We start from the raw sequence: 72,089 nt of genomic DNA on the forward strand, positions 1-72,089 counted from the left end.
GCTCTGCCACTTTGTTGCTTTGAAGCATCAGACTTAGGTTTGGGTTTAGTTTTAACAATTTGTTGTCTATCAGCTGTTGAATGAGACTCAGAGCGTGACTGTGAAGATGACTTATGATCAGAGGACTTTGATGTAGTAGGAAGTGATTCCTCAGTCTGGGATGATATAGCAGGGTATAAAACCTGAGGGGAGTCGGAACTGACCCAAGTCAAGGTAGTTTGGCATCCTGTGGATGATTTTGTTATTTTAGAGTTGGATTCAGATGATGATTTTGCTACTGTAGCATAACTTTCTAGAAGGTCAGATCTCTTCACCAGTTTCTTTGCCTCAGAAAAAGAGATATTTTGGGTGAACTTTATTTTGTTAATCGCCATTTGCTCTTTCCATATTGGACACTGTTTAGACGAAGATGAATGGTCGCCAGAGCAGTTAGTGCATTTTTTAAAGTCACTGTCACAATCTTCTGTTGTGTGTGTCTTCTCACCACAGTGAGCACACACAACAGACAATGTGCAGGTAGATACACCGTGTCCATATTTCTGACATTTAAAACACCTGAGCGGGTTGGGGATGTAGGTTTCAACTTGGATATTGCAGTAACCCGCCTTTACTGATTTGGGAGCATTTGGCAATGAAAAAGAAAACAGATAGGTATTTGTTTGGATTGTTTCATTGTTTTTTCGGGTGGAAAAGCGCTTCACATACAGCACACCTTGATCCTTCATTTCGCATGCTATATCAAGCTCGGACATGTCAGCAAACAACCGATCACGATCTCTGACGATACCTTTACTTGTGTTCAAGGTCTTGTGAGCAGAGACCGTGACCGGAATGCCCACAAAAGATTCAATGTTCATCAGATTGGTTGTCTGCTGTTTCTTGCCACACTCTATTAGTAATGCACCCGAACGCAAGCGTCTAATGTTCTTGACATCCCCAGCAATACCTTGAATGCCCTTAGATACTGCGAAAGGGTTCAACTTCAATGGTGTCTTGTCCGGAGTCTCAATAACGAGGAAACGTGGCCAATACTCAATCGATAGAGACGGTCTATGAGAAGTATCAACGGGATCAATTTCAAGTGGACGTTTGGTTTTTTTGGGGGGTATTTCATAAGCCATGATTGGTGTCATATGATTCATCATCCGAGCTCCCCACCCACCATGGAGTATCACAAGGACAATGCTAAAGCAAGCGGGCCTCCAGCTTGCAGCACCAAGGATACCCGGATGATATACTCCAGCAGAAGAATTAAGAGATTAATAATTCTACCAGATTGGCCCATGAGCCACCGCCTTCTGGCATAGGACTCTAGGCAAATTACAGAACAACATACTTCAAATTCAAAATGTTTTAGATTATATAGTCAAGTCCAAATTTACAACGATTCCAAATGATATATGTGCATTGATAAATATAATAATGCCCCATGCACAGGGCTTGGCATGACCAGCCGATTGGTCGAACCGGGCCTATTCGACCACCCGTCTAGGCGAAGTCAGGGCCGAAGTGGTGTATTGAGCAACAGGAACACGGTTGCAAGCTCCTATTGCTCTCAACCACCAGGATCCCCTCCTCCGCCGACACAGGGCTGCAACCCACGGCAAACGGGTTGGTGGACCAAATATCCTCCCGGGTCCACTACGGGGATGTCGGCGAGCTCTTGGCGTTACCCAGCACCCACCACGAGGAGGTGGCTCGCCACAGGTGCCCGTTTTTGAGAGACAAACGCTGTAACCTGAAACACAAGTTGTAACTTGCTCATGGCATCATGTTATCCCTGCTCCTACTAGCAAAGTGAATATATTTTAAATCATTGGTACATACTGTGTCTATAAATGAAAGTTACATGCCTACACGTTAAAAAATCATGGTAAACAAGGTTGCATTGCATTTTATGTTTTCTTCAAAAGAGAGTTTGAAAGAAACAGTTGCTTGCGTAAGTGACGGTTCTACTAAAAAGGCAATGAACATTCTACATAATTCATGCTTCCCACACAGATTATGACTGTGTGAGTGTACTTTTTAAACCGCTTTTAGCAATAAGCCAGCTATATCACGGTGAGCAACAACAAATATATGTTTCACACATCATTCCCATATGGGAAACCGAATTAGGGTTGTTTGGAGCATCATGAGCGAACGCTTTAACCATTCGGTTATTCGACGATCACCATAGATTTAAATGCAAAACAAATATGTCGGGGTGTGAAAACAAAATTTAATCTAAATATCAAATTGAAATATTGAAATACTTTACCAGCAGGTGGCCGCGCAGTCGTCCAGTACACTGACTCTCAGAGTGACCATCCGGGACTTGCTTTGTCTCGAGCTACCTACTGAAGGATGGAATGGTGGGTTATCACTAAGTTATGCCATCTATAGATAGCATCGTACAGGGCATGCACGAAGGGGGCCCTATCTACACTACCACCTATATCTACTAGTCAAGTGCAGTCAGCATTGTGACTACTGGGGATGCTGAAAAGACTGGGGCCACAGAGTGTGCCACCCCTAAACTAGCTGGGTTGCTGTAACAACCATCCTGACTGTACAATCAGGCCCTAACACCGAACCTACTCCATGTACAGTCGGCGAGGGGCTACGCGGAGAGCGGACGTACTATGGAACCACCATGAGACAAAAGCTCATCCCATCGGTCCCTGGGAAAGCCAGTGTACTAAAGTCCAGGTGGAAGGGTTTAGAGGGACACAACACCAAATCCAGAATGTGCCAGGGTTCCTGCGTCTGAAAGAAATGGGTCATGCATAAGCATCAGGAATCACATTTCTCGCGTATGTAGATTGGTTTAACAACAGCGAGTAAGTGTGGGTTTATGCCGCTTTGGCGATATTCCAACGACGGGCCTCAGAAGTTGGCGTGAGCCATAGTATGTAAGTGGGGACTCGAACACTGGCACTGACCGTGGCGTACCAACACTTGAAAACTAGGCTACACTACCACTCCGTTTACATGCAGACACCAGTATCAACCTTTCCCATCTATATGGCTGTATACTATGAGAGAATCAGTGCGCACTGTATCTTAAACAAACATTCATTCATTCATTCTTCAAAATATATAACACACCTGCCTGTCTGGTCCTCTGTCGCCCTTTCGAAGAATACTTGAATTCGTCCTACCTCTACCGGATCTCAAGACTTTCTGTCCCCACGACGAATATTTCACATCATTGTGAGTTGGTGCGCAGACTCCAAGCGGTCGCTCACCGAACCTGGAAATGACAAAGGGCAAACCAGCCTTACGTAAGCTAATCCCAGTCGCCGAACCCGAAACAAAGGGTTAAAGCTATTGAAAACACCCCAATCACAAGTGTTTGCACAGAGACATGTTTTCCGATTTAGCGTGAGCCAAGAAAGACCTGGTAATATTCTTGTTTTAAACAAAACGAAACAAAAACTTCTCTCATTAATTACAGACTTATTTATGTAAGACAATATGATTAAAACATAATCAACTGCTAATACAATACAGTGTAAATTTACAATTACAAGTTGAACCCCAAGTGACATCGGTGTATGGATCATTCAATACAAATGGATTGAAACAAACTGTCGTCCGTGGGTGGGAATGTTGTGAACTGTGATGTGCTTATCACTGCTCATCGCATTCGTGACTCACTCGTGTTATTATGCGGTTACAGTCTGTTTGCCATGAAAACGTACCGATGAATGTCTCTTTAAACAAAAAGTAAATCGAATAAGTGAAATTAAGATTGCAAATTCTTGTAATTTTACCTTGCCAATTGGACATTTGATTCTCAGAATTTTATTCATCTTAGTATGAAAGTTGTTTAACAAACGATCGTAATTTCAAATCACTCTCTTTGTTTGTGTTACAAGGGGGTATGCACATTAAATAAAACTCCGAGAAGAAGTTGGGTTGGTCTAAGCTAACGGTCATCACGTACCGCACGTGCTCTTATTTAACTGATCTAACTGCTGCGCTTAACCCCTTGCAATACAAACCAGTATTAAATGTTTGAATCTACGATCGTTTGTTAAATAACTTTTATCCTAACTTGAATAAAATTCTAAGACTTCAAATTTCAATTGGCAAGATAAATTAAATCGAAAAATTAATTTCACTATGTCTGATTTACTTTTTGTGTGAAGTGAGAAGTCTCAACATCGGACACCACCATACATGTACATGAGACACCACATTCACACTCACCAATACATGGTGCACCACCACCGGCATTACATGGGTACACAACAACATCCACCAATACATGGGGCACCACCACCACATGCACCACTACATACATACACCACAGCCTCCGACACAACATGGGACGCAACTAAGCCACCACTAATTACGACACAACTACATCCACCACTACACCACTGGAACACCCAAACCACATCTAGTAGGATAATACATTTTTAATGAATTAAATCTCTCGATACGGATGAATTTGACGTTAAAGGAATATGCATTTGAAACAACAATATTGACACCCAGGTAACTTACAAAGTACACTCCCAGGTTTGAGATATTCTAAAAACAACAACAATATAACTTTAAACACACGACACGTTTTATTGATAACAGTACTTCTTTTTCATTCTTCATACGACGTTTCAGAGTTAATTCTTGCTCCTAGTCAGCTATTTTGTCCAGATGATAAGATGTTATATTTACTAGCCAGTGTTTAGAATACCTCTTGGCTACATTTTTAGCTACATGTTCTTTTGCTGAATCAGCTGTCACGTGGATACAAGTCATGGTGTGGATGCATCTTCCAGTCATCGTATACTGTAGGTTAAACATTTGTGGATTTAGATCTGGTTTTACATAATCGTAGATTGTACATGTGTTTATTCAGATTTGCATCTAAATGATCGTAGATTGTACATTTATGGATTAAACCTGGTTTTGAATAATCGCACATTGCATATGCGTGTATTAAGATCTGGTTGCAAACAACAGAACACATAAATTAATACATATTTTATATAATTGTATCAAATTTCCGACTTAAAGATATTCTTGAAATTGCGATGTTTTAATGACCTTTCTTGCAGACAATAGAACATATCAATTTATACATGTTATATAACTGTATTAAATTCCGATTTATTCCCTTAAAATTTATAGATATTCTTGTGAAATTCCGATGTTTTAATGACCTTTCTTGTGTCTTGTTTCGGAGAAGGGCATATTCGGTAGACTGGATCAACTGCACAAAATGAGGACATAATAATGTAGGACTTCACTAAAAGTGAGAATCCTTGAGAATGGCTTTGAAACTAACACTTTGGGGGATCGAACCTACACTAATTGTCAAAACGCTTCACTCACTCACTCACCAAGCTATTATGGACGTTGGAATTTGACGGCTGCGTTGTATGCGTATACAATTTGGGGGCATTCTCTGACATTGTCTCATGTTACACTGAAGTGTTTTGATCTGTTTCCGAAGTGTGTTAATAAGACGCTGACAGGTGTAATGAAGATTTTATTTGGGACAGTGACGGACGGAATCTCCATACTTCAAGCTTAATGGGGATGTGTGCAGACATAATATAGTTGGACATCAGTTGCAACATGTTTGTACACAGAATCCACCAGGTCAACTCCGTTCGCAGACAGACGAAACTCGACCGCATTATGTTCTTAGTTACTTTGGTATTCCGTGCAAATATTCTCAAAACCACATGAATTGTTCTTAGGAAGCTTGTAGTGCATTTCTACTCGGTTCTGAAAGAGCGCAACAGATTCTCATCAAGTTCTACTCGTTCTGCGTCTATGTAGGTCTCACACAGTTCTTACTATGCCAACACTGTGTACATTACGATATGACACGGTAAGGTATACAGATATGCATTTTTAACATGTTCTCCATTTGGGATAAAAATTCTGCCTGTGAAACACGAACAAATTTGCAGCTGTCAACATGCTGAATGCTTATTTGCTGGAATTTGTATTGGAACCAGAGCAAGAATACAATGGGTTGGTCGAGCAATAAAGGAGGAAACGAACAAGTACTTGTTGGGTGAGAAACCGTCTTTAACCTGAGAGGGGAACAGCTGTGAAACATTTCATCAACTGACTAAGGATCTCCGACTTGGTGATCATGAGTCCCACAATTTCTTGAGAATCGCATCACCCCTTCATTAAATAAGACGTCTTACTTGGTCCACCCTCATGTTTCTGTGGAGGCATGGTGATGTCGATGTTTCCATCTTGACACTAATAACGGAAATAGAATGGGCTGGGTACTTACAGAAATGAAACCAGGACATGTCTGCTATTACCACTGCACACGCTAGAATCAGAGTGAGAATGTAGTGCGAACGGGAAGAGGTGTCTGAATACGAGCTGGTTGAGTTAAGAAAGAGTTCGAGCTGGGTAGTGCATGTTAAGAATGTGGTAGGTCTGATCCAGAACGGATATAAACTGACTAAAGACGGGTTTGAACTGCTTGAAAACGTTGTTCATATGGGGTGAAGGCGCATTTCTTCCCAGTCAATACGTAATACCAACTGTCTGGGGATTGGGCACAGATGAGATAGACATACTGACAGCTGTTTACGATCAAACGAGCATTGTAATTTGTATACTCATTACACGTTCTATCCCGTTCAATCTCTTTTTACAGTTATTGTTAAGACAGGTCAGGACGTCCTAAGAACTACAAATGTACCTTGGCGTGCCTCGGGCCTACCAACAAGTAGCATGACTGGACCAACAGAACTCCATCGTTCGTTCGTATGTGCGACAAGACTAGACTTGTTGAGAGGACCGCTCATTTGTCCCAATGTCTTGGTAGTGGTGTGTTTTTACCAACAATCTTGACTTCTTGTGCCGTTGACGATCACCTTTGATTCACTCCCCTACTTCGACCGACTCTTGCCTGGCATACCTGTCCCAAACAGCATCAGCTCTAATGCAGTCAGTTCTATTCCGAATTTATCTCAATGCATCATCCAAGTCTCCAAATTTTGAAGCAGTTCCCTTTCTGCACATTTGCAATTTTGCCATGCCATTAACTATATGAAGAGCCAGCATTCTCTCCTCTGGTAGTAGGCAATGTAGAACCAAACACTCCTGTTTGAAGTTCCTCTTATAAGCCGCATTTGATGTTTTTTCTTGATGTTTCCATCTGAATGAGCCATTGTAAAAGAAACACTAGAAATGTCAATGTGCTAATCAGGATTGATGGGAAAATCTATTCAGTCTTCCAAATGAATGACGTGTCATGTCTGTATCTTATGAACATTGCAAGTGGAGTTGTTGTCTCAAAGGATATAATAATTCACAGCTTCGTGCATGTTGAACAGAGCAAAAGGATTAATATCATATGTAGTCAGCGGAACTCTTCCAAGACAAACTTTTGGTCCTCTTTGAACCTGAAACTGAAAATCTCTTCTACATTGATTCCTAAAAAGTCTATAAAGCCCAGGGATGAGAAGCTCCACACAACAAATGGGTCAAAATGTTCACGAAACACGTCTTTACATCTTGTGGACAGGTTTCTAATGCAATGTATGTACCAAATACTCAAGAAAAACTTGTAGATGAAGTATTGACAAAAAATCCCACCAACATCCAGCAGTATAAAACGTCTTATTGAGCGAGGTAACCACAATGTGCATGTGTGGATACAACTAATCATGAAGATTCCTTCACCAGTTGGTCCTGGTTGGAGCGTGTGTGATGGTCAGCTTATCCCTTTTCTGATGTCGAGAGATCCCCGCGGATTGGTTGAACTGATGCCGAGTAGAACCAAAGGGTAGCATGCCAGCAGAGAGACCTATGTCAATGCAGATGAACTGATTTAAGGTGCACAGAGACATGTCTTTTTGTATGGCAAATGATTGTTGCCCGAACAGCTTTAGCTTGTAGATGAGCCCAATTCTGACATGATGTAACATATGATATGAAAGAAAGTGAAGAGAAGAGTTAATTGTAAGCTTCTGAATGTATCAAAAGTAATTAAGAGTTATGTGATAGACCACTTTGAATAGCTACAAGGCCGAAGTTATCATTTCTCAATCAAGGGAGCCCTAACAACATTAAAAGAGTGTTATATCAATACGTTTATGCACAGAAAGTAAGCTGTAAAAAATTATAGGGGGAAGTTGTACCCTGCTTCCCCGACCCTGTACAGGCAGAGCTTAGACGCAGTTCTCGGTCTTGAAGCATAGTTTTCTAACACTTTGGATGATGTTATTTCATCAACTATTTTAGGCAAATGACGCTTTCATAAACCATACCATTGCAGTTTTGTTCTTTTTCGATACTGTGTAAAGTATTTGACATCAAATTAATTGTTTGTTTACATATCAGTACAAACTTAGTCCTCTTCTATGCATAAGTAGTAAAACTACAATGGCCGTCATCTTGGCACCCATTTTGAATTCTGGGTAATATGAAACAATTCCATATAACGTGCTGTCACTCTAGAAGTAAACAGGAAACAAAAACAACTGATTCTAATTGCAAGAATATTGTAAACTTTCAATACATAAATCACCACCACACATTTCCATGAAAAGTCGGAGAATCGCTAAACATATATAAAATCCCCTGTCTCAAAGAATAAGCTGTAAAACATTATATTACCACGACATGACCATACAAAATTACTTGTTTTGTGCCCAAGCCACCACTCTAGAAGAGACAAGTGTAAAAAAACATCAAAAGTATCAACATTGGATGTAAATGGACACATTCGGTGTTAATTTTTATGTAAACTTAACTGCCGAGAAGGCAAGACACAATTCAAGATGACGGGCAAAATAGCGGCCATTTTGATTATTTTCAAAAGCAAAAATATGTAACTATAAATCCTTTGCCAATACACTAAAGTCAAAATGAAAGTGATCAGATTGATAGTAGTAAAACTATCCATGATTAACTTTGAGATGTTGTCGGGCAGGAAACCAAATGTCATGAAAATGAACACAGACCCCCATCACATAAAATGGCCTATGAAAACAAATTGATACTACAATCTGAGAGTATTACAGACCTTTTCATGAGCCCAAGACATCATACTAACTGAAAATAGTGTCAAACCAAATCAGTACTTGGGAGGCTACGAAATCCTATTTTTATGCCCCTTTTGAAATTCTCCTCCTGGACTAAAGGCACTTTTTTCTGAAAGGCCATAGTGAGGATAAGACTGTGGTGTAGGGGAGGTAACTCCAATCTTGTAAGTGCCATTCATCGCCACGACCATAACGTATGTGAATTTGATAACACCATAAAGCTACTGTGTCACTTCAAAATACCGCATCGGGCCAGTTACAATGCAACACTCCCAATCAAGTGCACTTGTCTCTCCGTTGTGCGAGTACTGCTGACACTATGTAATACTATCGGTCTGCATTTACGACTGTTCACATTGCTTGTTGGGGCACAAGCAAACTGTACCACAAACGCGGTTGCGCAGCATAGAGTATATGACAAGTCTTCGTACATATGCGAAGCTTCACTCACATACAAAAAGACTGGTTATATTCTCTGAGCTGCGCAACCCCATTTGGGCTACAACCCCATTTTCTGTTACCATAGCAACAACAAGCTGCTTCATTCCCTTGTACTTAATCTTACTGACACCACAAACGTTTAGTTTGTTTGTTTCTTTGTTGAGATCACTCTCAGAGAAAGGACATTTGGACCCGTGAAGATTCGGGTTAGAATGTATCTTTAGCGGCCCATATTGGTCTTAAAAGGCGACGAACTGGATCTGGTGGTCATGCAGGTTCGCGGACTTGGGTGATAAATGTCATCGTATCCTAGTTGCGTATATCGATGCTGGTCCACACTCGATTGTTTACAAACAATCATATAGCTGGAATATTGCGGACAGATTATACAATATCTTGTAACTCATACAACCACACAACAATCCTGGCCTTCGGCTACAACGCCAAGCAATCACCGAGAATACATCAATACTAAATTTCACAGGGAATGAGTTACGTTTTACACCGCTTTCAGCAATATTTCCAGCAATATCATGGCGGGGGACACTAGAAATAGGCTTCAAACATTCTACCCATGTGAGGAATCGAACCCAGGACCTCGAGGTGAACAGCGAGCACTTTCAGCACTATAGCTAGGCCACCCCACCGCTCTGAATATCATACAGAACCCATGTGGGAATGAAATCTAGGATCTTTGATCTGTCAGCCAGCACCTCATCCACTAAGCTATCACATTGAAGAACATGTTCATATCAATGAAAAGCAATCAATGTCTGGTCCAAAACATTTATTGTGAACGTATGCCATTACCAATATCCCAATCAAATAAACTTTAATGATATCAACTTGCACAATATTCCAAATAAAGTAGATCTACTACATCAGTGTGGATTTCCTAGTCCAGGACTAACATAACAATGTCAACTGGGTATGAACTCTAATAACTGAAACTAGCAATGAACAATGTCTTTGTAAACAACAATCATACTTGTGAAATTAATAATAACAACATCAGTGACAATGACTACCATCTAACATTTAAACAAGCTTTCATTTTCATTTCACCGACAAACTGACACGAACTGTCTAGGGCAATAAGCAAGCAGTTTTCATCCGTGCTTTATACAGAAAGGGGGTATGTTTTTAACAGGCAAAAATGCTAAATGATCGCAACCACAAAGTGTGAATATTGCATTATGGCTTACCAAACTGGAAGTATCTTACTAAAGCATTGTTACAATGTGAGCACAAATAATGTCCGCAAAATGTTCAAAGGATGTTCACTGGCTGTCGATGGCTGGTTTCTGAACAGTTTGTCCCTCAATAGCGTTGCCGGCAGTAACAGGGGCTTTGACCGTCAGCACTCCATCTTTTGATAATGTCGAGACAAGTGCGCCCGCATCGGTGCCCTCGGGAAGGGTGTAACGGCGGGAAAATTGATGAAATACTCGCGAAGTGTCGCTCTTTTCCTCGTGTTTAGCTTCGATCGAGATTTCCTTTCCGTCAGTCTTCACTATGATTTCTTCTGGTTTAAATGTACTGACGTCCAGCTTCATACGAAATTCTTGACTGCCGTCCTCGTTAGTAGAGAGAGTGTTCCTAAATGCCTCGACTCTCTGTGTGTGCGAGTTATTGCCTATCATCAGCTGGTCGGGTGGTGTAATTCGAAGCATAGCTGATCGCATGTCTTGATGCATCTTTGCAACTTCTCGCTGAGCTTCCTCGAAGATGTCATCGAAGTAGTTGAAGTCGAGAAGAGCTGGAATGAGAGTCCGTTCGAGAGACATGATGCTGCTCGCGGGTGGCTGGTTTGTTGACTGACGCTCCCAATGCGGAAGCGCAGTATTTATATCATCGAGGGTCAAGTTCGAGAACTCTCGAGGCTATTCTCACAACACGCGTGCGTGACACAAAAGTTGAACGCACATTCTACCTGTGATATCTGCTTTCAACACTAAATGAATACACCAGCGGAGCCTTTTCTTTTGAGAACCTGCGTTCACGAATCGAGTCTGGTTGTGTTTATGTGTTCCAGCAGAGACCATATAATAGATTATTCCAGCAAATTCGAAACCCGGTCACTCGAAAACGAGGCCGGCCTGAAACTTGTTGCTTGTTGCTTCGAGTATTTTCTCGTACCTTCGAGTATTTTCTCGTTACTGCAAATATATTTTCGTTGTTTCGATGACTTTCTTGTTGCTTCGAGTATTTAGTGGTTGCTTCAAATTTCTTTCAAAAACCTGAAATTTCAAGAATTTTCTCGTTCCTTTAGATATTTTCTCGTTACTTTGATTATTTATTTTCGTTGCTTCGATTACTTTCTCGTTGCTCTGAGTATTTGCTCGTTACTTCAAGTTTCTGACAAAAACGTGGTAATTTCAGGTATTTACTAGTTGCTTCGAGTATATTCTCTAATTTTCAAGTTTCTGTCTAAAGCTTTAGATTTTGAGCATTTACTTCAATAATTTTTATTGTTGCTCGGACTACATTATCTCCCGCATCTTCGTAGGAATTTAGAAAGGAGGTGTGTCCGTCACAGGAGCGGATGTATACAGCTTTATGAGAACGTGGGGTGGGGGTGGGGGTGGGGGTGGGGAGTGTACTTTTCATTGTCAAATTCAAGACAAAAGGGAGGTTGCGCACCCCGGAGGTACAACAAAAATGATTGAAGCAACGAGTAAATCCTCGAAATTTCAAGTTTTTGAAAGGGTTATCTCCCAACTGACAGACACCCATTTGACAGACACAGAACGGGAAGGTGTATTAGGCTAACACCTTCGGGTATAATGTCTAGTGAGTAGATTAGGATGAGCCTGAAACAGGTTCGTTAGTGAGAAGTAACGTCTTCTCAAAATTGATTTTTCACAATAAAATAACTAAAATAAAAAGAAAACAGGTTTGTCACCCAGGGGTGTGATTGTCTTTTTGATTGAATCATATTTTATTCGTTTAAGAAATGGGTTGGTCACAAACGTTTTTACTTACAAAAGCCCTCTCCCATTCAAGGAAGTATGAAAAACATTCTCATATCCATAGCCACGTTAACATGATGTGTCATTTTTTCATATCTATTCGAAAAAAGTCACATTTACTTGTAATCATCATATATCTTAATCTTGTGTGGAAAGCATTCAACTTCCTTATTCCATATGAATAATATTTAGGTTCACTATTTTCTCTCAAGATTTAAGTAATGCAACAGCATTGTCTAACAACTAAGCGAATATTATACCACGCTGTAACTGCTGGTGGAATAAACCATGATGTTGAGTCTTGGAAGTTGTTGGCTAAAATTATTGGAGTTTCTAAACTCATGGCTTGTGACAATGCGGAAAGCTGCCCACTCTTGTGTCCATCACGGCACAGGGAGCAGGGGCTGATCCAAGAAGTTCACATACTACTTATACCTAAACAAGGTTGAGCGGGAACGCATGGATTTTTTTCAAAAGCTTTCACTCGAGTTACCCGGTAAAGATCATCTCTTCCTCACTAAACAGGTTGTCATGTATGTTTGTCAACGGCAAATGATAGAGAAAGTTGCCTCACTGGCAACTTTGAAGTCTCCCTACGTTCGTGTACAGGTTGCCTTGGAAACAAATATTTGTGTCCAACATTCAGGGAGAGCACATGTGCTGCTTCCGGAAAGATGCGAGTGATAACGAACGAGGCGGGTGATAACGAACACGTTACATGGTGCCGCGTCTCTGTGGCGCAATCGGTTAGCGCGTTCGGCTGTTAACCGAAAGGTTGGTGGTTCGAGCCCACCCAGGGACGTTGAAAACTTTTTTCTGAAAATGTCATTACACACGTTCTAAACTAATATCATTTCACTTATTCAGACTTATCATCTCTCACACTACAATTTATGTACCTGTAAATTATGAACAGTCCTATGTGAACAGTTTAAGACAATATGATGAAAACTAACATTGTATTCATATTTTTTTATTTTAATTTAAAGGTTATGAGTTACAAGTTGGAACCAAAACATTTCAAAACTATATACAACACATGACATTAATATTGACCATGAATGTGTAAAAAACAAACTGGTACAGTTTTGGATTCATGTGCACTAATGACAGCACATTTACAGCTCCATAAAGATGTTCTTGAGAGGCATTTAGAAGCTGGACAACATGAACTCATGACAATTTGTTATGGATAACAATATTTTTTTATTCATTTTTAAGTCGTTTCAGAACTCATTGTTGCTTCTTCCTTGTTCATCTGATGAAGAGCAAGAATTAGCTATGAAACATCCTTCAAAGAATACAGAGGTGTTGTTATCCATAGAGACATGTAAGGTAATCAGTTTCATACAGAGTCTGCACCTGTTTCAGTGACATATGTAAGTAGTCTCTTCGGTGATGGACTGCCACAGCTTTATCCATCCTTGATGGATCATAAAATATTTAAATATATTCAATAACGGTTCACTAAAAACTACTACCCATAGAGTCTTTGAATGTCATTTAGAAATGATACATATAAAGACATGAGTTTTTTATGGATGACAACTTCTTTATTGTGAAGAGTCACAATGTTTCGAAATATATTCATACTTCTTCATGTGGTGAATGAAACAATGGAGTACGAGGTATTTATGTACATGTAGGAACAACAGTATGACAAAGGAAGCCAGTAGTTAACTGATGGATGGACAGGAGTGGAAGCCAGGAGACAGTATGTGTACATACTACCAATAAAGCTCATTCCCACTTGTCTCTTACTACTTGTTACATGCCGCCACTGTTACCACATCAGCCACGCCTGGATTAACACTCCCTGGCTTCCCTTGTCCATTATACCACACCCCATCTGGCTTCCCTTGTCCATTATACCACACCCCATCTGGCTTCCCTTGTCCATTATACCACACCCCATCTGGCTTCCCTTGGCCATTATACCCCACCCCATCTGGCTTCCTATTGTTTGTCTTACCAATCATGCCTGGGTGAACAACCCTCCTGGCTTCCACTCCTGTCCATCCACCAATTAACTACTGGATTCCTTCGTCATACTGTTGTTGTTCCTACATGTACATAAATAGCTCATTGTACTCCATTGTTTCATTCACCTCATGAAGAAGTATGAATATACTTCGAAACATTGTGACTCTTCACAATAAAGAAGATGTCATCCATAAAAAACTCATGTTTTTATACTACCCATCAAAAGTTTAGACTCACATAAAGCACTCGCTATATGTTATGTATATATATATATATGGTTACATTGGAGATGAATTTCTCTACTAACATTGGGGAACTTGCAAACCTAATGTAGATGACAGACAGACAGACAAACACACAGACAGACACACAGGCAAATTTATTCAGTAAAAGGCCACAGGCCCATCATACAGTCATTTGCATATGATGTTGAATTTTGTGCACATGCTCTTTGAAAGAAGCATTTCTAGTGCGCTGATGTACATAGTACAGAAACATACTAACATCTTTTATAACATAGTCATTACTTGTTTTCATAACATTAATAAAATTGGCATTTGGATTAAAATCAGTCAAATATTTCTGAATATATCTTAATCTTAAATCTGAAAAGCATACACACTTCAGGAGTACATGAAATTCATCTTCAACAAGATTTTTGTTATTCAATTTACAAAATAAACATAATCTCTCATTGTAATTAATTTTATTGTATCTTCCAGTTTCAACTGCTAAATTAAAATTACCACATCTAAATCTCGACAATGCAGATCTTAGATGTAAAGGAATATCAGAATTTAAATATCTTTCCACATTTAAGAGTGTCTTGAATTGGGAGTAATAAAAACATTTATTAGAGTTTTGGACTGAAGTGAACCAACATCTGAAAGTCTCAGCTTAAAGAAGAATATGAAGTTATCAACATTGCCAACATCCTGACTGATCCATGCATAGCCAAAGCCATACTTAAATAAAATATGTCTGACGCAAGTTGCCCTAGTATTTCGGCCAACATCATCTAAGGACTTGAGCATCATATAACAATGTTTTGGCATTCTATTATAAGCCATATATAATAGGCGACACCAGTATTTAATCACTTTGGTCATATAAGTAAATTGTAGAGGTAGTCTGTCACAATCACCAAGAGCCATGTTATTACAGGTAGATTTACCAACTGTCAAGAAATATTTACAAAATTTCACCTGAACAGACTCAGATGATGTTACAGTAGTTAGGACCCCAAATCTCAGACCCATAACACACAATAGGTGAAATCATACAGTCAAAAATCTTAAACATGTCTTTACAATTATATCTTCCCATCTTTGTTTGGAAGCCATTTATCTGAAAAACATGTACAAATATCATGCACATGAACAACTGCGTTTCGGTGTAAAGTTGTGTTAAGAATTTGCCAATTTTCACTGAGTTTCATCATTTACTGAACTCATGACAATAATCTTTTCAAACATACAAATGTTTCACAATACACAGTTCATGTGTAAACACCAACTATGAACAGTCTGGAATATTTTACAAAATCTAGGTTAGAACAGATACTGATGGCTCCATGTACATTAGTGAGTCTTAACTTTTGATGTGTAGTAAATTATTACATGCTTCTGTAAATAACTTTGCTAACGTACAGCTGGGTTGTACAAGAACAAAGCATTACTTCCTATTTCCCTACATTTGAAAATTTGCACTGTGAATGCCAAGACATGTATATAAATATAACACAGACATATGAATTTGAAGCAAACAATAAATCCATTACATTAAAACAGCAAATTAATCTTCACTTCCCCTCATATTTTCATTAGTCACTGTTTTGTTTCAAACAAAGATTATCCCATCGGTTCTCAAACATGCATTGTATGATTTCACTATTTGCAACCTGCACAAGAGGTCGCACCCGGTGCCATTCTGGATATCTCCTGGGTATATGTTCCCAAAAGTCTCGACTGTGTATGCATCTATGGCTCAGACCGATGAATTTATTACCTCCCTTGGTTCACTGGTTCAAAATCAAGAAATTCATTTGTCCTGATTTATTTTCCAGTCACCCTGTTTTTTATGACATAATCATAATGAAGACATTATGAAAGAATAAATCAACATGGTATTTGATGTTAATGTTGACTGGGCTATTTATGGAAAAGTGATAAATAACTAAGAAAGATAAACTTCATTCATTATCATTGCAAAATTTAGTAGCTGCATTTTGAGCAGATATGAAACGAAATCCAAGTTCATTTGCTGTTTGAAACCATGACCGGAAATTATCTAGTAGCCAGCGGACAAGTAAGATACCATTATTTGATTGCCCAAAATGAAAACATCCTGGGCGTTGGGCAATGGAATGTCTGAACCCCTGCTTGGCTGGCTTCTTATCCAATCAAGTGTCTACACTGGGAAGCTGAGCATACCGACTACAACTCACTTTCACTTCATAAATTACCTAACTGATTACACTTTTCAACACAAATCATGCAGAGATATTACTCAGAAAGAGGTAGAAGGAGTTCATGCAAGCATTTTCTTAAAGTTTCGGACCTGTCAGTTTGTCTGTAAGAAATCTGAGTCACACTGCAGACAAACCTTCGCAGCAGCAAGCACTATCTTTATTGACACTGGCAAGCTCGGTTGTAACAGCGGCTTTGCTGAATGGCTACTGTGAGAATGCCGAGCAATCAAAGGGAGGTAATAAATTACAGATGCATTCAGGGCATAGTGGAGACTTATTGGAACCTGTGCCCTGGAAATATCGAGGAAGACTCTGTGCAGGCAACAATTAATTCTCCAACATCTTATGGCTCTCATTGTGCATTATAACTGGGAAGAAAGTGGCTGGACATGACATGTCTTGTCACAGGCATACACATTTGTGTACTCGCAAACCAGGCATGTAGCAGTAACCACATAATTACATACACAGTATGTTTATCTCCATTCTACCAAGTACCATAACCATGTTATTAAGAATTTTCAAAAATACATCCTGAGTTGGAAAATCAGAGGTACATAATGTGATTTGAACATGTGACTTTAATAACCAATCGTAATACAGTATTTACTAAATTTGTACTCGCTGTGAGGGTCAAAGTTTCTTGACAAGCACGTGACACTGCTGTACTTGTAGTGAGGGATGAAGGGACACAGACAAGCACCTGTCACTGTTGTACTCGCTGTGAGGGTCGAAGTTTCTTGATAACCACATGACACTGTTGTACTTGTCGAGGGATGAAGGGACAGGACAAGCACCTGTCACTGTTGTACTCATAGGGAGGGGTGTAGCGGCTTGACAAGCACCTGTCACTGTTTCATTTGTAGGGAAGGATGAAGAGACTTGATAAGCACATGTCACTGTTGTACTCGTAGAGAGGGATGAAGGGACTTGACACGCTGGTTTCTAGACAGTCCCAGGCGGATGCCAGCAGACGGTGATGTCATTGTGTTGCCCCCAACAGATGACTTGCACGAACTTGAAAGCGCTGAAAGGAAGCAAACATGTATTGACCCCCTATAACATGTCAAAGGCGAAAATTATCCCTGCTTAGCTAGAATTCAAACAAACGAAACCGCAGGAACTTCATTCTGTAAAATGTTGTGAGACACAATAACAGAGCTACTGAGGGATGCAAACAAGACAAACGTGTCCCTAGGCATCAGCAACACTCACCTGGAGGCGTCCATGTTGTTTTCGGCCCTTTGGTGGAGACTTTAGGTCTGTTCTGTGGAGAGACGGTTGCAGCACCACCTGGTGAGAAAACTGATTTCCTAACAACTGATGTTGTCTTCCCAGTGGTTGACTGAAGTTTAGTGACAGGTTTTTCTACTGAACAAAAAAAACAAAAAAACATCGATGCATTGGAGAATGTTACATTAGACCATACAGCTTGTGGCAATACTTCAGTGCATATGTAGCAGATATCGAGAATCTCTGATAAGTGTCTACTGATATAAATTGTATCAACACAAGTTGTTAAAGTTAAGCCTTGCCAAGGATCTTGCCTTTATGAACAAGTGTTGATGTGATTGATATCAGTAGACATGAACGGTGAGATTCTATTTATCCTCGAAAACCATTCTTGATAAGTTTTCAATGAAAAATGTAATCTCTAAACACTGACTTACAGTGCAGCAATGTCATAGGATTGTGACATCATCAAGTTAATGACATCATAGCTCTGTAAGGGCATTATACTAAATCTACTGCCAAAACATATCTCCTGGGAGATATCTCACACAAGCGATATCACATGTAGAACAGTTTTGGATGATAAATTGAACTTCTTAGTCCTAAGTTCGGGTTCAAATCATAGACCATCTGATCAAAGTCACAGGCCTTGTCGTCAAGAAGGTCATACAAGCTTATTGTGCAGCAGGCCAAGTCACTGTGTCAGTCTTATATAGAAATTGTCATTATTAAAAACAACTGCCACAACCATCCTGGCATGTCCTGATGAATATGTACCACACAGCATGTTCAGATTCTGAGAACAATACAGAAATAACTCAAACGCCTTTGGATGATCATAACATCAAAGGGTAGCACTGTGGTTAAAGTGTCCATTCACCATGTAGAAGGCCTGTGTTCAATTTCAGGTGTCCAAACTGTGATATTGCTAGAATATTGCTAAAAGTCGTATACTAAAAGCACTCACTTAATGGCAAACAAACTGACAGGTTATTGGTGGTTTCAATTTAACCTGCTATCATGTTATTCTAGATGAGTAATGAAGGTACCATAGCGTGTTGTATGTTGTCACAAACTGTCCAAGAATATTTCTTTACACTTTGCAATTGTAAATTCAGTATTCAAAGATATGTTCTACTGTGTCACCAACTGTGTAAGAATATTTGGTTGGGAATCAAACCTGTGTCTTCAGTAGGACACGCAAAGGCTTTAACCACCTGGCTACCCCAAAGCCCCTGTACAATAAACAATACCACAACATTGCTACCAACAAATAGTATGATTTCCTATATCGATTGATTTATAAAAAAAAAAGGGATTGTTTAAAGTTTGTGTGATTGCAAGACAGAAAAAAACTTTGAGATATTGGAATCTATGATTCAATATGTCAATTGTGATATCCATACATTTGAAATCTTAACAATGTTAACTTGCTAAAAACCATGTGTACAGGCATCATATGAAGATCACATGATCATCAGTCATTAAGATATTATATTGTTTTGACCTCTACAATCCCATCACAGCTATAGCTTTCAATTTTACCTCTGGCAGGAGGAGTCGATGTTGTCTTGGGTACAGCAGGTTTTGTCTTGGATACAGCAGGTTTTGTCTTGGATACAGCAGTCAGAGCAGGTTTTGTCTTTGTTGCTGCTGAAGACTTATTTCTTGAAGATGAGGCTTTCTTGGCTTTACACTTGGATTTGCTGCCGTCATCAAAGTCACTGTCATCTCCTTCACTGAAACTCTCGTCGCTATCACTGTCCATCCCGAACTCACTCCCTGGCAACAACACTCATGGATTATTCTAGCTGTAAATGGTTCTCTTTGAACATTATGTTGTGGTGTATCAGCTTCATAAGGCAAGCATCATCACGATATGGCTGAAATATTGCTGATGTGATGAAAATTTTAACTCACTCACTCACATGGGAAATAGTGACCATATAGCTAGATGTTGCTGAGTGCAGTTCTAAACAACCAACCAACCAACCAGTGAAACAACAAACAAACCAACCAGTGACGCAGACTGCTCAATAGACATGCACTATTCTACAGTATGAGCACATATTTTGTAACAAATAGGGCTGTGTATTGGCATCAAAACTGTATTGAAATATATTGCGATACAGGTTCTCGTATTGCAATACGTACTGCAATATACTGGTACTAACTGTGCGTGTCAATCCTATTTTCTACACTATTAGTCCCTCAACATATGTGCTTTGGTCCTGATAATAGCAACATGAAACTCATAATAGCTGCATATTGATGGATACTAGTTTTCTTTCTTATATGTTCCTTACCTACCGGTAATATACTAGTTCTCAGAAAGATATTGCCATACGTATCTCTTAAAAAGCTGTGATACAGCACAGCCCTAGTGACAACCAATTTGGAAACAGATACAGAGCAAACCACATGTTCTGTAACACCTAAGGGACTTAACTCTGAGCAGCATATTGTGGCTCCAATGTCAACTGAGCCAAATGAAAAGTTCCTGACGATGAATCATTAAGGGCGAAAACAGTACGCTCTTACCACGATACGTAATGCAGTACAAAGCCAACAGTTCGGGATACGAGATGTGATATACAGAAAGTACCGAATTTTTGGATTGCAATGCTGTATACCAAACTGAAAGCCAAATACCACAGTATACCATTTCCCCCTAACTGGCATGATGTGAGGTGTTTTTTGAACAACAGTAAGGTGCATTCCAACCATTGGCAAGAAACAAAACCTGGGCAATGTCAACAGCTGGCTTGTCCTTTCTAGACAAGATTATTGTCAGCAAACGAGAAAAGCAAGTCCAAAATGTACATTGTCAGCAGTGTTTCAGTATATATCAAAGTCTGATAGACAAATGTTATGTGAGTGAGTTTTAGTTTTATGCCACTTTTAGCAATATTCCAGCAATACCACAGTAGGTGACACCAGAAATTGGGTTCACACATTGTACCCAGGTGAATAATCAAACTCGATTTCCAAGATATTAGTGTAATAGATAGCATTGGATAAATGACAATCTAGAGAATGTGTGTAACCACTAGGTTACCCTATCACTCCTGAAAGTTAAGTTTGAATAATGATGCTACTCAGTCTGTCACAAAATACGTACATCAGGATAAGAAATATTACCAAAGTGACATCTTCTCATTTGAACACTTGTATCATGAGAAGCACATTCTGTCCTGCAGACTAACAGGCTCCAGTTATTTGGGCAGATATCAAGTGGCCTTATGTCTTAGAGCAAAACAGGTCCCTTGTCTACATTTCTGGTACCCCCATCATGTCCACAGGAATCGGTCAGATAACCAAAAGTGTCAACATCAACATGAAACACACTACAATCCTTGTATCAAACCTGCAGCTGTACAAAGCATGCAAGGGAAACAGTAGCTGAGTGTTTACCATCAGAGTCGCTCTCCACATATTTGGATTTCTTTGGTGCACTTGTGACTCGTCTCCGTTTGGATGGCTGCTCACCGGACATGATGTCTGACTCCAGGATTTGTATGACTTCATCCTCCTCCTCCTCGGCAGGCCGCTTCCTCGCTGGGATGACATGCTGTGACTGATGGTCGGAACCTGGCTTCAGGTCAGTGTCTGATTGGTCAGCTTTGTCAGAGTTTACATTTGATTCCGTCTTGCTGTGTGTGGGTGGAGGGGCACTTTCAACTGGGGACAGAGGAAATGTGGACAATAGACATTCTTCAGCGAGTGAGGAGAATTTATGTAATAGGAAATTTAACAGAAACTTTCAAAAAACTCCTAAAAGAGACTGATACTGCTACCTTAAAGGTGTCAAGCTGTATTTCATGCCACTTATTGGTTCGGTTTATCAAAAGTACTAACTTTTTTTGTACATTCATACCATGATTAATTTAAAGCCATACAAAAGTGTCATGACACTGAATCACACCAGAATATGAAGTCAGCAGTCTAAAATGTCAACAGGACTTATATTAACATTAACACTGGAGCTGTTATCCATGAAACTATATCCTAGTCTGCTGATTGTTGTCACAAAATACTAACCACCTCCACTGGTTAGAGTGTCTGTCCAGAAAGCAGAAGGTCATGGGTTTGATCCCCGGCTGCGTCATACCAAAAGATATCAAAATATGGCACTGTCTGGCAATTGGCATTAATGAGTATGATATGTCAGAGTGGGGTATTCATGCTTTACTGTGGCAGGCTATCTCAGTGAGTTGGCCCTATAAAACCAGCTTGAATCTGGGCTAGTACAAGCAGCCATACATACACACACATGGCTTCATATGAACAAAATATTCAAAAGTATAACAACTACTGTGACAGCATCTACATTGTAACACTGATCTCAGCCAATACAAGAATAGTTATCCATAAAGCAGTACACCAGAATGCTGATTAAACGATTCTTAATAGTGATGACTGACAACTTACAGTAACAAGTGTTTGCCATTAATATGGCAATGTCCCCCACCGCTGAAGAAGAATGAAATATTCATAACCTATTTGCTACTTTTCACTTTTTTGGTCACGTACATGATGCCTGAAATGACTGGTATCACTGAGTGCAATGTTTTATGAGATATCACGCTTACATAAGTTTGAAAAGTGGTCAAAATATTGTGGCGACCTTCAAGATAAGGATAAGGTCACCCAAATCAACTGGTATCTGGGTACAACAGCCCATGAGATATAGCATTAACAAGAATCAGTACATACGGATGAATGGAAGCTGCTGAATACAAAGTTTCCCATTCTGCTTTGCAGCGGGGGAACAAAAAAACAAGTTGAGAAAAGAACAGTTGAACAGTGCGAGATCTGACCTGTGACTGTGACTTGAAGAGAATTGTCTTCAGGTTTTAGAGCCTCACTTCCATCACTGGATACTTGGGATTCACTGGCAGACAGGTTTAGTGCTGCCTGGAGATCTCGCTCAAATAGCTTCTCCTCTAACGACAGTCTACAAACAGTAAATAAGTATGTGTAGTGTGTGTCAAAGAGAGTGAAACAGGTGTGGTGCTAACAAACCAGATCATAGTCTTGCATTGGGAGTTCGAACCTAGGCAAATTTAAAAAATGCAGTGGTTCCAATTACATCTCTTCAAAATTTAGGGTAGGTAGATACGATTTTCATCTTTTTTTGTTTTTTAAAAAAAGAGCAAACCACATCTATTATGAAACACTTGACACTGAGTTCTATAACAGACTATACTTAATGTTTCGGACATTAGCCATAAATTTCAGCAAAAAAAGTGAAAACTTGCTTTAAACTATCACCCATAGTGTACTAAACAGTCTCTACCTCTGTGTTCCCTTCACAGGCTTCAGAGCCCTATCAGACTTCTTGCTCTTTTCCTTGTTTTCTTTGTTTGCTGATTTCTTCTTTTCGTGCGGTGATGGGTCAGCAAAGTCATCTGAAGGGAATGGACCAAATAGGAACACTGGCACTGGTTAAGTGACGTAGCATGCATCTAACCATGCTCACAGTATATTAGGAATAAGCTGTCTCATTTGGAAACTTCTCATACTTGGCATTAATATGTCAGTGAGGTTAAATATGTCAAGATATTAAATAATATACACGCAAATTGAGAAACTGATAGACAAAATCTTAAAAATAAAAAAAAACGTTTGTCAAAAAAATGTTTTGCGTGTTTTATCATGCCAACATGAACCAGTTGACCCTCTAAGAGACTTGAAACAGCAATAAGAATTACACCTGCCATCCCATACCGATAGCCCTGCAAACATGTCCCTTACCATCGTCATCGTCACCAAAAGCTGCATAGTTGATTTTCTTTCTCTCCCTGAAACATTAATCCAAGTGAACAACAGCTGCAACAACATGCTGGACATCTGCTGGACACAGGACACCAATGAATTCAGTTGATTCCACTAACATGATTACTGATATGTCCTGTGTTGTCAGCAGCCTGGTTCCCTGGGTCTGATGCGCCTGCGCTAACGCTCCGACACTGACCCAGGCAACCACTGCCGCATGGCGGCGTTCACTGCAGGGAGACGCGCCATACATTTACTATAGAAAAATCCGAGGACGGGTGGTTAGAAGTTTTTCATAGCATTTTCATCGATACTATGGCAAAGTGTACGTCACCAGAACAACGGCCATCGGTACTTTCAGTGTTGGAAAACGTTATTTAAGCAGTTTCGAGACACGAAAATCGTCGTTACAGAGGCGATATGTAAACAATGACACACCTCCTTCTTTCATCACCGACATGTGCTTTGATATTTCGTGTCAGCTCGCTATTACCACAAAATTGTACACATAAAACATAGATCTGAACGACCACACTGATTGGAAATAGTTAGCATCTTCATTTTAGCACATTTGATGACGAAAATATCGCCCATTACGTCCCGTATCATCCATCGCATCAGGGTTGGTTTAGTGGATATATTTTTCGGCGGCCTTGTGAAATTACAAGGTAATGTGCTTAGATTGATATGAATGAAGTTAATGACAGGTAGGGTTTGGCATTCTGATATTTAGCCTCTACAAAAGAAAATGAAACAGTTAACGTATATGCCAGTATCATTCAGAAATGTTTGTGATTATAATAAACACAGTGAATCAAATTATCAATCTACAAAAATACACACATATATACAGCTCAAAAAATGAATTTGGTACTTTATATTCCTAAACTGAATACACAAAAATAATGGTATGATTAGTATATTAATACATTGGCATACATATAAGGGAAGATCTTATAAGATAGATAAACATTCCAATGTTTCTGAACTGTTGAATTAAGGGTGATTTTCACCTATGAAACCTGTCATGAGAACTGTATTTTTTGTGGCTTGAAGCCAGTATCACTGTACTTTGATTATTTTGAGCATGATAACCCTGGTGTTCTTAGGGTACATCTGATACAAATTAACTGACATGAGCAATTATTCAGATAGATATCATCTAATAAATAAGATAAAAAAGTTAAAGGCTGCTCTGGAGTTTTTGCTTTACTTTATTATACTTTACATCAGTGCATGCATACATACATTAACTCACCATCAGTGATTTTGTTTTTGAATTTTGAGTAGTTTGCTCAGTATGTGTTAACCAGTTCATTATTGTGATTATATTTTTGTTTTACATCTTAATGTTATGGTGTGTATCTAGAAATTATATCTTGATGTAGATACTGGGTAGTATGTTAAAACCTAAACTTTTCGGTTTTACTAAAGCACTAACTACTCTTGGTGCACACAGTAAAAAGGATGTTATGGCATTGTACACATGTCAAAAGAAAGTTGAAAATAAAATAACCTCAAGATTAATATGATATTTAATGCTATGATTGTTCCTATGGTGTGTAAGTGTGCAGAAGCATAGGAGACCTCATGCTGAAAAATTATTGAAGATGTACAGATGCTGTAAAATTATTGAAGATGTACAGATGCTGTAAAATTATTGAAGATGTACAGCAACAATGTGTGAAAGGTTTCTCAAAACTGCAAACAATGCTATTGTTAGAGGAGAATGTGGCAGAACCCCTCTCCAAGTTAAAAAGCTTGTGAACACCACAAGGGCTATAAGGTATTGATGCAGACTACTGTAACTGGATGAACGCAAACTGTCTTGCCAGGATGGGCTGCTCATTAAAATATTCTGTCTAGATTTGAATTTGAACATATGTGATTAGCACAAGGTGTGAAGATAATTATTCACTTTTCGAAACAAAGATCATTTTAAAAGTGAGTGAGTGAGTGAGTTTAGTTTTACGCCGCACTCAGCAATATTACAGCTATATGGCGGCGGTCTGTAAATAATCGAGTCTGGACAAGACAATCCAGTGATCAACAACATGAGCATCGATCTGCGCAATTGGGAACCGATGACACGCGTCAACCAAGTCTGCGAGCCTGACCACCCGATCCCGTTAGTCGCCTCTTACGACAAGCTGAGTCGCCTTTTATGGCAAGCATGGGTTGCTGAAGGCCTATTCTACTCATTTTAAAACCTACAACAACAATGATGTAGTTCTATCAATAGTTTGTCTGATTCCTTCTATTAGCAGCATTCTAAATCACTGTTAAATATGGAAAAGAATCTTACATTCCCTATCCCTATACACTTTAGACCACCCACGGTTCTTTTCAGGTGTAGTAGGTTTGAACTTCCAGTCGATTTTGGAAGATACACAAATGTCCCAAACACTGAATGACTGTAAATTTTGTATATTAAGGGGAAGATATTTTGTTGAATATGAATTTCATATGCTTTCATATGTATTGCTTGTATGTGACTACTGCTCAACCATAAGAATTTTGTATGTATCTTAAACAATTATATGTACAGTCCTGCATTATAACATTTTTAGAGCCGAGTGCAGCCTTAAACAACAAACCAACCAACATCTTTTATCTGAAAACATGGACAGACAGACCTCTGATGCTGTATATAACTCATGTCTATATTTATGTTAAAAAGCTAAGGGAATTGTAATAGATTGCTTCACTGACATGCTTGTGTCATGCAATCCAGCATTGTCTGTATTAAACTGTTTATTGTGATTTTAATAACAAGAGGTATCAAAATTGAATGTATCCCTCTCCCCACCCCTCTCCAACCCCAGATATAGCTACAGTGTTTTTATGTAATAGGAAATGGACACAGTATGAAATATCAATGACCCTTTTTACTTAACATGTCTTCAACAAACATGAGCCCAATCTTGGAGTGTTGTGTATCAGTGTCTTTTAGACAAGCACACTTTCCTTTTATGCATGGGCTCTTTCGAAACAACCTAATACACACACAGTTATGAATATTTCATGATGTATCTGTATTCCTATTGTATACAAAACTGTAGCTATATATGGGTTGGGGAATTGAGTATATTCGGTGTTATATATAATGCTCCAATATGTAATCAACCTCCCAGTAGCATCACCCAGATATTGCCATACCATGAGTACTGATAAACTTTTGAAGATCCATGCCACTATGATGTGGCCTAGTGTTATATTGATATGATATATACCAAATGAATACAATAATATACCAAATGAATACAAATAATAAATGCATAAACATTGTTGAGTGAATCATTCATGTGTTTCAAAAGTATTAGATTTAATTATCATTACTTATAATAATGTAACGTAAAAAACATTTTCTAGTTACAATGACTGGGCTTTCAGTTTGTTTCCAACACAGGAGAAAATAGGGCCAAATCAAAGAATTACACTTCATCAAATTCCCCCCAAATGAAGACGCTAACTATTTCCAATTAGTGTGGTCGTTCAGATCTATGTTTTATGTGTACGATTTCGTGGTCATAGCGAGCTGACACGAAATATCAAAGCACATGTCGGTGATGAAAGAAGGAGGTGTGTCATTGTTTACATATCGCCTCTGTAACAACGATTTTTGTGTCTCAAAACTGCTTAAATAACGTTTTCCAACACTGAAAGTACCGATGGCCGTTGTTCTGGTGACGTACACTTTGCCATAGTATCGATGAAAATGCTATGAAAAACTTCTAACCACCCGTCCTCAGATTTTTCTATAGTAAATGTATGGCGCGTCTCCCTGCAGTGAACGCCGCCATGCGGCAGTGGTTGCCTGGGTCAGTGTCGGAGCGTTAGCGCAGGCGCATCAGACCCAGGGAACCAGGCTGTGTTGTCAGCAGCATTGCCACCATTATAGAAAAACTACAGACTGACTTAAGTTGAGATGGGCATAACATGTAAGTGAGTGAGTGAGTTTTATGCCACTTTGAACAGTGATCCAGTCTAAGTAAACGTATCCTCAGTACTTTTCGTTACACTCCACCACTGAGTCTAACAAAACCTTATGGGAGGTCACGTCAGATAACCTTTCAGATTGACCAATCAGAAAACAGCTTACCAAATCGCGAAAGTGCACATTCGCACATCCCTTATGAACTTTTCATCTCGAAAAGGTTCGTACCCGAACGATTCCGAATGCTATTTAGCGTACGATTGCTTCCAGGTGATGCACACGGCGTACGTACTGCCATGACAATGGTGAGTAAACAGTCGCTGAAAATAGTGTTTTTGACAATATTATCTTATTAGAAGAAACACAACCTGTGTGCTCTCTTTTGCTCGTCAGTTTATATATGTAATTATTTACTACCCACAATAACTGTGTGAAATAACTATTTACTAACCATGCTAAATACATACATTACCATTTACTAAATATAATGATAACCAAGAAAAGAAAACCTTTACAAAAGAAATCTTGACTATAAAGTGCAATGGCACAAGGAAGCTTTATTTCACTAAACTTTGGCTCATTGTTATTCATCACACTGCTATGCTGAGTTTACACACCCAAGGAGAAGATCATAACTGTTACCATGGTTACTGTCCAACAGACTTAATGATCTTAGGTTTACATATAATGGCAGACAAAGACAGAAAAATGCCTCCAGCTACTGCTGAGTAAATTATCACAATGATTACACAATAGGCTAAATAAAAAAATCAAATTAAACATGTTTAAGAAAACAGCCTCAAGGTAATAAGATGGTGTAATAACTATGAAATGTCCAATTTCTTGCATCAGTGAAGCATCACAGGATTATCATGGTAGTTTGGCTAGAGACAGGTACACTAGTTAACACTGATGTTCAAGTGCATTCAGTTATGAAGGTGACAGAATTACAGGCAGTGAAAGGAAAGATATGTGCTTCAGACATGGTAGAGAACACAGAGCAAAGAGACAAACAAAAGCTGAATACTGTACCTCATTTTGTTCTATGTCTGTAAAAACAAACATTGATAATATAATAAAACATGCAAACAAAAATGTAAGAGTAATGTAGCTGCCAAGGATACAGAGGGATTAATGAATGCTTTTCCCATGATTACCTGCCAAAAGTTTACGTGTTAACATGGTTACAATTCAGAGAAAGCTTTAGAGAAACAGTTATCCTACCTATTTCAATCACCTCAGTAAAACTTTTACGTGGCTTAACATGATCATGCAGCAAAAGACAAAACTGCTTCACATGTAAACATGGTAAAAGAGCATCAAGACACATCACCTTACATCTCTCACACCTTGCTACATGGCTCATAAATATCTAATGTCTCACACAGCTTTTAGAAATCATGGCCCTTGCATACAAAAGGTATGTACCACAAACAATTTTATTCTACATCAAAAAAACTACCTCTGGGGATCTGTTTGGACGTGCTCAGACACTGATATTCAGACTTAGGTCTGAAGCAATTAACAACAAAAATGCCCAACCTGAGTTACCATTTTCCTAGAATTTATGAAAATAAGAACATGAATACAACTTAAATTCTGAATAATAATATTAATATACTGCTTTTTTCCGTACTTGCCAAATACAGGCATTTTTTAAAAACCTTAAAAGATCCCTAACCTTACACAGCCATGAACACAGAAACAGCTCTGGATGTGGCAAATAAACTGCATGTTTCAAAGGAAACCTACATCAGGTACAGTGCATACCTGAGTACTGCCTTGCTAAATATGACACTTGTCAAAGGCTGTTGTGATACATGATGTGAACATTGCAATACATGTTGCAACATTTTGTACAACACATTTGATCCAAGATACACAAATTGCTACAGTCCCATGCACTTGTTTAGAATCATGTTTTTTGCAGTGTTTTCTTCGCTTTTTTTACCTTTTTTTCACATATTCTTTTTCGATAAATATCAGCAGGGGCAGCAGTATGTAACTCTTATGAATGGAATGTGTCCCAGATAGATGGTATGGTACAGTCAATAAGAATGTGTAAAATGTAAGCGAGTAATGATAAGATGTGGTATCAGTAATACCATATAAAATATCATCAACTGAGAAAGTAACGTATTTAACATAACTTCCATAAACGGACAAATATCCAATTGGTCTCGTGCCCAAAACACAAATATACAACATGACATTAAGTCAAAATACCACGTGTAAGTCTGACTGAAAAAGTAGGTAAGTTTATAAAAAAGATATCTAAACACGGTAGTCTCCTAACAGCTGTTGAAATGTCACTTCATCAACACTTAACATTGGTACAGTTATGTACCGTTCACGCAAAGCTACCAGTGGATTCCACGGCGGTCAGAAGACCAGGCAATTGTTTGTGCCTTGACGTTGTAACGTTTCCAGCTTACTTTCACAAATGTCGATTACCTTTTCGATCTACGTGCTGACATCACTTAATAATTGTCAGTGTCACAAAAACATTCCATAAATGTTGACTTTTCGTATAAGTATAGCTGTGTTGTGACTTAGCAGACTGAAATTCCCTCCTTTTCAGAAGCAGAGCTGCCTACAATCACACTAAAGAATTTTTGTCGTTACAATGTAACAGAAAAGATTCAAGGCATTACGTCACACGTATTACTCATAAAATATATTAATGTAATATATGCCGACGTAGGCATTTACAATGTTCAAGGAAAGTGACGTCGCCCAAATAATACGAAACTAATTTATTTTAAAACAACTCCACCTGGCGGTGGTAGTGCGCAAACGGTACTTTCCATGTCATCAAAGCTGTCACAGTACGGAGGCATCGGAGCGTGAAAAGAGAATCACTTTAGTTGGATCATGCCTTGTGATTAATAACTGAGTCAGATTTGTTGAGGTATGTCAATGATGTAAGTTCATTATTATATTTTTATGTCAGTTACTGTCTATTTGATAAAGAAGCACAAAGCTCCATATTTAACTGAAAAGTTTCCCACCCACCCAAACTCAATAACTGAACATAAGTGGTTTTTTTACATCATCATCGTCAGGCCTAAACATCTATGGTAAATGCGTCAAATATATAGATGTACCGAGAGGTACGAACCATATATACTGCTCAATACTTTTCAAATGAAATTGGAATAACAGATGGTCGGAGCCTCTTTGGCCCACAGACACAGGTGCATTTAGTGTAACGTTTTCAACACATCATTTTTATCTAAGGTAACTTATATCCATATATGAAGCGTTTTAAGTTTGTTTTGTTTGTTTTTTAACAGGAGAGTTACATAAGTTTTGTGGCAGCCCTGTATCTGAACATAAATACAGTTTTATTTATTTATCATAGCATCATCAGATTTTGGATGCCTAAAGGGAGACAAAACAAGAACTTTGAAGGCATTCCAGTAGTCATCAAGTTTTCTTCCCAGATTCAAAATTTGCTTATTATGGACAATATTATTTACTGGTTAAACCCATGTTTGGTACAATTCTCGCTGCTCTATGCAAAGTGACAATGATTAAATGCCGCATTTCATGGGAATGACTTCAGTGCAGGTGTACTGACATGTTATTACTGAGGATTAATGTATACACTGCTTAGGTGGTTCATGCTATCAACAACATCATATTATACATCTGAAAAACTATATCATATCTGTTGAGAGAGGTCCTCTGAAGCTAGTTCAGAACCCAGTTTGCTGGATTGTAGACACTAATTAGTGTCTGGTGATTATGGATCATTAAAATGGTAGAGGCTAGCACACTGACGTGAGTGTCATTTCCCCTTGAAGTTTTAAGAACGTTGTTTTCTCACCAATCACATAAACAACTGTAAGACATCTCTTTCACTTTTCAAAAACAACAAGTTCTCAAAAACAGCCCATCACCAGAACGTTTACATTGTCTGGGTAAGGCAGCCTCGATGTAGCCAGAAATTACCCTGCATAAATATGTCTGAAAACATAAGAGCTGGCAATACATGATTAAGCATGTTCAGTGGCACGTCATAGTCTATAAAACCTGCACAAAAATTTATTGCTGCAGTGCACTGAGTGTGCTTGTGTTTGCTAAGTAATTGAGGGTGGACAGATCTTAGTTCAACTTTCATTTTTGTGACTTATTCAGTTGTTTGCATTAAATTTGAAAGAAGGATTGACTCAAATTGCTTAAACAAACATAATGTCGTCTTTCATGTACAGTGAAAGTTAAGTTGTATTACTGCCTCTGACTTGTTGTATGAAACTTAAAAAGCACATGAAAAAGGACAGATATATTATAGTTGTGCTGTTTAACTGGGACTGTGGGTCTTCAGAGGAAGATGTGTTGTGTTGGAGATCACTAACTAAAAGTCCTGAAAAGATGGTGCTGTTATACTAGGACTATGAGACTTCTGATATAGAGAAAGATGTGTTGTGTTCGAGATCACTAGCTACAAGTCCTGAAAAAGGTGGTACTGTTTTACATAGAGTATGAGACTTCTGATATAGAGAAAGATGTGTTGCATTAGAGATCACCTAAGTAAAAGTCATAGACATGAGATTTTACATCACAACAGTAAGAAGATTTGTCTCCATGTCCTATGACATATATGGCATCATCAGAATACCCCCACCCTATAATATTGACAGAAATGCTAAGCTTGTTAAGCAATATCCTTAGGAAACCTGCTGACACCTGTGAATCCAAACCTTTCTCCCACAGAAAACATTTTCACTTTGAAACCGTTGGTGTGGTCTTTGTATTGTTGGACAATGACATTCCTCCCCAGGCAACACAACACACCATGTTACCATTTTGAAAAAAGACAAAAGAAAAAAACAGTTTACATTATTGTAGCACTTGATCTTAGGCAATATGTCTGACTTTAGTCTCAAATGACATCAGAAGTGAACAGGTCATATAGTTGTCAGCTGAATATGCATGATGGCTGAAGCTGAGATAACAGAAACTGTTTTCACGATTAAAGTATAAATAATTAATTTATTGCACTTTTCTAGTATTCTCCCTAAACTAAAGTACGTCAAGCAACTGGTGTTGTCCATTTGCTTATGTATTTATGTTTTGTCTATATAATGTAGTGCAAGGAAAATAGCATGGTGCATGATTTGACTTTATGCCAGTGTAGTAAAGTGTGAGTAAGATTGCCTTATAATGCATACTGAATAATTACTCCTTGTGAGATAGAATGCAAAAGTTTTTAGAGGCATGGACAAACATGAATACATTTCATTGAAGTTTGATAAAGACTGTTGGTCTGTAGTGATCATGTTTCAAGTGTCACAGTGTATTGTACAGTTATCAGGAACCTGATCATTACTTGATATATATCTAGGAGATTGTATGGTTTGCCAGTGTAATCAACCCTTGTACTGGGATCAGTGCAACTTTTTAAACCTCTAGTGTCAGGCTTCATTAGTGAAATACATAGAACCAGTGTATGAAATAAGCCAAAAACCCAGCCAGACATCAGGGCTGGTAACTTCAAAATATTACCACCCCAAAGTGGATTTGTCCAGACCAGACACCAAGAATTCACTCAGATGTATGGAACATATTTACTTTGCACCATATTTGATGTTAATGTTTACTGGACCAGGTACTGAAAAGTGATAAATAGCCAAGAAAGATAGCCCTACTTAATTATCATAACTACATTTCGAGCAGAAATGAAATGAAATCCAATTTTATTTGCAGTTTGAAACCACAGGCGGAAACTATCTAGTAGCCCACGGATAAGTAAGATACCATTATTTGATTGCCCGAAATGAAAACTGACTTGTCCTGTGCATCAAGCGATGGGATTTTTTAACCCCTGATCATTTCTGTAGCATGACTAACAGACATGTGAGAGTGTCTATCACATATTTCTTAGAGTATCAGGTACATGGCATTTTATTACCCTTAAGTTACGTTTGTCAAATTCTGTTTGGTTAATAGCCAAAGTATATGCAAACGTTGTCAGATTTGCTAGGATGTATGAAGTACAAACCGTACACCCTGAAATTTTAGAGTTGACGTATAAGAGTAATAAAATTGTTGCCAAAATTTCTTGTTTATGTCACTAAATGTATCCCAAAAAATAAAATGTTGTACTTCACTTGTAGTTGAACAAAACCTCAAATTTGATCATTTTGTATTATACTAAGCCATCCCGAGTTATCGCTCTTTATGATGGTTCAGGAAATATCATGGCGAAACATTCTCTATCTTCTGAATGTTGAATGTTGTTGTTTAAAGATAAGTCAACTAAAAAAATATTAAGGGTAATAAATTCGTCTGTGTTTTGAAAGGGGGTACGTGACTGTAAGACCCTTGTAAATTCCATATTTCCTGAGGTGCAACATCAGGAAATACGGAAGTTACAAGGGTCTAACAGTCCCATACACTGACTGTACGGAAGTTACAAGGGTCTGACAGTCCCATACACACTTTCAAAACACTGTGTGACTACTAGCATCATGTTCAGGTTTTGTGATAACACACTTTCAACAGTTTCTGACCTGGACAACTTAAATACAGTGGAAGCAGTCTAAACCAGCACTCACTGAAGTAATAATGGCCTTAGATGTCTGATCCAAGATCCCAGACAAATGGAATAGTGGCCATGTCTGAACTTAAAATCCCGAAAAAGTAGAATACTGGCCATGTCTGATCTCAAGTTCCCGACAAGTGAAGCAACAGCCATGTGAATCACATAGTTAACCATTCTTTTTAATATCCTGAGAAAGTTGTTGTAAATAACAGTCATACTAAATCTTATGTCTGGTATACATTGATTGTAATGTGATAAGACTGCCAGGACAACCCTCGAGTAAACTACACTGACTGATTTGTGACATGGTGCAGGCATATTCCTATAACTGATTGTATTGATGTAGTGGAAGCTGTTGCTAGTTTCAGTGCACAATTCAGAGATAGTATATGTCGTTGGCTGCCACTGATCTGTCGCGTTGCTACCAGTTTGAGAGCAAGTGCAGCTAGGTCCCTGATCTCATGGTCTCCAGTTACTCATTTCACAGAACCATTGTAGTGCTTTAGATGATCATATCTCCTATGCTTTAACATAGACTCAAAACTGTAGAAATGACTACAGTCGGTTTGTGGAATGGGACCCAGTTCCTTTAAATAAGAATCAAAATTGTTGTACATGGGGCTGTAACCAGTGAAATAGCCACTTGGTCAGGTACAATTGCCTGTCTTAGCAATTAGAGTGAGTGAAACACACTCTCATAGGAAGCTTATTTATTGCATTCATATTCTGAATAAGAGAATATTTTCATTTAACCTGCCAAATGTTGTAAAATAGAAAACAGGGATAAACCTGGCTGAGAAAAGATATGAAATAAAATCTCACATGGGACCAGAAATATGAGATTTTTTTCAAATCATGAGATTTAACTGTTCATGATCATTTAGAAAAAAAGGAATAAACGATAAATAGAACATTGTCATAATCAGCTTCAAGTCAACCAATCATGAATTTTAATGAATGAAAACTCTGAAGATCTATTAGCATCGCCATTGGTGTCTGTTTTCTGGTTGTCATCAAGGTCAGCGATTTCAGTTGTTTCCTCATTTTTAGAAATTCATCTTTAAAAATGTTTTAAATTTATTATCAAATGAGATGGTTACATTACCAGATGCTTTTTGGGAGGCATGATGTTGCAAAACACAACTTCCAAAACATAGCACAGTGCATAAACAACACTTAATGATGGAACATACCTTAGACGTTGTCAGGATCTGAAAACATGTTTAAATCTTAGAAAACTCATTTCACTTAATGAAAAGTCATGGATGAATATTGCTTGACGACGCCAGGAAGTTTATGATAAATTAGTCATCACGTTAAAGTGGAATCATTTTATGTTGGGTGTGACATTTGTAAATGCAATTTGATCAGTTCAACATAATATGAGAACACAACAACAGAGAACCATGTCATATTTATCTAAAATAACAACATGATCAGGAAAATCTGAAACATGGCGTTGGCCAATTATTTTCGATAATTGTTCGTTTATAATGAACCAGTCATCAGTTGTGAGATTTCCACCAATTCCCAACACTACACCTGTGACTGATGCAAAACAAGCTGCATATTTTAGCGACCATATTTATGTTGACATATTGACATTAACTTGATGGTAGTTTATGGAACCCTATTAGAATGAACATCAATCCTTAACCTTTACAAGGGGTAAGTAGAATATAGACTTGCAAACACCTTTGTTTTGTTCCAGCTCACCAAAAAGTTTAAATTTTATCTTTTGCTTGAGCTGACCTCCTGTTATTCTCCCTAATGTGTGTGTAGATGTGGTGTCAGGTGTAATCTTTTGCTTGAGCTGACCTCCTGTTATTCTCCCTAATGTGTGTGTAGATGTGGTGTCAGGTGTAATCTTCTCAGCCAAGTCAAGTAAGGTTGTGTTTCTTGATAAGCTACAGCTTGATTGGACTTGCACAATTAGCTAACGTAATAATTTATGGTTGCAAAAATAATTTCTAAAAAATCATGCATTACACTTCCAGGCTGGCTTCCTGTTTACTGTTTCTATTGCTATAAATACTATGTATCCATTCTTGTTGGTGCTTAGAAAGCTCAAAAATAGTTTATACTTGTTGCTTGTTTGAAGGATTTAAAGGAATTTTGAGGAGAATACAGTATGTGATTTAGAATTTTTAAGTGGTAGTCATACTTCAGATGCATGCATCATTTGCGTACATTCAGCACAGTTTTGAGTCAGGTTGTTGTGGAGTTCCAGGGTAGTGGTGGTTCTCAGTAAGTCGAGCAAGTTCACCACGGTGATAAAGTACTGTGACTTTGCTGATTGTGTGTGTCTTGTTTGTGCTGATTTCCCTAGTCAGGACTATTTATAGGCCTCCAGGAAGCGAAGACCAAGTGCCCCTGTGGTTGATATTGTGAGCACCTATCCATTGATGGATAACACTGGTATGCCATTAACCATGGTAACCATAACTATCAAGTCTGACCCAGTTATTTTGTCTTTCTAAGAACATAATGTAGCAGTTATAACCTTTTCCTCCAGACACCAGGCCACTTACCTTGTCAGCTTAGAAGACAGAAGTTTTGAACAACACTCAAACCATGGTAATTGCAATGATTCTGTTCTGTCAGTTTCATGCTGTTGATCACTGGAGTTTCTGCTCCAGACTCAATTATTTACAGACTGCTGTAATATAGCTGGAATATTGTTGAGTGTTAAATCACATACCAACCAACTCAGATGCTGGTTTATGTAGAGTGCCTCAGTACTCAGACACCAGTTCATACAAAATGTCATAGTACACACATGCTGGTCTTTGTAGAGTGCTTCAGTACTCAGATGCTAGTTCATACAGAATACGAAAGTACTCAGATGCTGGTATATAGAAAGTTGTGTAAGCTCTGCCCAGGCTATATAACTAGTACAGACTGAGTCATCTACCTTTAAGTTACAAAGTTTGTTATTCTTTACTATCAGCAGAAAACTCTGCAGCTGTAGTCATAGTAATTTAAACCATAGGAAAACTGTATTCATTTTTCTCATAAACTTGTAAATTTGCCAAGAAATGTAATTAGCAAATGGGAAAATGATGTGTTATATTAAGCTGTAATGCATGTCTCACTCACTGTAGGCAGCAATGTACGTTTCCCTGTGTTGGTTGATTAGGAGTTGTTAAAAAACTGTCTCCTCAAAGGAGGATGTTATTGGAGGATTTATGGTTGCAGTTTTGCAAGAGACACATTTTCTACTGTTCTAATTTATTACCACTTCAGCATGCCAACATGTGTAGTCATCTTGTTTTTGGGTGCCAGTCTACAGACAGACATTGTCAACAGGTTGACCATGCACCATTGCTTGAAAATCTTGCAGAGATATTCATTGTAGAATAGTAATGATGAACACAACAAAATTGCACCTTTGGGTAGTATTCAGTATACTTGAACACTTAGTTTAGCTGTCACTTAAGTATTTTTGCAAGAGCTAAATGTTTAATGACTGCTGTCTCATCACCCATTAAGTCAGCAGAGTTCTGTTGTCAGGTTTACACATCTCAATGCGTACAACTCATTCAAGGATGAAACTACCACAAATCTGATTCAATGCAATACACAATACATGTACACACTTTTACATGTTTCATCATGTGTGGAAGTATACAATGAACTATTTTTTAGTACCCAAAAAAATAACACTATTTAAAAAAGGATAAATAGAACACTATTTGAAAAGGGATAAATAGAAGCTTGAAAGGCTTCCAACATGTTACAAATGCTTGGGATCATCTACCTTAAGATGTGTGATGAAGAGTCAGCTGGTAAGAAACAATTGTCAAGTTTTCACTCATTTGAAATATGTGAGTAAGGCACTCAGTACTTTGATTTATCATGGTTACCGGAGCACTTTGAAACACACATTGTTATGACAAGTGTTGCAAGATATGCATCTTATTATTGCCATCCATATCATTGCTCTCCTCACAGTTGCAGTTCGGCTTTTTTTTTAAGAAGAGACGCAAGTGCGTAAAGGGTTCAATAAATCTCTTTTAACAAGACCACATGTTCCATATTCACTTGTCAAAATGTAATGGAAAATCATAAACATAACTAAGATTGTAAATCCAACTGTTTTTATTGTGTATATTGAGGTCTTTCCACAAGGTACATTGTGTATCATCCTTTCATGACCAGGTATTTTATCTTGGTTTATTGCTCCCATTCATCATCCCTCACCTTTCCCCACCCAGCCAACATAATAGCAGGCCTTCACGCCTGGGCCAGCTTATAGGTTTGTGAAGTAATGGTGCACTGCACAGGGGAAACAACACTGTAGCTTGTATAAGGTCACAATGTGGTACTTTATGTATCATGGTACATGGGTCATGTATCAATATGTATCATGATAAACATGCCAGATTGTGTGAAAGGTTTTTGACTGTGAATATTTTAGAGCTGGTTCCAGAGAAAAGCTAGTTGATTTGCAAACTTGAAAAGTTAATTATACAGTTCATTGTGTGATGTTCAACTGATAGAATATTGTATGGGTGCACTAAGTAATTAACCCATGAAGATCTGGTGTAGAATTGATCTTCAGCAACCCATGCTTGTCATCAGAGGCAACTAGCAGGATCAGATGGTCAGATTCACTGACTTGATTGAGAAATGTGATCATATCCCAACTGCACAGAATATATTTTTCTGCATATGTTCTTTACGTTTGTGCATACTGAACATTTGTGCATCATGTGAAACCCTGCTAAGGGTATGTATTGTATTGAAGAAAAAAAACCTTATGTTTCACAATATACAAAAAGTGGAGTTCCTGTGATCAAAATAAATTGAAAATCAGTTGAAAGAAGGATTAAAAACACTTATTTATTGTTGAAACATTTCCAATTATTTGTTATTTGTTGTTTTAGTAAAACACTCTTGTAATTAGAATGGAGTAAACTAACCATTCTATTTGTCGAATATTTACAAACAAACATGCACTCAACAGAATATAACTGTGAGCATTGTATTTGTATTTTTGCATTCATTAGCTTGATAACTAACCATAACCTGTCTGTGAATAAATTTTACATCTATTGTGAAAATAATGAGATCTACAGATAGATATTTGTTGTATAAATAAACAGAATAATTACATTAATGTTAAGTTGGAAAAATCTCGGGCAAAAACATAAAATTGTTGATTCCATTGAAAATGTATGCATATATATTTTGATAATAATCGACATTCGTTCACAACAAGTCCTCCAATAATCGATTGTGGATTTTGTTTCCAAATCCCATCACAATATGTAGCTAACCTACATCATCACTTCTTCTGTCTGGGTGAGTGGTAAGGGTTACCAGGTTGTCAAGTGGTCTGACTTAAATGGAAACTTAAGCAGAGTTGCTTCCCTTATCCAAGTCAGCATCTGGGTTTTACTTCAGACTATCCCAGTGATGAAGTTTTCAGATTATGTATACTTGTTCAGATGCCAATATTCACACTAAAGTCAACATGAAATGTCTCACACTGTACCCACACAAGAACCCAGTTATGTGATTTTAGTTACTAATATAGGTTTGCGAGATGTCTTGTGTGTCAGTGATAAACAGGAGTACTAGAAAGACGAGGTTTTAATGCCTATTGATTTTTAAAAATAAGAACTTTAAAATAATACAAATTTTGAACAAATTGTTTTGTTTTCAGTGGTGAATTTCAGTGCAGATGGCACTTGATGATTTAGAATTCGAGATACATCCCTTTGCACTGATCTGAACACTTTGTGCGAACAAGCTCCCCAAAGGTTAACATTGGCCGTCTGCTTCTCTTTCCTCCTCTTCCCCTTTAGACTGATAGAAACAATCAAATTATTATTGGAAGCTGCATTAAAATCTTTAGGGTTTCAGAAGATTTAATTATATCCTCACTACAAATGAAAGGGATATACACTCTAGCATCCATTCTGTCCGTCCGTCCGTCCATCCGTCCAAAGGATTCCTTCCCGAAACCTAGTCTGGAGCACACATCTTAAAGTTTACATGGTAGGTTCACCAAACTTCACACACTTGTTAATGATTAGCCATAGATGTGCCTTTGGCTATTTTGAAGTTTTTCAGAATTTTTTTAGCTGTTTCCATGGAAACATGACTTAGTGCCAAATGTGTTTGATGGCTTTGTCTGGGGCACACATCTTAAGGTTTACATGCTAGGTTCACCAAACTTCACACACTTGTTAATGATTACCCATAGATGTGCCTTTGGCTATTTTGAAGTTTTTCAGAATTTTTTTAGCTGTTTCCAAGGAAACATGACTTAGTGCCAAATGTGTTTGATGGCTTTGTCTGGGGCACACATCTTAAGGTTTACATGCTAGGTTCACCAAACTTCACACACTTGTTAATGATTACCCATAGATGTGCCTTTGGCTATTTTGAAGATTTTTTTTAGCTGTTTCCAAGGAAACACGACTTGGCTCTGAATGTGTTTGATGGCTTTGTTCAGAGCATATCTCTTGAAATTTACATGCTAGGTTTACCAAACCTCTCACACGTTAGTCGTTACTCATTGATGTGCCTTTGCAGTTTTATTTATTTTATTTTTATTTTCAGAATTTGTGTTACTGTTGTTTCCATGGGAACATGGCTAGGTGCAAAATGTGTCTCATCACTGAAACTATACATGCTAGGTTCACCAAACTTAATACACAAGTTAATCATGACCCACAGATATGTCATGTGCTATTTATTTTAAAAATGTGATTATCGTGTACACCTACGTATAATGCGACCCCACTCTACACCCCTTCAGAATTGAGGATGCATCATATACCCTATGTATAATGCGACCACAAATGAAGCACATCACCAGCACCAATAAAAAAGTGTTTTTGTCATGCATTGCTGTTTCTATACGATGCTTTCTGGAGCGAATTACTCCAAAACGAGCTAGAATGAAGCACATTACCAGCACACATCAAAGAAATACGTGTTTGTCTTGCATTATTGTTTTTTTTACGAAGCTTTGTCGAGTGTACCACTCCAAAACAAGTCGCTAGGTCACTTGTAGGGACCATCTCCAGCAAACAAAATGTATTTTCGTTACTGATTATATGTTTGTCTGTTTTGCCGTGTATTTCAGTATAGGCATGTAACTATATACTTTTCTTAACAAAGTGATTGCAGTGATAATTTAAGTTAAATATATAAAGATATGGAAGTAATATACTGAAAAGATGAAAGAAATATGAGATGATCCCGCTCGTGAAACACGGAAGAGTTTCCTGTGAGCGGAGTTTATATTTCTAACACGGAGAGCGAACCAGCAAAACCTATGCGATATGTTGAGTTTCTGAACTCCACTTCTTAGTATACGGCAAATGAAAATGATGATCGTCTTAAAGACCTTGACTCGTTTGTAAAGAACAAATATCATTGGGAATGGCTGGAAAGAGTGGCCCCCCTTGACCCTGGTTTGATTTTTTCAGTGTTTTTTACAATTTGTCATTCTCATGTCTGTTTACCGTGTCATCTGGCTTGTAAATCTGGATCGATGGTCATTTCAACTTAATTTGCATAAAAAACAAGGAAACACGATAAACTGGTCTTTATTTTGGATGTTAACAGTTATTTCAACCTAAATGCAAAGTTTTCTTCTGAAGTGCTGGGATGGCTATGAAAAACAGGTTGACATCGTCAGTGGAAACTGAAAGTGAAACAGCTGGAAAAACAGTAAGATCTTATACCCCGTGTATAATGCGACCCCCCTTCCTGACCCCCTCATTCTATGACTGAATAACTCATATTTTATGCGGGTATATACAGAATTCAGAGTGTGATGTTAACTTTCCACTTTTCATGGTCTTTCTTCATGTCATATGTACCAATATGTGGTAAATGCTCCATATCGAGATTACTTATTTCCTTGATGTTATGAACATGTGATTCATTTTCTGTATGTGTATGGGTTGTTTTGTTCATGTCATAGATACAAATATAGTTCTTATTGATTCTAAATAGTTAACTTTTTCACTTCATATATGCAAATAAAGTTGTACATGGCAAACCTATGATCTAACATGTACATAAAGTTTAGCATAGTCAAGGGCAAAGTTTTGTGAGCTGCTGATCTTTGTCACATTATATATCAATATCAGTCATTTCCCTGTCCCAAAGTGGGAAGCAGGAGTTATTGAGCTGTGCTCCCTTCTGCACTTGTTTCACATGGCACACTTTGAGGTTCAAGTGTTCCATATTGCAGGGTATCTCTATATTCCTGTTTTTCTGTGAAGTGAACACGATTAAATGTCACAAACCATATTTGCATATCATGTGCCGCCTCTCAAATTTCAAAAGCATTGCTTATTTTCATTTTAGTATTCATCAGAATCTAAACTTAGTTTCTTCACTATTGTTTAACCACTGGAAAAGACTCACATATGTATTGCTGAAAATAAGATACTTATTCATGTATTAGGTGTTTTTGGTGTAAAAGCATGTGATGCATTCTGGTCCAAAGATCATCTGTCTCACATGGAACATCATTTCCCCTTTCACCAATTCCTTTCTACATCTTACAGGAGTAGAATGTGTGAAACCCATTTCTGATGTCCCCTTCTGTGGTGATGCTGGCATAGCTCGCTCGCTCGCTCACTCACTCACTCGCTCACTCACTCACTCACTCATGTTATGCCCATCTCAACTTTGCATCAGTCTATAGTTTTTCCATAATGGTGGTAGTGCAGGACATATCAGTAATCATGTTAGTGGAATCAGCTGAATTCATTGGTGTCCTGTGTCCAGCAGATGTCCAGCATGTTGTTGCAGCTGTTGTTCACTTGGATTAATGTTTCAGGAAGAGAAAGAAAATCAACTATGCAGCTTTCTGTGACGATGATGATGGTAAGGGACATGTTTGCAGGGCTATTGGTATGGGATGGCAGGTGTAATTCTTATTGCTGGTTTCAAGTCTCTTAGAAATGATTCTGTTGAGGGTCATCTGGTTCATGTCTGCTTGGTATAATAAAGCACCACAAGACATTTTTTGATGAACAACTCACTCACTCAGCTGCCTCCATTGTGTAGTGCTTAAAGCATCTGCATGGAGTGCAGAAGATCACAGGTTCAATCCCTGGCTGTTTTATACCAAAAGAGGTAGAAATATTGTACTTGTTGGTCCCTGTCTGGCACTCGGCATTAATGGATACAACATGGACTGGTCAGCTCGGAGTTAGTATGCTGTGTCCAAGTGGGGTATTCATGATGGTATCTCAGTGGGCTAGCACTATAAAACTAGCTTTAGTCTGGGCAAGTATAAGCAACCACACATACACACCCATGCATGTCGTCATACAACCGAAATATTCTTAACTACAATGTTAAGCCCAATTGCACCTCACCTCACCTCACCTCACCTCACCTCACTAAAGGTTATTGTGAAGCAAGTAGATCTCTGATCACACTGAGGATTCTTTTCAATGTAACGAAGAAGTTCGATATATATATTCAAGTAAGTAAGAAAAGCTTGCTGCTCACGATCTCATCTACCAACCACATGATGCATGAAGACCTGACTGCTAAACAGTTACACATTCCTTACGTTAACATTCAAATCTCAGGGTGTGTACTCAGCTGAGACCTTTGTTGGAAATATAGTGAAACCATTGAACTTATTTTGTGTGGGGAAAATGCCTTAAGTTACTGAGCTATAGCTGAACTTTTGCTACCGATTTGGTGATGATTTATTTTTGATGAGAATTCAATACATAGTCCCCACAACTGCCATTTGTTTGGTGTGATCAATAGGACTCATGAAATACTCCATCCATAAATCCATATCTATTTAACAGTGAGAATTCTCTTTCAGTTGAAATACTGCAACACATTGTATTTGGATAACTCGTAGCATTATTTTCATAGAAGCAGTGAAAAAAGTTGAAAAATTATATGCCTGCTATATGTGTCTGTAATGCAGTTTCATAACTGTTTCTCCATGCAGAAACCTTGTATTATAATGTACATGATCTTGGCTTCATCACAACAGACAGATGTTTGATGAGGTGTGTGAAATATGTTGCCATTGCTGCATGATCTTGAGTTGGACCTCTTTTTCAAGATAATAACAAACATTTCACATTAAACGTATGTCATGAGTTGGTGGTTCGAACAGATTGCGTAAACGCAGCATTCTTCGAGGAACACTGAAAAGCATGACTTTTCATGGGCGGTCAGACCACATGTTCTTGACCACTTTGGAAACGATCCAATCGGTCAGCTGTGTTCAGGTTTTGCTTGTGTTAAGGTCTTACCTTTGCTTAAACGTCAGTTTGAGTTGGGGTGTTACTTGTGTTAGGTGACAGCTCGTCATGATTCTTACCATTAGCTTGCCCAAGTAGGACATAGATAGATTGCTGAGTAGAATTTAATATTTCATCGAAATAGAACTTACATATTGCTAACTGCAAAAAGAGCTACCGGTAGTGTAGATAATAAAGTTAAGGCTGCAATGGAGCCAGATAGCTCCTCACTATAACTAGCTATATTTGAAGTTCAAGTTTTGTAAGATCAGGCAACAAGGTAACAACTGACATTCTTATCACTGTGACCAGCAAGAAGTGGATAAATATAGTGGCCAAGAATATGATTGTTACATAGCCATGTAATATACTGTTTGTATGACAACAAGTCCAAGCAGTAGGTCAGGCTCAGTCCCAACCATGATATTCAGTGCTGGGGTTAGTGTCAACAACAAACACCAGAATATATGTGCAAAAAGTCAGCATATCATCAGTTTGGATTACTCTGCAGCTTTCAGTCATAAAGAAAGGTATGTGTATGTAAACAGCTGAGCGAGGTTGCTAGTCCTTGGGAAATATTTCCTTAACTGTCGTTTGTGGTAGTAAGTAAAGGTATCTGTTAAAACATTCAGGTGAGTAAAGTATATGTTCCAGTCCCTTGAAGCATATTTTAAGTGAAAAACATGTTTAGAAGAACATGGCAATCACAAATAAGCCAAATTTGTCTCGGAGTCTGATGACAATCTTTAGTTTGGAGACACTGTGATCAAGGCATCAATGAGCATGAAAACACCTGCTTCTAAACTACACAGCAGGAGGCCAGCCATGACCACATGGAAATGAGACTGGAAATATACAATTGTTTTATTTTTTATTTTGTTTTTAAATCCACTGAGCAACATTCCAGCTTTGTGGTGGTGATATGTCAATTCAGACCAGATTAGCCAGTGATGAACAGCATGAGCATAGATCTACATAATTGGGATAATAAATAAGTACACACTTGAAGAGGAAAAATAACTACAAATATAGCTGCGAGCAGCGATGAGGGCTTCTTGGATGTTATGCAATACAGCCATTTGCATCTGTGACGTACTTCTAATAGTAGTCATGGCTACAGATAATATAGATACATGCTACTGTCAGTAATGGGAAATGTGTCATTGTTTAACTCTGAATTCATATTGGCTTTAAATACAATGCTACCCGTATTAGGATATCAATCAAACAAACATAATGATTGTCGCTTTCAATTCTTATTGGCTTTGAAACAGATGCTACTTGTAAAATAACATGAAAAGAGAAAAAAACTTAGTGGTTGTCCATTCAGTGATCAAAGCATGCACACTTCACAACAATCTTTTCAAAATGTCTAAAACATAAAACTTGGTAGCCTAAGGTGAATGTGATTCACGTTATGTTACTTAAATATATATATAATATATGTTATATTAAGTAAATCTTTATCAATGAACATAACAAACATGTCCTTTGATCTAACTTCAATAACATACAGGAAAAAACACCATTGATCTTGTTGACATACTCGTACTTGAATTGTTCCTGAGCTTGTGATTAATCTTGGAAATTTCACACTACCAGCACAAACGTAGGACTAGTCTAGATGGATAGACAACGCCATTCAGTGTGTTCACTTTCGTGGTTCAGTTGATGTAACTTTGACTTATAATACTCATAAGATCATACCAGTACCAGCTGAATGCTCAATACCATAGGAAGATAGCACGTTACTATAGTCCAAATGATACTGGTTGTGACTGTGTATGAATTTAAAAACAACTTAACAGCAGCTATACCTGCTTCAGTGACACTATTTCGCTAAATCATCAGCACAAGATACATCAGGTTGTAGATATGCTAAATCACACAGAATACTTTAAATGACTAATAAAACCTGAACAAAATGGCTATTTAATCTTTCTATGGTTGATGTGGCGTAAGTTATGGTTGTGTATGTTTGGAATGTAGCTCTTCGGGCTGTGCTGTTAAAACCTGCTTTGTGCTTTAAACAGGAAACCATAACTATCAAAACAAGACAGGTATATGGAACAGAAGGCAAAATACCGCAGTTCCACTTATATTTCGGTTTATTGTTTCACAGATGAGGAATTTCGAGAATGAACGCATATATGCTACTCCATGTTACACTAAAAAGTCTATGCATTAAGAGGTAACAACATCAGTCCAAACAAGGTCAGATTTGGTTGATGAAGTACTGCCAGACCTAGTGAATTTGCGTATTTCAGCGCCTTCTAGCACGTCGACCTGGAGCAACATTTTATTTTTGCCATTTTCAAAAGGATGAGTGAAAAATCTATGGGACCTGTAAAAAATGTTATTTTACTTCTGGTACGATTCATACAATTAAACAATCACAGTACATACATGACATGCATATATTTTATGCACCTTCATTACATTTTTAGAGCAGCCACAGGGTTGTACAAATTGAGGGATTTTCAAAAATATATAATCTTTTGCGAGACGCATGGAATTGTTCCCTACATCTGTTTTTCTTTAAAGTGGAAAATAATTGTAGTTTAGGTTCGCAAGCTTAGAAGCGTTATCTTCGTAAGTTAAGTTGTCAGAAGTTTAATAAACGCTTATATATCATAAATTTCATAGTACGACACGCTACACAGTGTAAATTTGCTAACATCTGTGAACTCGTTAATTAAAGCATGGGCTGGAACTGAGTGTGAAAACAATGCCATTTGTGATTAATTACTTTAAATGACCCCAGCAAGTCAGCCTGTCGCATCGGTGCTTGGCGAGACGCTCCCGATTTGTCATCTCCCGGTTTGGAATGAATTTCACGTGCATTTCATGCTCATGCAGAGACAATGAGGGTGAAAAGGAGAGAAATGGAAGTAAACTGATTTTCAATAAGTCTTGATCTTGAAATCCAATCAAATGCATGTAAAGTTATTTATAATATTGATAGAATACGGAGGCTCGAGCGAAAATATAGTATAAGTAATCATAAGTTACATTCATGGTTTCCTCGCTGCATCGTTAAATATCCACACTGTTTTAAGCAAGGAGACTCATCGGAGGCCCCACGCCAAGAACAGAAGCGATATTGACCGATACACTTCGGCCTTTGCTTGCTGATGAACTTAATTCTATAAATCCACGTATCCACTACAGAACACACAAAAACCTTTAACTTTTTCGCATTTTCAGTTAGTTGTCAGATAGATTCATAGGCCTATAAAAGGTATTTCAGCAAATAATTCTATTTAATTTCAATTGAAGCTCAGATCAAATGTATCTGGTAAGCGTTAGTACTTTTGACATACACACAGGCACGTTATACTTATATACACAGAACTCATACATATCGCCAACTTTGAACGAAACGACTGAACTCATAGACAACAGTGAGTGCTGGTGTGCGGTCCTGTGAGACACATGTTTGAAGGAGCAGCCGCAATTGTCGTCCCGTTTTCCTTCAGATTTTCGTGCTCTTTGCAAGGGGTAAACATTAAATGCTGCACCACATTTTGGCACATCCCGCCCCGTATTCCTGGGCCGTCGGTGATAAAAAGAAGTGCCTATTTCCTTAATAAGCAGAAACTTGGGGATTTTGATGGCTAGTATTGTTCATGGTGATGTGTGCATAGAAGCAAGCACTTTCGATAGATATTTAAAGCGGTCTAAGCAGAAATATTAGTAAATTTGCTGCGCACTCTTTCCTTTCATTCGGGGTACGTCTCAAATGTTTTCTCTTCTTTTTTAGCTAATGCAGTGTGTATCGATGTCAAAACGGTGCATTTTAGCAAAGATGTGACTGTGTGTGGGAGGTGCCTAGAGACAAAGTATGGCAAGTTTGAAAGCGGTAGCTGTTGTAGTTGTAGTGCAGCAGATTTTGGGAGCAAAGTAGTCAGAATTGGGCTGAAAAACAGCAGCAAAAACTTCAATCGCAAATAGCGGCAAAACGGTGCATTTTAGCGACTCGACCCGTCCAGGCGAAATTGTAGCCATTTTGATTGCGCATCTGCTCAAGAAGTTTGGTAGTCATTGCAGCAGTAGTTTTCGAGATATTTGCATTTCAAATTGAAAATTTCGAATTAATTTTGATTTATCTCCCCTTTGCTATTGGGCCCACAGCCTAGAGATTTTAATGGGGAATATCTACACCTCGGTGCGCATCTGCCTGATTTTTTTCAAGCGATTCTGTCCACTGGTGCTCTTTGTAGGGCTGGAACAAAATCCGGCGGAAAAATAAATAATAATAATAATAATAATAAAAACATCAGTAATTACAATAGGTCTTTTGCCTTATGGCAAGAAGCCCTAATAAGAAAATCGTTATTTTTGAGTTTTTCGGGGTTTTGACACTTGCATATGATAGCATGCCAAACAAACAATTTTTTTAGTCAAGGTCACCAAGGTCACGTGTCAAGGTCATTTAACTGGTTAGACACAAGAAAAAGCACTTTTTTTTGCGAGCTAAGACGACATTGTTATGGCATTTAGACTGAAAGGAATTAGTGTTTCTGCTTTGCCCGGGTCCGCTGTATCATATGCGCTGGTTAGATTTGCTGACAAAGTTGTCCGTTGTCTGTTCGTACGTCTGTCCGTCAAAACACTGTATCTCCATTATCTCGGAAACTATTCAACGTACGGAGTTGAGATTTTGCACACCGCATTCTATTGACTGTTCGTAACAATGTTGTAAAAATCAAGTCATTCGGATTTCAACTTTTGTTTCTATGGCAACCCCGATATACGAAAAACTTCAATCCAAGATGGCGGCCAAACGGTGAGAGATATCGAATTTTGACCCCCGCCCAAAAATGTTCGCCTTCACATGACCAGGCCACATGCAAAATATGGAAGCGATTGGATCAATAGTAAGGGAGTTACATGCTGTTTTATGCCGTTTTAGACGCATATTAGATTTCTCCCATTTTCAAAGCCACATGGCCGCCAAACGATGCAACTTTTGATATACATGTAAGAACACGAAATGTGAAGCATCTCATGCTGATGCACTATGCCGATTTTCACGTTATTCTGTGTAAAACTCTAGTAGTTACAGCGTTTCAAATGCAGTGTCATAAGAATCTGAGAAAATCCAATATGGCGGCCAAACAATTCACATTTTGACATGCATCAAAGAACAAAAAATGTTCAACACATCAAGTTACTGCACACTGCAAGATTTTAGCTGCGTAGCTGTAATAGTCATGGTGCTGCGATTTTTTGAAAATACATCTTAGTGGAAAATAAACAACAAAAGTAAACATCTCCATATGCGTAACTAAGCAAGATATCGCAACAAACTTTCACTTGCGACATATTTTAGGTAGGTATTCTATATCTGCAAAATTTCAATGTTCTGCTGGCAAAACTTTCAGAGTTATGGATTGCGGAAAATGCGTACTTCACAAAATCTGCAAATTTCCTTTCAACAGATTCAATCCAATATGGCGGCCGCATCACGTGACTTTTGATATATGACTAAGAACAAAAATTGTTCACCAGCCAAAAGCAACTTCAGAACATGTATTTCAAGTGTTGTATCTGCTACGTATGGCTTGCAAAAAAATTCAGAGAGAAGCCTGTTTACGTTTTTGAAGACAACTTTTGAGCCGAAGTAGCATCCAATATGGCGGCCATCGAATCCACATTGTCGCATTTGACGATGTCGTTGCGTAGGGAGGTGCCTAGAGACAAAGTGTGGCAAGTTTGAAAGCGGTAGCTGTTGTAGTTGTAGTGCAGCAGATTTTGGGAGCAAAGTAGTCAGAATTGGGCTGAAAAACAGCAGCAAAAACTTCAATCGCAAATAGCGGCCATACGGTGCATTTTAGCGACTCGACCCGTCCAGGCAAAATTGTAGACATTTTGATTGCGCATCTGCTCAAGAAGTTTGGTAGTCATTGCAGCAGTAGTTTTGGAGATATTTGCATTTCAAATTGAAAATTTTGAATTAATTTTGATTTATCTGCCCTTTGCTATTGGGCCCACAGCCTAGAGATTTTAATGGGGAATATCTACACCTCGGTGCGCATCTGCCTGATTTTTTTCAAGCGATTCTGTCCACTGGTGCTCTTTGTAGGGCTGGAACAAAATACGGCGGAAAAATAAATAATAATAATAATAATAATAATAATAATAATAATAAAAACATCAGTAATTACAATAGGTCTTCTGCCTTATGGCAAGAAGCCCTAAATACAGTGTGTCACCAGTTTTGATGTCTGCTGATGATAGTGTGTACGTAACCCAGATCAATGCTTTTAAATTTAAGTCTCTTTCTCTTGTTCGTTCACACGAAATGATATTATGTCATTTTCATGAGCCGTAAAAACAGATTTTCAAAGGTGTAACTTGGAGATAAGTCAAGCAAGTTTTACAGACAGTTATTTTTAGGTCCTTAAAATTTGCCTTGTCTATAGTAATATGTAGTAATTTCATCATCTTTTTTAAATATCTTGAAGATATATAATTATCTCAACCACATTGTGTAGGTTTGTTTGGGTTTTTTTAAATCAACAAGAAATGTAAATTTAGATGTTTCTTCATCTTAAAAAAACACATCAATCTTCACAAACGTCTCACCTGGTAGGACGGAGATGCAGTGCATGGACTTGTGACAGAAATAGGGTTTCCCGCACTAATGTTTGTGAGTGAAGAATGCAGTTTTAGGGGAATTTCTTGCAATGTTACATTATGCTGTGTGCAAGCTAGGCAGGTTGTAAAGTACACTTCCTTCCTCTCCATATAACACTGACCCATGAAGCCATTACATAGGTCACTATAACTCAAGGTTTACGATTATGGGAAAGGCTGTATAGTTGTACAGTGTTCCTGGGCAGACAGTGTGTGAGATTTCCAGACAAGAGGTAGGTCAGTAATTGTGGAGGCATTCCTTGGCAGCCATTGAAGCATGTTTCTATGCTGGTCAATGTAACACACTGGAACATCTGGAAGATACAGGTTGTCTGTCATTCAGTTCCCATCACAAATGTATGGAATGAGCTGTGTCAGTGTGTGTGCTGTACATGGCAGATGGATTCATAGAATCTCTGACTTAAGAAAAATGATGTAATCTAAAATGCATGTAGAAAGTGAATAGTTTTCTGGCTTGTAACAGTTTTCAGATGGCTGTCTGTTTAGCAGAGTTTGAAATTAATCTTTCCACAAAATGTTTCTTTTCTTCAGTTTTGTGGTACATTTCCATTCAGTTTAATCATTTGCAAAATATATTAATGCATATATGTGCATGTACATGTACATAAATGTAGAACTGTACTTAGATGGTTCTTTTCACGATGTTGATATTCAAAATTCTCTCCTGAGTGTTAAAATCTTTGTGTGGAAGTATGTTAGCTTGCAACTCTAGCCAGTGATTTAACTGGAGTTGTGATGGCTAATTGATTTTGAAAAGCTGGATTATTGTAACATTTGTAATGTGCATATTTGAATCAAGTGATGTGTTAATGAATGTACAAGCAGTTGTTTTGATTCTTATTTGCAATTCAATATAGACTTTATGATAAACTGCCCGTAACAGATCAATACTTTTGGTTATGAGCACAGAACTTTTCATCCATAGATTTTCATAACTCTACCATGAATTGAGAAACTACTGGTGTGGGATTGATCAATCATATGCTTTAAGTCACAAGTTTTTGTATGCATTTTTAAATAATGATACACTAACTTAAAAGCAAGGAGTTAAAAGTCTGGTTACTGCAGAACATATGTATGGCATATGTGTGTCAGAAAATCAGAACATACAAAGAAGATAGAACGTGCATGTGCAATAGTATATTTCAAGTAAGCCGAGTGTAACATTTTAAAAATGAAACTTAATTAACAACTTCCATCTTCATTGAAGCTGATCTCTCATTGAAAATATGTCATCTTACCTACCATGCTGCTACAGTAGTGTGTTTCTGTTGATTTCATGCTGACATGTCCAGTGACTGACATGATCAAAAATAATCGAAAATCAATTAAAGAATAATTATCAGTTGTAAAAAGCATGTAATTATGTTGTAAATGTACCCTCTGGATTATGGTTGCCAGTTTCCTTTGGGTAACACGGAAACATACAGAAATGAAAGATGTTAATTTTTTTCTAGATAAACCAAAGCATAGCTATCCCTAGTGGTATGTCTGAAGAGTGACATGGTTTTCTCCCTTAGCTGTGAACACCCACATACTTTTTTCAGTATGGACATAATTTGGATTGATCAAAGTGTTGTTGTTTTAGTATAACATATGAACGAAGTAAACTAACCAATAAAATTGATGAATATTTAGAAACAAACAGTGCATCAGCGTAAAGCAACATCTTCATATTCATACTTCTGTATTCATCACTACAGTAAATATTGCTGTAAACTGTCACTGAATAAATTTCACATTATCATGAACATAATGAGGTATACTGATAAATATTTGTTGTATAAATAAACAGAATAATTTGTATGTAGAAAGTACGTAGATATGCAAATAAATTGCTAGTTAGAAAAAAATCATGGGAAAAAAATCTTAAAATTGGTGACTGCATAAAAATGTATATTGTTTTGATTATAATCAATAATCATTCACCACAAGTCCTCAGATAAACACATGACACGGAACTGTCAAAATGGTTAAAGGATTTTTTAAAGGTCTCTACACATAGTTTATATTTGATCTCAAATAAATAGCAAATAAATCAATCTACTAAGTCAAACCTGGATTTGGACGACACACAAGAGACAGACAATATCACATACATACAAGTAACAACTGTTTCAATTTGGAAATGTTTCTTATGGTAAGACCAACATGAATATTGGCGACGATTCCACCAGTTGATAATGTACAGTCATGAAACGATCCCAATCCTGACTATGTTTTGAATAGACTACTTCAGATTGGAAAGCAAGTCACTTGTTTATCATATGTTCATTGTAAACCACTCAGATACAGAATTAATGTTGTTTGGAGTAAGTCGGTAGATATTCTATATTGGTGCATCAGACATCAGTTTTATTACATTTGCATGCACATGGAAAGCATTGGTTATATGTCGTGATACTTGTCATATAAATCTTCAAAATGTACATAAAGTTTGAAATGATGAACACCTGTAACTTCCCAGACAGCTGAGAACAGATACAATAAAAAATATAGGTGCAATAAATACTGACAAATCCTTACTGTATCATTATCCTCAACTATCAGCTTTTGAAAAATTCTTCATTGTGTCCTAGTAGTAATATGTAAAGTGTGATCAGTCTCAGAGAAAGAACAGTGGTCAAATAAAAGCACAGCACACAAAAAATACAGCAAATAATTTATTTGCATCAAAACTGTTTATGACCAAGAAATTAATACAGTGTGTAGACCAGTGCTATGAAGGCTTAGGTTTGTGTGTATATTTATTACGTGGACTGGTATTAGCCTAAGAAAACAATAATGTTCTCCAATAACATGTGACACAGTGTTACTAGTTACAAGTTACTAGTTTTAGTATCAGTGTCTGGCAGAATATCCTGGAAAAAGTAACCTGTTGTGTCCTGCAAGTCTGCAGGAAGGAAACATTATTTCTTTTTGACAATAGGAAATTCCACATACTCTGTGAATCTGTTTTACATTCAGGTAGACACATTCAGTTATTGTACATTTAGTTTTAAAGACACACACATCACAACACAGCTGCCTAGGGAAATAGATAACGTGGCTCTACTGAGTAAAAGTTACTGTACAGTGGCTGTGAAAATACACCTCTGATCAAAAATAGGACATGAGCACAAACTATGGCATGCTTTTACATCAACTATTTCTTTATATAACTAGCTACCTCAGTGTGTGTGTTGCTCCAAACCAACTACTTCTAAAACTCACCTGCATCCAACATCACTTCCGGAATGCAACTCTCTCGGTCCGTGTCACAAGTTGGCATTTCGACCTTGGTGTTTGTTTAGAATGTCGAAAGGAATGCCTGATATATAGAATCCTTATAAAGTTTTGACTATTCTTATCCATATTTCACCAGAGGTTAGGTCTCTTTCACAGCACTTCTTTGAAAAATGAATTGAACATAGTTAACCATGCATGGAGAGATTTGCAAAATCGGCACAATGACAGTAACCTATCAACATGATCAGTGCCCTTTTTCTTGTCAGTTTCTCAGGAAATGTACATCCGTGTTGTTTACACAGTTGGATAATCATCAAAACTGCAGTTGTCAGTTTCCAATACATAACCACAACAACGCTTCATTTAAAATATTGCACTTCGTATCACTTTCAAATCGATGGCGTATATGCTACTAAAATGTGAACACACTGAGGAGACTCTCGGATATGATGTCACACCCACAAACGGCAGACCGCTAAGAATAAAAATATGCATACGAGTGGGCAGGGCTAAAGTGGTTTTAGTTTTGGTGCATATTTATAATTTTTAGGACTTTTTTTAATGTAAATGGATGGTGCAGATGTGGTATATATTCATGTTTGAATGGTATTATATAATATAAATGCCTAGTGTTTGAACTTATTTTAAGTTCGTCAGTTGGAAACAACATGGATGAAGTATCACTGTATCTGTTGTGTAAGGATTATACAAGGCATATATATTATATATATTTTTTTATCTGGTGTTGCATATTATATATTTTTTTTTATCTGGTGGTGCTGAATGTGTACCATTCTATCAGCTGGTTGTGATTTTCAAATGACTATGAGAAGGACTGCAGTGCTCTAATTACTATTAAAAGAATCGTCATATATTCTAATTGCCATTAGGATTGTGAAGATCTTATTGTTGGTGTAAAGATATTTTATTGTCCAAGAAACAAAGGAAATAGGCACAAGTGCACCATGTATGGTCGCCTACTTCCTAAATACAGTACACATTGGAGAACCACATACAGTGTCAGTGTATAGAGAGTGTTTTACAGGATATATACAGTGTCTGTGTATAGACAGTGTTTTACAGGATATATACAGGGACAGTGTATAGACAGTGTTTTACAGGATATATACAGGGTCAGCATTCCAAATAATCACTGGTCCAGAGGCCCAGCGCCAGTTGATACTTTATAGAAGTAATTGCAAACACTGTGCAATATGCTTGAAAGTGAAAAGCGTGCATCTCATACCTTTTCAAATATTATTATAAAAATCATTTATAAATAGATACAACTACCATTAACAGGAAGGAGACAATGATATTGTATTAGCTCGTGAATCTGTTTGTAGTTCTTGTATACTTGTGTAAATTTATCAGTATCTCAGAATAGTGACTTCCTAAAGTCGTGATACATTCGAAAAAGATATGAACTGAATTTTCACATGCTGCGCCACATTCACAGACGATGATATCAGATAAGTTAACCCGAAAAAGGTAAAAGTTAATGTGCTGCAACTCATTCTGATGTGCAGTACATTTGTGTATCTCTTACCGCAATTGTAATGTCGGTGGCAGGGTGGATTGCTCCGATACGCCTATTTTAAGAGAACATAGTGATTGACTGTTTCAGACTTTTGATGGTAGACTATTCCGTTTGCATAATGTATCTGTAGACATTGGATTTGCTCAAAAGCGTTTGCTCATCACACCAAAGACCCAGGTTCAATTCCCCACATGGGTACTTGCAATGTGTAAAATCTGTTTCTGGTGTTCCTCACCATAACTATTAACAAGTGCTGGAATTGATCACAATAAGAAGCTCTCTCGCTCTATTTACTATTAAAAGGATTTTTGTGCTCTAATTACTATTAGCAGGATTGTCATGGTCTAATTACTATTTGGAGGATTACAATGCTGTAATTACTATTAGAAGGATTGCAGTGCACTAATCACTGTTGATGGGGATCTGTCGGCATGATCACATGGCCTTTAGTTTTTGCTATAATATTGCTTCACTCTGCTGAGGTTTGCTAAGGAGATAGAAGAAATATCTCTGAGGTCTGATTTTTGGACTTAATCTCAGTAGATAAATTTTTTCCATATTTTTTTAGCATGCCATCCAAATGAACTCTGTACAAATCCTGATATATGCATGAAATCAGATTAAATTCTAATTATTTCCCAACAAGCCTTTGAGCAGGGTGAAGATAGGGTCATTTAATAGCTCAATAGGGTTTGTTTCCCAGATGACCACAAACAGTTGTAGGGTATTAGGCTAATGGTTTTTTTTGAGTGTCATTTGTTAGCAGAATGTGACACCTACATCAGGCAGAAACAGTAAACAACAACATGAGTAGATATAAATAGAATCTAATGAATATCTCTGAAGAATTACTCTTCACATTTATGGAAGACAGACATCACTTGCATTGATAAAGAGCCCAACAAAATCATCTCTCCTGTATACCAAGGGGAAAAATAAGGGATCGCATGAAAGCACAAGTCATCCTTTTTTTGTCCAGGTTTCATCAAAAACTATTTGATACAATACCTGGGAAGAAACCTTGGTTGAAAAGGAAAGGAACACTTGTACTGTCATGTGATCCCTTATTTTGTTCCCTCAGTATATTATGGGAACATAATTTGCAGTGATTGTGCATGTTGTTGTTTTTTTATATTTCAAACTCAGTTTTCCAAATCTCGGTTTCTCGTTGTACAAGTGCTGATTGACAGTTGATTTGATTGTAAAAAGATCTTAGATGTGAAAAAAAAGATCTTAGACAATAATAGAACTGTGACTTGAGACTTAAACTTGGGGTATGAAACTCAAGCAAACTATCTCCAGTAGACATACCAATGCTTACCAAATGGGGCTCGGTACTGGGGTTTGAAACTATACTGAACATCATTGAAAACGCACCACCTGTAAATTTTGAAATAAGGCAATAGAATCTTTTGGAAATGGAAAATTAATGGTGGGAATTTTGATAATAACACACTAGATCGTAAATAACGCTCTACAGTAAAAAACGGATCGTTCGAACACATCATCGAACAAATTGCATGCAGAAAGCATGCTGTTCAGGGGTATAAATGACCTTCGGCACAAAACCGTTCTCATTTTCGCAGTACTTTCGTAAGTAAAGTTTTTTCGCCATGCCAAGATTGTCACCAGAGGAACGAGAGCAGGCCTTGGGTATGTTGCAGGTCGGCGCTTCAAGCAGAAACATTGCACGACGATTTGGGTGTCATCATTCGACCATTCTGAGGCTTGCTAACAGATACCAACAAACAGGAACCAGCAGGGACCGGCAACGCCCAGGTCAGGCACGTGTTACCACCCCTCGTCAAGATCGAGACATTGTACGGCGCCATATTCGGGATCGAACCTTGCCCGCTGCCAGAACCGCCAACGCTGTCCAGGGTCGACGTGGTTTGATCAGCGCTTCCACCGTCCGACGCCGTCTCCGTGCGGCAGGGTTACGTTGTCGACGCCCTTACGTTGGACCCATCCTGACTGACAGGCATCGCCGTGAACGCCGACAATGGGCTGAACAGCATCGTGTGTGGTTGTTACGACGTTGGCGTGGTGTGGTGTTCTCCGACGAGTCGCGTTTTCACTTGCGAAATGCTGACGGGCGTCTACGGGTATGGCGTCGACGGGGTGAACGTTATCATCAGGATTGTGTTGTGCAAACCGATCGGTGGGGTGGAGGCAGCATTATGGTGTGGGGAGGGATAAGTTATCACCACAGAACCGCTCTGATTGTTTGTCGTGGCAGAGTGAATGCCGTTTACTACCGTGACAACATTCTTCAGAACAACGTCGTTCCCTTCTTTCACCAGCATCAAGATCTGCACACATTTCAACATGACAATGCACGAGCCCACACTGCACGTGTTTCGATACAGTATCTGGCTAACAACAACATTCCTCTACTTCATTGGCCTGCATTGTCACCAGATTTGTCACCCATCGAACACTTGTGGGATTACATCGGCCAACGCCTCGCACGTCGTCCGCAGATCAACAACCTTGGGGAACTCGACAATGCCTTGCAGCTAGAGTGGAATGCAGTGCCTCAGGACTTTATTCAGAGACTTATCCGTTCAATGAGGAGACGTTGCACAGCTTGTGTTGCTGCTAACGGGGGTCATACACGCTACTGACTTTCCATTTTGACCCCATCTTTATTTCATTGTCAGCTCCAATAAATCTTCACTGTTTTGCTTGATTGTTTTTTGCTTCTTTTCTTTATCAAACATTGGTCTACACAAATATGTAAAATTTACATAGATTGCTCACTTCTGCTCTTAGAAATCCACAATTTTAGGGGTGGTGCGTTTTCAATGATGTTCAGTATATTTCTAATAAGTCTGACCAAATGCACTTCAATATGCATATTTGTAATTGTATGAATTGTTCCTTGTGTGAAACGGTAGAGGATTAGAATATGAATTGATGCAGTAGTAAGGTACACCTACCCTTACCCAGATGCATCAATCATTCTATCAAACACATCATAGACCAGTCCTAGATTTAATAACTAGAGTGAACATATTTACAATAAAAAATACGGTTTTAAAATACTTTTCATAAAATAAAATATAAGTAGTCCGAGACTGTCCTCATTTTCTAGTGAGTGATTTTGTGAGTTTTGTTATAGGCTGCACTCATTGATATTCTAGCTAAGTGGCGGTCTGTAGGTGATCCTGTCGCTTGTCATAAGAGGCGAATAACAGGATCAACCGTGGTCAGACTCACTGACTTGGCCACATGACAGTGTACCCATTCCGATTGTGGAGGTCTATGCTGATACTGGATTGTCTGGTGCCGACTCCATTATTTACAAACCACCACCATATAGCTGGGAATTTTGCCGAATGCAGTGATAAACAACCAAACCAATTCAGTGATAAGTAGTTTTGACTGATGTTATTCATTCTTTTTAGGTGGATATTTAATTGTTCTGTGCGTCCATTGAGATGCTGTAAATTTTTTTGTAGGTTAGTTATCTAGATTTTAGTACAATTGACACTCATTTGTGCATCATATATAATCCTGCTGAGAGAAAGCTTTCGTGATGACAAAGAGCTATTGAATACATGGTTTAAGACATGAAAACTAAGTAGGAACTAATATTTTAATGCCCTTTTATGAGTATTGAAACTAGATTATGTATTGTCACAGATTTTATGAATGGAAACATAAAAATTCAACTCACCATCTGTAAGACTGATCAATCATTGTATCTTAGTAACTATATAGTTAATCATTTCTGACAGTTAACAGCGATGTTAGATTGGCATTGTCATCTACCATGACATTTCCAAGATTTACATATTAGTGAGAAATGAAATATTTAACTTCTTTTCAGAAGGTACTAAGCAAATCAAGCCACAGATGTACTGACATGTATGCGTTATGGATTTGGTGGCTAAAGCTGTTACACTACATGACATTGATTATTGATCTGTTTGCACGTCATATTTGCCACGCTTTGTCTCAGAACTGACACTGCAGAGCTGAAGACAGGTATGAGTTTGTTCTCTCTATCTGTACTCAAGTGGTACTCTTCCAGAGATTCAAATAGCTTACGTAAGGCTCTGTAATATTTTTCTCATATTTAAGGAGTTGAGATTTATTTGTTCAGATATTTTACAACAGGAAATAATATGAATTGGTGTTTTCATTCCTGTTAGAGAATTATATTTGTTCACTACCCCTCATACCTCATAAGTCCAGATCTATAGGCCACAGGTAAGTGAGTATTCACTGGGAACTCCAAAATGTCACACTACAGAGACAGGATATTCTGAACTGTCACACTACAGACACTGACTAAATATTCCATCCGGTCACACTACAGACAGCCACATGCTGTGACAGTGACTGGATATTCCATTCTGCCACACTACAGACAGTGACATGCTGTGACAGTGACTGGGTATTCCATTCTGCCACCCTACAGACAGTGACATGCTGTGACAGTGACTGGGTATTCCATTCTGCCACACTACAGACAGTGACATGTGGTGACAGTGAGTGGATATTCCGTGCTGTCCAGTTTCATATTGATCTACAAATTATGAATTTCACAGAAAACCACCAACACCTTCACTGACTTTACAGACATCACCTCTATTGAGCTCAAGCTGCTGACAAATACCATGTGCTAATACATTCCGCAGCTGCTTATTTATCAACATTATTCTCATTCAAAAGTTCATGTTTCTGTTTGTGATGTGCAATAAATCCAATACTCATACAACATCTGATAGCAGCCCACTGTCAGATAGAATGTCTATCATCAACAGCTGGCAGCGACAATTTCTCTATGTCACTTGAGTGAATACTGTGATATTATCTACACAACACATCTCTCAATATGTGTGTAATTTCCAAGGTGTATATGTGGGTTGAACAAAAGCAAAGGAACCGAATGGTGGCAGTAAGATATAATGTTAATATTCCATATATCAAAGTTGCAGAAACATGTGGTGCAATGACATTGTACTTCACTGTTTGCGGAGGTGCAGATAAGCTGCATATCTACATATGTTATGCAGATAAATATGTGAAAACTCAATTCCTGTTAAGTCTGTTTAATCAACTCTAAGAGTTAAATAAAATATGATGTGTTTACTCGCATGAGTAAGTCAATAAAAAATAATGAAATCAAGGGTACCAATATCCAAAACTGAATCAAGGTTTGGGTGAATTGTTGCTGCCCTGATTGTATCCCAGTACATGTGCCAACTTTCATGCCAAGCTCCACCCTTCTTGGTTACTGTTGCTACGTCCCCCAAGCTTTTGGATGCTGAACTGTCAAAATGGCGGATACACTAGCAGGCACCGATTGCCTGTAGACAGTCCAGAACACAATATCTATTGTATTTTTGCCAGATCACGCTACTTTAACGAAATCGAAACAGAAAGGCTTGAACTATTTCTCGCAGGATTATGTCCATGACATAAGAGTTTATATCCGTGACAACACCTCTGACATTGATGCCAAGTGCTGGCGGTCAGTGTCGAAGAATTTTAGAGCCCCCATACCCTCCATTTGCTGATTGACACAGCGCCAAGAAGATCTTTGACAGCTATTGTTTTTGTACAGCTGGGTAAGTATGTCATTGATAAGAAATCGGTAAATCCTCACATAAATCACTTAAAATCAGATTCATATACTTTAAGAAACTGTCATTTTAATAGAGTAGTGACTGTCCATATGCTCTCTTTTGGTTATGACAATTTATTTCTAGTTCTATCAAATTTCATGAGCATTTACACCTTTGTATTTCCATGTAATATCGATGGTAAATGAAGCATTTTTTTCCATTCAGTACGTTACACAAATTGGTCCATAAAATTTGTTTGTTCATTTTTCGATCATCCTCTAAATGATACACATTGGCTTAGTGGCACACGATTTATTAACTAAACACCTCACCTACCACAGAATGTACTTTTAATTATTATTTTGAAAAAATTAAGAGTTAGGATCTACTGAAAATATAATTTAGATTGTGATTAGACCTATATAATTATATGTTCATTTTGATGAAAAATAAGAAACATGATACTGGATCAGATGTTTTTCTTGATGCAATTATATTTCATTTTAATACGAAAAAGACTTTAGATTTCCTTAACCTGTATGCATTTTTGTTTATTCTTGGCGGAAGATGTTCCCAGGGATTGAAGCTTCACAAGTTCACGCATATTCCTGAACAAGAGTTGCACCAGCCTCATACAACACTGGCAGATTCCCAGTGGCAACAAGATCAGTCCAGTGCCAATCAACCAAGTGATTGTGGCTGGACCTCTTGCCCTGAGTAGGAAAAGGAAGCCAATCTTTTGTCAAATTGATTTTGACACAAGCTATGAATGTTTTGATAATACTTTCAGATTTTTCAAATTTGTCACTTTTGAATTGTGAAAAGTGTTTTGCACTTAATCACTAAAACAGGTGCAATTTAAAAGTTGGTGTTAGTGGTCTATAAAGAGTATATATGCAATGAACTAAAGATTAATTTTTTTATTTGCAGAAACTGTATGTTCATATGTGCCCAGATAACAACTTGTCAGATAAATCAAGTTGGATGGCTGTTGTGGTGGCTGTGTGCCACAGGAGCTTGAGGGCATTCTACTGCAGTACATGTTACAGAGAGATGCACCCACTGTAAACACTTCACACAAGATGTCCAGCCGGGATCAGTCTTTTCATATCAGGTAATATTTTAATCTATGGGGATGTGGATTCTGTTCCTCTAAACTGATAAAACATTACAATTGGTAAATCTTGGTTTTAGTAACAAGAATAACATTTCATGAAAATGAAATTATGTTTATTTCACATTCATATGACAGGATGCAACAACATATATTCTTATCATCTGTACAAAACTACACCCTTTACTGGCTTCAGAATGGACAATTCAGTTCAAATACATATGTTATCTATTTCGACTTGAAAGCAGCTTTTGAGAACAATGAAACATGATTCATCAGTTAAAGCTTTATCTGAAATTGAACCGCTAAACAATTCAGAAACAAATGTCAATGAGCCACAAGGGTCACAACCAAAGAGACACTTCAAGGTTGTACTTGACTTACAGTCACTGTATGACTGAGATTGTAACCTTGAGTACTTGAGTCTTCAGTTCTTATACCTGTACGATGGCATATACTTAACTGGCCCATTTCAAAGTACATGTGTTCAGTCCAGGTATTGAATATTACATCACTTTTTTAGCAAGCCAAAACACTTAGCAAGATTTTTTAATCCAAAATATGAGTCAGGGACAAGCAATCTTTAGTAGGTAGAGACCTAATGCGACCTTTCTCATGCTGCAAATGTGATGCATCATTACTTGGCAGAAGGAAAGCCAATTAGGCAAGAAACCTGAGACAAGAAATGCCTGTGTTGTATTTGACAAACCCTTGAGTTTCCCTGATCTGTCTAAAACACTGGTCACATTAAATCTTTGACATTTCTTAAGTTCCTCCCTCAGCTCTACAATTTCCTTGTCTTTTTCCTTCAAAATTTTCTTCAGTTTCTTGATCTTCTACCTGTGATCTCAGATTCTGAATTTGGACTGTCTGGCTTTGCTAAAGTGGAGAGATGACTGAAAAATAACAGGCTGATTAGTAATTTGGAATAAAATACATAAGAAGAATATGTCAGTGTCAGTAAGTTATATTAGTTCTATTTATTCAATTTCTTATTTTCAGACTAAAGTGGAAATCCCCTGCAGTTTCAAGTATGTGTGCCGCTATCATGTTTCCAAAAGTGTCACCTGCACAACTCCCTCCTAGGTATGAAGATCTTAACGTCCAGCATCAACTTACAGATCTTGGGAAGGTAGAGGATGACATGAGGACAGACGGGCGGGCGGTTTTGGAAAGGGATGAGATCTAATCGCCTTACAGCTTCCAACTTTGGAAAGTTATAGAAAGCAGAAACCTACACTATCTTTTCTCACCTGTCTATTTCCATAGGCTCCAAATCACTCAGCATCTCTTTCCTATGGGAAAAAGAATGAAGTAGAGGCTGAGAAGAGATATTTAGAACAATAAGTCTCAACCCATCTACATGAGAGTGGACTAGTAGTCAACAATAATTTCTGCTTCCTTGAAGCCACTCCAGATTGCAAGATATGTTGTCCTGAACAGAACAATGGAATTACTGAAATCAAATGCCTGTACACAGTTCGGCACTTCACTAAGAAAGTGTAATCCCAAATATGACTTGTTACATTTGACCACTTTCTATATGACATTTTGTAATCAAAAATTCAGAAAAACAATTACTTGTAGTAAATATATGGCAGTATTTATTCGTAGTAAATATGTGACAATATTTGTTACAGATCAGTTTTCTTCACATGCATCAAATTATGTAATAATATAAGTTTAGTTGCATAATTTTGAGGTGAAACATTTTAAGTGTACTTTATATCAGCGTCCATCATTTGTGTTGTTATTTTATGTGTGTTATGTTGCACGAATCTGTTATATGCTGTTATTATCACATTTGTTGTATAACAACTTGGTTACATTATTTTAGATGGCTCAATTAATTTATTATTTTTTCTTCTTTGTCCAAATTTGGGGGTTGAATAAAATCATCATACACCGACAAGTGAGGACAAAATAAAAATAGATGATTTACCATTCTTTTGTTGTGTGATGTTGTTTCTTAAATGTGTTTGTCACATTAGGAAACCCTTTTTCAAATTATAGTAAAGTTTGCAATAGTAGCACAAAAACTTTTAAACAACTCTTATATTCATTGTATTATTGAAAACTTATATATATATACACCTCTGTGTGTACATCTGTGTATACAGATTATAACTGAAAAAACACTAAAATAAAATATAAAATGTAAAACATAATTAATATTTGATATGCTATGCTAGCTGTCAGTAGGCTTAGATGCAGTAGGTCATTTTTGAAAATACGTAATATGTAATTCCAGCATTTGTACTATAATTCCAGTAGACTGATAAACTCACTGAAATCTGTGTTTGTTGATGTTGGTACTGATAAACTCACTGAAATCTGTGTTTGTTGATGTTGGTACTGATAAACTCACTGAAATCTGTGTTTGTTGATGTTGGTATTCAGCAGATGATGGGGTCTTCAACAAACAAACATGACACCAAAACAGTTTCCAAACGGGTCTTTGGTTTTGGAAAAGGAATGAAAATTGCATTCTCTAGCCTCACTTGACATCTCTCATCAGAATTGCAAGTTCCCCATGCACATCGTTTCCCCATTGTCAACAATGGCAAGCTACTTTGCAAGGTCAAATGTCCTGACAACCGAAAGCTTGGAGGACCTAATGGTGCCTTAGCAACAAGCTATTATCCTGTGGTGATGGAAAAACGGGTTCTGATTGGTTGATGGGCGATCGGTTGGAACCTTGAATAGTGCAGATCAATGGTCATGCTGTTGATCACTGGATTGTCTGGTTATATGACTAGATTATATGCATACAGAGTCATAGACTGCTGCCATATAGCTTGAATATTACTGGGTGTGGTGTTAGACAACAAAATAAAAAAAACCAAGAAAAGAAAAAGAAGTATTATGCAGTCTTATTCTAATCATTCTTCAAAAGATTAAATATCATGATCCATGTCTTATTCATTGCAAAGAAGTGTGTTTTAGGCATGACAAGTATATGTGGCTTCATTTAGTTTTTGCCATTTTACCTTTTTTTTTTTTTGTACAGTGTTAATAATCTTGAAAGAAAAGGTCTCTCTCTGTAAACACTAATTGCATCAGACTTAATGATAGTAGTCTTAGAAATGATTTGCTATGATGAAACATCTGGCAATTTCATTTATGCATAGTCGTTGCTTTCGAGGGAAGGACAAGCAAAATTGACTATCAGAAATACAAATGCTACTATATATCTGTGTTATGTTCAAATGTAGAGAACAGAAAATAATTGAACTGAACGTTCGGTTCAGTATGTGATTTTTAGAAGATGTTATTTCCATGGGTTGATAGAGTTTCAGCAGCAGCAAAAATCTGGTTTGAAATTGGTTAGTTTGCTTTGAAATTGGGTGGAAATATTTATCATTGTTGTGGACCTGTTGTGGACCAGCAGATGTTACTGATATACAGATAACATCCCCAGCTTCATGGTGGTGTTGAAGGTTGGGCTGTCACAAGCGTTGACAGGTGGCCAGTGTGATGGACTTCAACTGACCTTCTATCCCATCAGGGTGTGCACCAGTAGTACTAGCTCCTGCTGGCTGGGTCGAAGGAGGTAATATAAATTCTTGTTAACATAAACAAATGACTAAGCAAATATGCATTTCCAAAGTTAAGAGAGTATTTTAAGAGTGTTCAAGAATGAAGTTGGTTTCACTTTCTTGACACATGCATTAATTCTTGTTCGGAATGTTTGATTATACGCAGGTATTGGTGGGGACAGGTAATAATACCTTTGATTCGGATCATGTTTGTGAACAGTCTGTGTAAATGTCTTGCACAAGGCAAGAAATACTTCACATTTGGTTGTATGTTCAATGATAGATTTTTTACATGATACATTACAAGGGTGTATGTAGGACTTCAGTGCATTGTATCATTATCAAACCCTTTATTTAGGACTTTGAAACAGTGTGGCCTCATACGTTCATATAAGTAGTAATTCATTCTCTTCACTGTGATCATATTTTATCTTACCAAGGCGCTTGAGCTTATTGTAAGAAGATTATGTCTAAGTTAAACTAAACTATAGAAGAAGTTGAACCATAAAGCATTTTAGTTTGATTCCACCAACTTCAAAATGCCTTTGGAACAACTTATGTCTAAGTTCTTATTTTAGAAGTGAATCTCATTTACTTTGCCTTTATGAGTATATTTAGTTTGATTGTATGGTAAGCACTCCAACATAGCTTCCAGTACATAACAGATAACATGATATGTTGGACTTCTTTTGGACTAGGTGGCGGTGAGGAAGGTGGAAGACCTGGTTACCATACCCCATATGGGTAACAATGTGTGAAGCTCATTTCTTGTGTTGCTGTTGCTATATTGCTGGAATGTTACTAAAACTGACCTGAAACAAAAATCACTCAACCTTTACCCCAGGGCTAAGGTGTCATTGTTTCAGATATGTAGACATCCTATGTGAAATCTGTTGCATGTGACTTCTACAATGTCACTTGTTCTAGAAGTTCACAACATTTAGGCTGTTAACCATGTTTTTTGACAAACTCAAGGTCACCACTTGTTTTAGTTTGGTGTAACTGTAGTTCAGTATACACATGTTGCCTAAATTACACATCAAGTGACCAGGGCCTACAAGACTTTAGGTTATCAACACCTGTTGGTTATGTTTGTAATGTTTGTTGGGCATGTTTGTAATATTGTTCACTGCACATATACCAGTATGTGTTACAGTATAATGCAGGACATAACACTCCAGTGCTTTGTTAACAGCATTAGTTACATCATAAGATGAATAACAATCTTCAGTAACCTTCAGTCATGGTCATCTTCGCTGACACAATTTATCGTATCCCAGTTGTGTAGGTCAATGTTCATGCTGTTGGTCACAGGATTGACTGGTCCAGACTCGATTGTTTTCAGACCATATTCCAATATATAATGTAGGAATATTGCTGTGTGTGGCATTAAACTAACCTCACTCTCATTTATTTCATCAGTAGAAAAATAACTGCTCCTGTACTCTAAAATAGCCTTGAGGCAATCTTACGCCTAAGATTGCGTAGTGGAAGTGGCCCCTAGTTAGTAAAGCGGGACTCATTTTTACCCAAAATTTCCAGACCCCAAGCACATCATAGTTACGATTATCTTTTGTTTTCCAGATGCTGAAACTGAAATGACTTGGAAATGTCACATAATGGACCAAACCTTAACACCTACCTCACATAACTAAGTCAGATGCAGCAACTCTATGAGAGGTCATCCAAAAGCAAACAAGACAACTGTTCACCCATAACATGATGACTTGGTTTCTTTGATGTAATTACTGTGAGACCATCTGAAAGAAGAGAGTCCTCAATGCAATATGCATCATATCAAACAGTTACTTAAATGTGAACATCATAAGCACATCATTATGAAACAGTTGATTCCCAAGCTTTGAGAAGCTGACGTGTATCTCCTGAACAGACGTCAACATGATGATGGAGGCATCTGACATCCCGTCTGGGGGATCAGGCAGGAGAACTGCCTCCCTTACTGTTACACAGATCCTGCTGCTAAATTCTGTGGTGTGTGGAGTTGAGATCTGCGCTTGTGCAGGCTTCACGTATATCCCACCGATGCTGCTCAAGGTGGGCTACTCAGAGGAGACCATGAGCTTCATCTTGGGTCTAGGTCCTCTCCTAGGATTTTTTATTGTGCCTGTTCTGGGCCGAGCTTCTGATCGCTGCCACAGTTTTTACGGTCGACGTCGGCCTTTCATCTTTGCCTTGTCAATGCTGCTACTTCTGTCATTATATATTATTCCATTTGGTGAATACTTCATGACAGTGATATTTGGCTACTCTCACTTGAGTAAAGTTTTGGGAATGTGGTGTCTGACTCTGGGCTCGGTGCTGTTGGACTTCACCAGCCAGGCCTGCTTGACACCCTGCGAGGCCCTACTTAACGATGCTTCCATGGACACTGGGCAGCATGAACGTGTTTTCTCTATCTACTCTTCCATGGTATCCCTGGGAGGTGTTTTTGGTTACCTACTAACAGCAATAGACTGGAAATCTAATTCCCTAGGCGTCTACTTTGGCTCACAAGAGGCGTCTATATTTTCAATACTAATTGTTGTGTTCACTATATTATTAGCAGCCACACTTATCGTTGCTGAGGAGAGACCATTGTCAACCCTAGGTCGGCAGAGCTCATTATCAGACATGGAAGGAAGTCTTGGAAATTCTAAAGCACAAGAATCTGGTTACAGCAGTTCTTCCTCAGAAGATGTCCCGTCTAGTATTTTATCAAATCATAAAGCCAGCTTACAGACCTCTAGTCCACTACGGTCTGAGTGGAGATGCAGAGCAACACAAACTAGATCAAAACTGCGTTCTGTGATTTTTGGATTTTTTACTCGCGGTCGCTTCTTGTCAAGTGTTTGTGACTGTTTTAGACTGATTTCCTGTGGGGTATTTTCTTTGTTGCCAAAACAACTGAAACAGGTATTTGATGTTCCAATTGTCCTGCGATACCTCACACTAGCCCATTTCTGTTCTTGGACAGCACTTATGGGCTTCAACCTGTATTTTACCGACTTTGTAGGACAGGCAGTCTACAACGGCAACCCAAATGCCCCTGAAGACTCTTCCAGTGAGAACCTATATGATGAAGGAGTGAGAATGGGCAGCTGGGGATTGCTGCTGCATTGTATAACATCAGCATCTTACGCATTTTTCATTGAGAGACTGGTAGACAAGTATGGATCTCAGCTGACTTATCTTGTGGGAATGTCATCCTTTTGTTTTGCCATGATGGGGATGGTGCTCTTCAAGAATGTGTACATTGTGAACATTATGGCTGCCTTTACAGGGTTTGCATATGCCACAGTAACAACTATTCCTTTTATTTTAGTGTCAAAGTATCACATCGATAAAGAGGTAAGAGTCCAGTCCAGAAAGATATGTCTCATCTTTAAACTGATTGTAATTTCTGCATGAGCTCTTATATCTGATGATGGGTGTGGCATATTTTATGGGTGAAAATCATATATCATGATCCTGTGTAGATAATTTATTCAAAAGAGCCAAATATTTTTTTGTAATTCTGATCCACCAAAAAAAATCTGTCAAGCATTTCATGTCATATAATTGAGTATAATGTCAACAGATATTCCAGGTATGAAACTTTTTGGTAGCCATTGCTAGATTTGGCAAACAAGAAGAAAAACAGATTTAAAGTTATCTCCCTTCCATTGATTTGCATTTGCAAAACATCAGAAATTTCCATACATCATATATGATTCAATGTTATTTGAGATAAAGAATAACTACATAGAAAATGTTACTTGCTTGTAAGCGGGCTACATGGAAAATAATACAAGAGGGCTTAGCCAATCAGAAACTGAGATTTATCTGTGAGGTTAGATAAAGCTTGATGTGAAAATATGTGTGATATTAGTCATAACTGCACCAACACTTCCTGTTTCAGATTTACTTCTTTGACGTAATGTCTAGTAGCGACCAGTCTTTGTCTACACGAGGAATAGCCACAGACATGGCCGTGCTGGACTCTGCCTACTTTCTGTCCCAGGTGGTGCTGGCCACTGCCATGGGCTACGTCGTCCACATCACCGGCACTGTCTACGCCTACATGGTGTGCGCAGGCATCATGGGACTCCTAGCTTGTTTCTTTATACAAAAAGTCATCATATCTAAGTCTGATGTGCGAGCACTACAGATGGGTGAGAGGCAACACAGCATCTTCAGCTGACCTCAGCTCCACTGTTGTCCTTGGTAGACATTTTCACAGTATAGTACACAATATGTACTAATGTATATCAGACAACAATGTCAATTACTATTCCAAAATTAGGTAGATTCTGTGTTCTTTGTCAACAAGGTATCTCAACTCTTGACTGACATGTTCACCCTAACACTATATACTCATGGGAAATAATAACACAACCAAAGATTATATTTTTTAAGTGAAAAACATCACTGATGTGTCCAGTACACATTCATTACACTTTCTAGTGATATTTGTTTTCTTTGGGGTACAACGAAATTAGCATATAAGTTGTGTTTAATCTAGTTTCCTAGTTTTAATTCTTAGTGTTGTCATGGAAACTAATGTATTTTATTCCACACTTTGTTTATTTGATACATTTCTCTTTGGGGCCTACTTAAAACTGAAATATATGTTTAATCAACCTGCTGTGCAGAACTGCTTCCCTTGGTGAGCCAGGCGTGAGGGTTTGAATCCCAGATATCTGTTCTGAAGCCTGGTTTGTCAGCATTATATGTGGTCAATGTTTGTGTCCTCATCCAGTTATATATGCTACAGCTTTCTTTACGGTGTTATACTGACATGTGGGTATACTGCTAGTACATAGCATGGGGAAAGGAAACATAAATATGTTTTTTGTATTAGATGAATTGTGTAGATATATATAGATATATATAAATATTTGACCAGTGGGGATATAGCAACTGTGTTGGCAATATGTATTGTCTGTATGTTTGTATTGTGGCGGGATGATTGGAGATTAACTTTGTGTGAGCTAATATACTGCATATTAGTAAACTTGCATCGTTGGTGTGTTCATGCATTTTATGCAGCCAGTATGTTTTACCCATCAGAAGAGATATCATGCAGCATGTGTATTTGTTATTTGTTTCATCAAAAGTATTCATATCCGTCTGAAAACCTATCTTGCGGCAGAGGTAACTTTATGCATTATTATTTACTTCATACTCGATATTGTAAATTGGAGGACGTCAGAATGGTGATGCATCTCAGTCAAATGCATAATACTGTTTGTTTATACGAAGTTGCATTTTTATCATTTTGTGACAGGATATGTCAACCCTTCACAGCAATACTTAATTCAAGTTTAATTGAACTTAGGCCAATGCAGTTTTGTTTTTTGTTTTACAGATCCGTCGGTCATATTTTTTCAAGAATAAGAAAAAAAATTACTTTTCCCTGTTCTGTCAGTAAGCTCCTAATGTCAATGTAATGTAAGTGAAATACTCATGAAATCATTGTGAAACGTTAAATCATTCAACTTACTTTTAGTCGATATCAGCAAGCCAAAAGACTTAACATGGAAACTGAGGTGCATTTTTGCTTTGACTGGTGATTATTATTATTATTTTTTATTTTTTTTGCCAAAATCTCCTAACTGCCTTTAATATTTCTGTTCACAAAAGTCCTTAAAACAAGAAGTACAAAGTGGTCTGGCCTTAACATCATGTTAGCTGATCATGGAGACAACAATATCTTAGTGAATCAGTTAACGCAGCTAATGGAAGTGGATTTTGCTCACAGATTAGGTTCATGTACAAAATTATTGAGGAACTTCATGAACCTC

General features: G+C 37.9%; 3 protein-coding genes, 1 long non-coding RNA gene and 1 other non-coding gene across 6 annotated transcripts; 3 read left to right on the top strand and 2 right to left on the bottom strand.

Moving 5' to 3' along the window:
- Positions 1–10,240: 10,240 nt before the first annotated feature.
- On the bottom strand, positions 10,241–11,525 carry LOC137261439 (heat shock protein hsp-16.2-like). Its single transcript, XM_067799186.1, has one exon. The coding sequence runs from the start codon at positions 11,249–11,251 to the stop codon at positions 10,745–10,747; it is 507 nt and encodes a 168-aa protein (XP_067655287.1). The 5' UTR covers positions 11,252–11,525; the 3' UTR covers positions 10,241–10,744.
- Positions 11,526–13,164: 1,639 nt separating this feature from the next.
- On the top strand, positions 13,165–13,238 carry Trnan-guu (transfer RNA asparagine (anticodon GUU)). Its single transcript has one exon. It is a non-coding gene; the product is annotated as a tRNA-Asn (tRNA).
- Positions 13,239–15,994: 2,756 nt separating this feature from the next.
- LOC137261388 (RAD51-associated protein 1-like) lies at positions 15,995–30,395 on the bottom strand. Of its 2 annotated transcripts, XM_067799133.1 has the most exons (9): positions 30,292–30,395; positions 28,870–28,886; positions 23,880–23,926; positions 23,422–23,533; positions 22,943–23,079; positions 21,537–21,803; positions 19,668–19,904; positions 18,105–18,260; positions 15,995–17,916 (listed from the first exon to the last, which is right to left on the bottom strand). In XM_067799133.1, the coding sequence occupies exons 2-9, from the start codon at positions 28,872–28,874 to the stop codon at positions 17,786–17,788; spliced, it is 1,092 nt and encodes a 363-aa protein (XP_067655234.1). In that variant the 5' UTR covers positions 28,875–28,886; positions 30,292–30,395; the 3' UTR covers positions 15,995–17,785. The 2 variants fall into 2 exon arrangements, with proteins under 2 accessions (XP_067655234.1, XP_067655233.1); XM_067799132.1 differs by lacking the exons at positions 28,870–28,886; positions 30,292–30,395 and adding an exon at positions 28,003–28,046.
- Positions 30,396–62,583: 32,188 nt separating this feature from the next.
- On the top strand, positions 62,584–64,711 carry LOC137261059 (uncharacterized). The gene is made up of 2 exons (XR_010954836.1): positions 62,584–62,767; positions 63,770–64,711. It is a non-coding gene; the product is annotated as an uncharacterized lncRNA (long non-coding RNA).
- Positions 64,712–68,129: 3,418 nt separating this feature from the next.
- On the top strand, positions 68,130–71,691 carry LOC137261050 (solute carrier family 45 member 3-like). Its single transcript, XM_067798714.1, has 2 exons — positions 68,130–69,654; positions 70,205–71,691. Exons 1-2 carry the CDS (start codon positions 68,206–68,208, stop codon positions 70,484–70,486), a joined length of 1,731 nt encoding a protein of 576 aa, XP_067654815.1. The 5' UTR covers positions 68,130–68,205; the 3' UTR covers positions 70,487–71,691.
- The last annotated feature ends 398 nt before the right edge of the window (positions 71,692–72,089 follow it).

The sequence above is a fragment of the Haliotis asinina genome, chromosome 14 (assembly GCF_037392515.1).
Source record: "Haliotis asinina isolate JCU_RB_2024 chromosome 14, JCU_Hal_asi_v2, whole genome shotgun sequence".
Taxonomy (NCBI): Eukaryota; Metazoa; Mollusca; class Gastropoda; order Lepetellida; family Haliotidae; genus Haliotis; species Haliotis asinina.

Excerpts from the sequence above, each read along its gene's own strand:
- LOC137261050 (XM_067798714.1), top strand. The coding sequence starts at position 68,206 with ATGATGATGGAGGCATCTGACATCCCGTCTGGGGGATCAGGCAGGAGA. Across the intron at positions 69,655-70,204 it reads AGTATCACATCGATAAAGAG|ATTTACTTCTTTGACGTAAT; the intron begins GTAAGAGTCCAG and ends TTCCTGTTTCAG.
- LOC137261388 (XM_067799132.1), bottom strand. The coding sequence starts at position 28,022 with ATGTGCACTTTCGCGATTTG. Across the intron at positions 21,804-22,942 it reads TCTTCAAGTCACAGTCACAG|TTGAAAGTGCCCCTCCACCC; the intron begins GTCAGATCTCGC and ends CTCTGTCCCCAG. Across the intron at positions 17,917-18,104 it reads AACAACATGGACGCCTCCAG|CGCTTTCAAGTTCGTGCAAG; the intron begins GTGAGTGTTGCT and ends GCTTCCTTTCAG.
- LOC137261439 (XM_067799186.1), bottom strand. The coding sequence starts at position 11,251 with ATGTCTCTCGAACGGACTCTCATTCCAGCTCTTCTCGACTTCAACTAC.